This window comes from Oncorhynchus clarkii, chromosome 22 (genome assembly GCF_045791955.1).
Source record: "Oncorhynchus clarkii lewisi isolate Uvic-CL-2024 chromosome 22, UVic_Ocla_1.0, whole genome shotgun sequence".
Classification (NCBI taxonomy): domain Eukaryota; kingdom Metazoa; phylum Chordata; class Actinopteri; order Salmoniformes; family Salmonidae; genus Oncorhynchus; species Oncorhynchus clarkii.
Window position 1 is genome coordinate 45,845,944 of NC_092168.1, and position 60,948 is coordinate 45,906,891.

The window sequence follows — 60,948 nt, forward strand, 5'->3', positions numbered from 1 at the left end:
TTCCACATTTTGTTACATTACAGCTTTATTTTAAAATGGATTAAGAAAATGGCTAAATGATCCATAGTATGACCATCTTAAAACAATTCCTAGTCTCAGTTTAGAATCTTTGGAGGATTCATCCTAGAACCCTCTATGTAGAGTTCCACCAGCCTTATTACCCTTTCATTACCCACAACCTTCATTCAGAATGATTGCCAGGGTAGAGTAGATTTAATACTGACACTACCTCAATCATCTCAACTGGAACAACCATATCAGTAACGGGTGGAATAAATCCAATAACTAGTAGATTGGATTAGATTGGTTGAAACATTTTATACTACACAATCAGCTTCTACCCCCAAGCCAAAAGATGAACATCTAATCAAATGGCTACCCAGACTATTTGCACCCCCCTTTTCACCGCTGCTACTCTGTTATCTATGCATAGTCACTTTAACTCTACCAACATATGCATATGCATATATATCAACTAACCCGTAACCCCCCGTATATTGTCTCGTTATTGTTATTTTACTGCTGCTCTTTAATTACTTGTTACTTGTATTTGTTATTCTTATCTGTATTTGTTTTGTTGGTTAGGGGCTCGTATTTAAGCATTTCACTGTAAGGTGAACCTGTTGTATTCGGCCCATGTGACTAATACAATTTGATTTGACATTCTAAATTGAAACCTATCTGTGAACCTAATGTTTTGTCTGTCCCCTGCAGGTAGACTGGTGTCAGGCTGGAGCAGCAGCTGCCACGGCTGTGTGGAGAAACATTGGTTCTTCAACATGTCCGTCCTGCAGCCAGTGGAGCAGCTCAGTTGGAAATGAAGATCTCAAGATCCTCCTGGACCCATAGGCCCTCAGCATGTCCCTGTATATTGTGCCATGAGGCCAACCACAGACTGGTGCTGTCCCAGTAGGTGCAACTGGAACCACATTAAAACATTCCCTGTAAAATATACAGTAACTTTCTGGAAGCAATTGGCCAGTAAGTTACTGTAATTCATTTCACGGTACAGTGACTGTAATCAATTTTATGGCAATGAATTTTATGGTACTAAAAATGTTACCGTAATCTAATTGACAGTATATTACTGGAATTGCCCATGCAGCTACATATTACCCAGTGTTCTTTGCGTGTTTTCATTTTTACATTTTGGTCATTTAGCGGGCGCTCTTGTCCTTAGTAACGTACCGTCATTGCATTCAACCAAGGTTGATAGTAAAGAACGCATATCAGTCAAAGCAAGTAAAACATTTCTGTAACCATTACTGAAAGTGTTGTAATAGTTAAGGATGTATTGGTCTTCAAAATAATTTTAATTGCAACACTATCTTATGATATACAGTGCATTCGGAAAGTATTCAGACCTGTTGACTTATTCCACATTTTGTTAAGTGCCCCATGGTGGCTGTGGGGTTATAGTATGGGCAGATATAAGCTACGGACAACGAATACAATTCCATTTTATTGATGGCAATTTGAATACACAGAGATACCGTGACGAGATCCTGAGGCCCATTGTAGTGCCATTCATCCGCCTCCATCACCTCATGCTTCAGCATGATAATTCACGCATGTCCGTCTTCAACGTCTGTACACAGTCTATGACTAGGGTGGCTGACAATTTTAGGGTCTTCCTCTGACACCTCTTGGTATAAGATGTCCTGGATGGCAGGAACCTTGGCCCCAGTGATGTACTGGGCCGTACTCATTACCCTCTGTAGTGCCTTGCGGTCAGAGTGCGAGTAGTTACAATACCAGGATACTCTCGACGGTGCAGCTGTAGAACATTTTGAGGATCTCCGGACCCATGCTAAATCTTTTCAGTCGCCTGACGGGGAATGTATTTTGTCGTGCTCTCTTCACAATGGTCTTTGTGCGCTTGGACCATGTTAGTTTGTTGGTGATGTGGACACCAAGGAACTTGAAGCTCTCAACCTGCTCGACTGCAGCCCATTGATGAGAATGGGGGATGTGCTCAGTCCTCTTTTTCCTGTAGTCCACAATCATCTCCTTTGTCTTGATCATGTTAAGGGAGAGGGTGTTGTCCTGGCACCACACGGCCAGGTCTTTGACCTCCTCCCTATAGGCTGTCTCGTCGTTGTTCAGGCAAACTTAAGGATGGTGTTAGAGTCGTGCCTGGCCGTGCAGTCATGGGTGAACGGGGAGAACAGGAGGGGACTGAGCACGCACCCCTGAGGGGCCCCTGTGTTGAGGATCAGCATGGTGGATGTGTTGTTACCTACCCTTACAACCTGGGGGCAGCCCGTCAGGAAGTCCAGGATCCAGTTGCAGAGGTAGGTGTTTAGTCCCAGGGTCCTTAGCTTAGTGATGAGCTTTGAGGTCACTACAGTGTTGAATGCTGAGCTGTAGTCAATGAATAGCATTCTCACATAGATGTTCCTTTTGTCCAGGGGGGAAAGGGCAGTGTGGAGTGCAATAGAGATTGCATCATCTGTGGATCTGTTAGGGCGGTAGGCATATTCGAGTGGGTCTAGGGTTTCTGGGATAATGGTGTTGATGTGGGCCATGACCAGCCTTTCAAAGCACTTCATGGCTACGGACGTGAGTGCTACGGGTTGGTCGTCATTTAGGCAGGTTACCTTAGTGTTCTTGGGCACAGGCACTGTGATAGTCTGCTTAAAACATGTTGGTATTACAGACTCAGACAGGGAGAGGATGAAAATGTCAGTGAAGACACTTGTCAGTTGATCAGTGCATGCTTGCAGTACACGTCCTGGTAATCCGTCTGGCCCTGTGACCTTGTGAATGTTGACCTGTTTAAAAGGTCTTACTCACATCGGCTGTGGAGCGCATAATCACACAGTCTTCCGGAACAGCTGCTTTCATGCATGCTTCAGTGTTATTTGCCTCGAAGCGAGCATTGAAGTAGTTTAGCTCGTCTGGTAGGCTCGTGTCACTGGGCAGCTCTCGGCTCTCGTCTGTGCTTCCCTTTGTAGTCTAATGGTTTGCAAGCCCTGCCACATCCGATTAGAGCCAGAGCCGGTGTAGTATGATTCGATCTTTGTCCTGTATTGAAGCTTTGCCTGTTTAATGGTTCGTCGGAGTGCATAGCGGGATTTCTTATAAGCTTCCAAGTTAGAGTCCCGCTCCTTGAAAGCGGCAGCTCTAGCCTTTAGCTCAGTGCGGATGTAGCCTGTAATCCATGGTTTCTAGTTGGGGTATGTACGTACGGTCACTGTGGGGACGATGTCGTCGATGCATTTATTGATGAAGCAAACGACTGATGTGGTGTACTCCTCAATGCCATTGGAGGAATCCCAGAACATATTTTAGTCTGTGCTAGCATAACAGTTCTGTCGCTTAGCATCTGTTTCATCTGACCACTTAATTGATCTAGTCACTGGTGCATCCTGCTTTCATTTTTGCTTGTCAGCAGAAATCAGGATAGAATTATGGTCAGATTTGACAAATGGAGGGAGATCTTTGGAAGCATCTCTGTGTGTGGAGTAAAGTTGGTCCAGAGTTTTTTATTCCCTCTGGATGCACATTTAACATGCTGATAGAAATTTTGTAAAATGGATTTATTAAGTTTCCCTCCATTAACTTCTTGGATATAGGGGGGGCTGTTTTATTTTTTGGATGAAAAACGTTCCTGTTTTAAACAAGATATTTTGTCACGAAAAGATGCTCGACTATGCATATAATTGACAGCTTTGGAAAGAAAACACTCTGACGTTTCCAAAACTGCAAAGATTTTGTCTGTGAGTGCCACAGAACTGATGTTACAGAAAAAACCCAGATAAAAATCCAATCAGGAAGTGCCACATTTTTTTAAACCGCCTCATGCCAATGACTCCTTATATGGCTGTGAAGGAGCTAGGAGTCAGCTTATGTTTTCCACGTTTTCCCCAAGGTGTCTGCAGCATTGTGACGTATTTGTAGGCATATCTTTGGAAGATTGACCATAAGAGACTACATCTACCAGGTGGTCGCTTGGTGTCCTCTGTCGCAATTTTTGCGTAATCTCCAGTTGCAGTATTTTTCCGTTTGCTTCTGATGAGAAGCCAACTGCCACCACTGATAGATTATCAAATAGATATGTGAAAAACACCCTGAGGATTGGTTCTAAACAACGTTTGCCATGTTTCTGTCGATATTATGGAGCTAATTTGGAAAAAAGTTCGGTGTTGTAAATGACTGCATTTTCCGGTCTTTTTCTTAGCCAAACGTGATGAACAAAACGGAGCTATTTCGTCTACACAAATAATCTTTTTGGAAAAAATGAACATTGAAAACATCCGAAGTTCTTCAAAGGTAAATGATTTTATTTGAATGCTTTTCTTGTTTTTGTGAAAATTTTGCCTGCTGAATGCTAGGCTTAATGCTATGCTAGGCTATCAATACTCTTACACAAATGCTTGTGTAGCTTTGGTTGAAAAGCATATTTTGAAAATCTGAGACGACAGTGTTGTTAACAAAAGGCTAAGCTTGTGTTTCAATATATTTATTTCATTTCATTTGCGACTTTCATGAATAGGAAACGTTATGGTAATGAGCTTGAGGCTATGATTACGCTCCCGGATACGGAATTGCTCGACGCTATAGGTTAACCTCTTTGCGCACCGAACCCGTTAGCGGGATTAAATTTGACAACATACGGTGATCGCTACAGAAATATTCATATTAAACATTCATGAAAATACAAGTGTCTCACAAATGTCGAAAGCCTAGAATCTTGCTAATCCAGATGTCAGATTTTAAAAAGGATTTACTGCGAAAGAATACGATGCGATTATCTGACAGCAGAGCCCATAAAAAAACTATTTCAACCAGCACAGGTGTAACATCACAAACTGCAATAAAATAAATTGTCTACCTTTGACGATCTTCCTCTGTTTGCAATCCCAATGCTCATTGTTACACAATGAATGGTCTTTTGTTTGATAAAATCAATGTTTATAGCCTAACACGAAACATTTTCTGAACCGCTTGTCAGTATGGCGACTAAGTCAGGGAAAGCTAAATCTAAGTCTAGATATAGAGTACACACAATTTTAGAAGAAATTGATCGGGAAAGTGAGATAGATTGTTGGGAAAGTGAGACAGATTGTTGGAGGACTATTCATTTAGCTAGCATAGCTTTGAATATTTTTTGAACGGAGAGGACATCATTTTGGACTGGTAAGTTCTTCTCTTGCTAATGCCGTTGTTTGAAATTAATCACATGAAATGTGATTTTTTGTAAAATTTTAATAGCAATATATAAAAATGTAATGAAATGTGTAAAGTACACGTTGGCTATACATTGTGGGTGGGGGTATGTTGTGTGTGCATATATACACATATTGTGGATTAGAGGGAGCATGGCCGAGATGCGTGTGTCTTCCGCTCCACCCCACCCCACCCCCACATGAAATAGCCTATGAGGCTGTTGAGGGGAGGGCAGGCCTACAACAATGACCAAAGTGGACAGTAGAAACAGCTGGTCTGTTGTAATATAATAAAGACAGTAGATCTAGCTGGTCTGTCATAATATAATAGAGACAGTAGATCTAGCTGAAATTTCATAATATAGACAGTAGATCTAGCTGGTCTGTCATAATATAAATGAGACAGTAGTTCTAGCAGGTCTAAAATAATATATTCAACCTTATGTTCCCTGTACTCTATATATATCTGTTCATTATACCTGTTGATACAGGGCTCATATGTGAAACTATTCTAACTGAGCATTTTCTTTCACAGTGACACTGACTCCGAATGGGAGCCCCCAGTGCCAAGGTGTCCATCTCCCACTGAAGCTGGTTCATCCAGCCGGACACCTGTTGTCTCAGCGCTACTGGGGCATGGACCGCAAAAAATGCCCCGATTCCAACTGCAACAAGAGCATGGGAGGTGTGATAGGCTACTACAATGTTCTCCATAAGACGATGAAATGGTACAAGACCTTCTATCATTTCATCGACATTGCTGTGGTGAATGCATTCATCCTACACAAGGAAATGGCTAAGAGCTGTGGAAAGCCCCCCTCTCACAGCTAGCCTTCAGAGAGCTGCTCATCAAGGAGCTTTCAGGTTACAGCACCATGTTCTGGCCCCTCTACCTCTGTCCCTTCTGCTCCTGCCACAAGTGGTGTTCATCTGCCTAAATTTCTTTCTGCAGGCATGGATCTGCCTTAGGGCCAAAAGGGCACAGCATGGAGGCATCGCTGTGTTCTTTGCAAAACGAAGTCCCCCATCACCTGCACCACATGCTTGGTGACCCTCTGCTTTACAGCAGAAAGAGACTGCTATGGCTCCTGGCATCAGCAGCACAATATTGTGTGAGTGTGACTGAGGGTCTTCCAAATATTGAAAGGGGGGTGTTGGAATACCATTTTGGCATGTTGAATATAGTTATTCCATTCAAAATGTATAACTTCACCAATTTGGCCACTTGTGTACATTTGGGCTACTTCTGTGGGACACCCTGATGACTTCATGATAGATGTCATGTAGCACACTCATTTTGGAAGTTAGCATTCTGAAACTTTGCACAAGTACTGTTGCCCTCATATGTTTTTCACTGAAATTGTCCCCATCATCCTATCTAAATGTTTGTTTTGTTTTGTTCATTTTAATTTAAAAAAAGCTGATACAACAATAAAAAGAAAACACGTATGGTTTTTTCATTGTATTATCTAAACTAGATCTATTGTGTTATATTCTCCTACATTCAATTCACATTTACACAAACTTCAGAGTGTTTTCTTTCAAATGAAACCAAGAATATGCATATCCTTGGTTCTGGGCCTGAGCTATAGGCAGTTAGATTTGGTTGTTTTCAACCAAGGGGGTAGCTGTAAGAGGTTATAAAGTCCCCGGCTACAAGGAACGCCGCGTTTTTGCTTGGTCATGGCGGAATACAGCACATTCAATGATTTCTTAGTGCCAGCCTCAGTCTGTGGTGGTATGTAAACAGCTACGAAAAATACAGATGAAAACTAGGTAGATAGAGTATCTCAAGATAACTTTAGACCACACTACATCGGGCGAGCAATAGCTTGAGACTTCCTTCGATATCGTACACCAGCTGTTATATACAAAAATAAATAGCCTGCCACCCCTTGTCTTAGCAGATGCCGCTGTTCTATCCTACCGGTACAGCGTATAACCTACTAGCTGTATGTTGATAGTGTTGTCGTTCAGCCACGACTCCGTGAAGCATAAGATTAGTTTTGAATGTCCTGTTAATAGTTTAATCTTCCGCATAAGTCATCGATTTTATTCTCCAAAGATCGCATGTTTGCTAGCAGAATGGAAGGAAGTGGGGGTTTATTCGATCGCCTACAAATTCTCAGAAGGCAGCTTGCCCTTTGGCCACTTTCTCATGCAAATCAGGAGGATCTGGGCCTAGTACATAATTTGCGTCGGGCTCGTCAGACTCGTTAAAGGAATAAAAGGATTCTGCCAGTCTGTGGTGAGTAATCGCAGTCCTGATGTCCAGAAGTTACTTTCGGTCATAAGAGATGGTAGCAGCAAAATTATGAACAAATTAAGTAAAAAAATAAACATAAAAACACAATCGGTTAGGGACACGTAGAACGTCAGCCTTCTCCGGAGCCATTTTAGGTCACAGTCAACATCTGCCTTTATCTTCAATAAACAAAATACTTTTTGACTTTGTCCCCCTCATTAATGTCACATTGGTTAATTTTGAAGGAACTCCAGACGCAATTGTTTTCAAAATGCAAATGGTCTTAAATATCAAACATGTTCAAATATGGATTGTCTAGGCCCATGTAGCTTAATAATTGCTTGATCTTAAATTGAGAGTTTTGAACCTTATTATTCAAGAGCCTTGCCTACAGGTGATAACAGGACCCTCTGATGTGAAAAACTTGAACAATTCAAACTAACATTATTAAAGAGTTGTTCACTTACCCACTACACAAAAAAGGGTTCCACGAGAGTTATTTGTGGAGGGATAGGGTTCTACCAAGAACCGTATGGATCAGAAGAACCCTTTTTGGGAAAGCAAGAATGATTATTCGGAAGGCAAGAAGGGTTCTACATAGAACCATCTCATATTTCCCAGCATGCTCTATTGCAGAGAGCTTTGCAGAATTGTTTTACTACAATATCTATGACTTTTGATTGATTGTGTAGTATAAAATGTTTCAACCAATCTAATCCAATCTACTAGTAATTGGATTTATTCCACACGTTACTGAGATGGTTGTTCCAGTTGAGATGATTGAGGTAGTGTCAGTATTAAATCTACTCTACCCTGGCAATCATTCTGAATGAAGGTTGTGGGTAATTAAAGGGTAATAAGGCTGGTGGAACTCTACATAGAGGGTTCTAGGATGAACCCTCCAAAGATTCTAAACTGAGACTAGGAATTGTTTTAAGATGGTCATACTATGGATCATTTAGCCATTTTCTTAATCCATTTTAAAATAAAGCTGTAATGTAACAAAATGTGGAAAAGCTAAAGGGGTCTGAATACTTTCCCAACGCACTGTATACATAGTAAAAACAGATAGTTCCTTTTGAACTATCTTTTGAATTGTCTGTCCTATATCTATTTGTTGGCACTAAAGTATTTCCATACTTCCCTTCATTTTTTAAAACTGGTACGGGGTTACCTTGAGGTGAGTTTCGTGAGTCTTGAGGGCATCATACAAAACAACCAACATGTAGGAGTTTGAGAGAGTCGACGGTGTGGTCATATTAGTTTGTAGTCCAAACCGTTCGGATGCTACAGACAGAAGTTTTCCCATCGGAGGTACCAACTTCAGACAAGGCCCGTGAAGCTTGTGGGCATAGAAGAGACGCTACAGACATTGTCATGAAAAGACCGATTTTTGGGATGTCTCCTGGTGTGACAAAAACCGCTGTAGCTCTGCCACCTTCCACCGCAGATGCGACATCGGTGAATGCGATGGATTGAAATGCAGCCATCGTTATAATATACAATTGTTGTAATTGCTTCTTTCATGTAACAATACACTGACATGACTTATCTCATTGTTCTCGTCAAAGATACATGTGGTGTTGATACAGAATCTTTTGGATGGATTGGATTTGAATGACTTGGAGAATAAGAAGGCATAAGCTTGTTTTATAAAAGACATTGTAGTCATTGTGGATTGTGTACTCCAAATACCTAAGTCTGTGGTTGTTCCGTGTTACTTAATGATAAATATTAATTATTCTAATTGTACATTCCAAGGACGTCATGAGTCATTCTATTTGTTGTTAAACATCTCCCTCTAGTGGCTCAATAGTGACACAACATCTTCATCAAGTTTAGTAAAGTTGAAATGTACAATACTGCATGATATCAGATAACGTCCAGGTCTAAATAAATTCTGTATTGTGTAAGTAGTTGATGGTAAAATGTAAGAACATGTAATTATGGGTAGCACTTTATAAATTCAGTAATAAACCATTTGTGAGTCATTTACAGTTTGCTCACCATGTATTAATCATTATTCCACCTTTAATTAAATGTAAAATAAACTAGGTATTATCAAATGTATAAATAACTACAATATGTGTTAATGTTTAAGCACAACAGCGCAGGAGACCACAGCAGACACCACCACAACTCTCACTACATCACTGCTGCCAGGTCAGGGGTCATACAATAGCAGCTCTCTCAGAGGTTGTGTACTCAGAATGAATATAGAGATTGATAACACTTTATAATAACACTTTGTAATGAAGAATGTATAATGGATTAGTAAATAGTTTATTCATCATTCATGTATCATTACTCCCACATTTGTTTTAGAAAGCTAGTTATTCACACATTTTATAGTCTGAAATATTGATTCATAAGATAATTCATGAGATGTTAATGAATCAACTTTTAAACCATTTACTGATCATTAGTAAAGTCGTTTTGCAGTCCCTAATATAAAGGGAGGACTATTCCATCTTTCTTAAACTTTATAAATGAACCGTGTGCAAAACAGTGACCAGTGTAATTTATCACAAAAAAATGGACATGCTATTGGTAGACATTCCAATACTACCTGATTCTACTTAAGGTCTCAAAATAATCTAGAACAAATCAATGGTTAAACGATAAGCACACAACACAGAGGATGTTAAAGGAAATATATTGAACATTTTATTCCAAAACAGTCACACTTGTGTGCTGAAGGAAGTAATTATTTTTTGTTGGCAGTGACTACCAAAACTAAAGTGTGGATTGCACTCACTCATTAGAACAGTTTATAGACTGCTTACAGGGTAATGGAACCAATATGTAAATACTTCATTTCATTAAACATTAAGTTTAAGGGGTTACAACCTTTAACCATACTTCTTCAAGTTGAGGTAGGCTTTGTCTCAGTTACATATTGGGGACAAATACTATTTGTCAGACATCAGAACAACCACACTGCACTCTGACCCAATTATCCCTTGATGTTGTTTTCCATTTCTGTGGTGTTGTTTTCTCAGAAGAAAATGGGACTGAGAAATGTGATTTCCAGTTCAGTTGTATCAATCAATGGTTTCAAAAGCATCTCAAGTTATTAGGGAAAGTCAACAATTTACTCTGAATTTTTTCACCACCCTCCCTTTGTACTTAAAAAATGTATCCAAAATAATGTGTACGACCACAAATAACACTAACTGTAGCGACCCTAAAAATATGGGTATAGACTTTGCCACTTCAGGATGCTTTTGTGGCACAGACGATGCCACTCAGGGCTACGGGCCAAAAGGTTGAGGGTTCGCCGACCACTAAGAACCAGCTCACTCTCCCTGTCTGTTTCATGAGGCCTACACTACGATCAGAGCTGGCCAGAGACAATGATCAGCTAGGAGGATATCAGATTTCCAACATTTTGATGCCAATTTCATAACATCTATGCAACGCGTTTTCCACCAACAGGTGTCTCTGCCAATGCACCCCACAACCAATTTACAAACCATACCGACTTCAGATATTTCAATATCATGACAATCGTGACAAATTTAAAGACTATGCTCTTGCTCCACAAATGCTCTCGCCTGGTTTATTCTGGGTCATCCTTGACATCAGACAAGGGAATCAGATGGGCCACCAGTCTGAGGCAGGGTTTGATGTTGGCCCAGAAGTGATCAGCCAGGATTTGGCATTGGCACCAGCACTGTCGACCACTGACATCACTGTCAACATAGATAGTTTGGGGCAGAGATCTGTCGCTTATCCCCCCATGAGAAGCACGTTGTGAGTGACTGAGTCTGGTCAGGCAGGAGGATGATGAAGGGGACTGGTACTGCTGCCCCATGGAGTACCAAGGGCAGTTGAAGGAAGGAGGAAGGTTTTGCCATATATCGTAACACTATGAGGATCTGACCACCCTGTCACTGGAGGATAAGGTGGAGTTGGCTTGTAAACTCTGTAAATGACCCTGAAGGTTGGTTCCTCTTCTCTCTGGACAGGTCGATGTTTGCAGTCGAGGGTGTCTGGATAACAGCTCAGGCCCAGAATTGGTTCTTGTGGATGGTGGTCTGGGAGAGCCATAGCTCACTGCTCTTTGACCTCCCTTCTGGAGGAAGGTGTTCCACAGAGGTAATGTTACTGGCCCATTGAACCCCCCCGGCCAAGAGGCAGCTTTGCAGCCTGTCCTGCAACGACTTTGCTTCGGTCCCCATGGGTAGACTTTGGAGACCTTTGTCAACATAGAAGGTGTGCTCGACTGACTCCTGAACATCTGTGTTGCCATCATGGTGGTCCTGAGAATGTTTCTGGAGGGCATAGATGGCACAGCAGGGCCTACACATCGTTGCGAAGGGTAAGACCTGCCATTGATAGGTGCTCGGCACTGCTTTTCAGTCTAAATTAAGATCAATAACATTTATTCCACGGGACAAAACTAGGTCTAGAGTGTGACTATGGCAGTGAGTAGTTCCGGAGACATGTTGGACAAAACCCACTGAGTCGATGATGACTCCGAAAGACTTTTGGAGTTGGTCTGTGGATTTTTCCATGTGAACATTAAAGTCACCAAAAATTAGAATATTATCTACCATGACTACAAGGTCCGATAGGAATTCAGGGAACTCAGCGAGGAACGCTATATATGTAAACAGTAGCTATAAAAAGTGATTGAGTAGTCTGCATAGAGTTCATGACTAGAACATCAAAAGACTACATTTTTTTGTAAATTGAAATTTACCATCATAAATGTTAGCAACACCTCCGCTCTTGCGGGATGCGCGGGGGATATGGTCACTAGTGTAACCAGGAGGTGAGGCCTCATTTACACAGTAAATTCATCAGGCTTAAGCCATGTTTCAGTCAGGCCAATCACATCAATATTATGATCAGTGAAAAGTTATTTGACTATAACTGCCTTGGAAGTGAGGGATCTAACATTAAGTCGCCCTATTTTGAGATGTGAGGTATCACAATCTCTTTCAATAATGGCAGGAATGGAGGAGGTCTTTATTCCAGAGAGATTGTTAAGGCGAACACCGCCATGTTTAGTTTTGCCCAACCTATGACGAGGCACAGACACGGTCTCAATGGGGATAGCTGAGCTGACTACACTGACTGTGCTTGTGGCAGACTCCACTAAACTGGCAGGCTGGCTAACAGCCTGCTGCCTGGCCTGCACCCTATCTCATTGTGGAGCTAGGGGAGTTAGAGCCCAGTCTATGTTCGTAGTTAAGATGAGAGCACCCCTCCAGCTAGGATGGAGTCCATCACTCCTCAACAGGCCATGCTTTGTCCTGTTTGTGGGTGAGTCCCAGAAAGAGGGCCAAATAGCTACAAATTCTATCTTTTGGGAGGCGCAGAAAACGGTTTTCAACCAGCGATTGAGTTGTGACACTCTGCAGTAAATCTCATCACTCCCCCTAACTAGGAGGGGGCCAGAGACAATTACTCGATGCTGACACATCTTTCTAGCTGATTTTCACGCTGAAGCTATTTGCGCTTGGTGACCTCTGACTGTTTCATCCTCACATCGTTGGTGCCGACGTGGATAACAATATCCCTATACCCTATACACTTGCCAGTTTTAGCTTTAGCCAGCACCATTTTCAGATTAGCCTTAACTTCGGTAGCCCTGCACCCTGGTAAACAGTGTATGGATGATTCGTTTGAAGTCTAATACTATGGGTAATGGAGTCGCCAATGATTAGGGTTTTCATTTACTCCCATGTTTTTTGTAAGCTAGTTATTCACACATTTATAAACAACTGTTATAGTATGTAATAATGATTCAGAAGATCATTCATCAGATGTTTAGTAACTATCTGTATAAACCATTTACTAATCATTAGTCAAGTAGTTTTGAAGTCCCTAATCTAAAGTGAAGACTATTCAAACTTTCTTAATACTTCATAAATGTTTCGAACAGAATTCGCTTCGTCATTCCTCCACTGGGCTTACTCCCTCCCAGTGCGTCCTGGGATATCAGCCGGCCATGTCTCCGTGGACCCCGAGCCAGACTGAGGGCTTCAGTAGACAAGTGGTTCTGGCGGGCAGAGGAGGTGTGGAACGCCGCGCGCCCTTCGCCATCAGAAGGATCATGCGGACTGCAATCGCAGTGAGGCTCCTGTGCTCCATCCTGGTGATCTCATCTGGAACCTCCCGCTCCGCCTGCTCTACCAGAAGCTGAGCCCCTAGTTTGTGGGGCCCTTCAAAGTCCTCCGGAGGGTCAATGAGGTTTAGAACTCCCCATCAACTATCGGATCTCACCCTCCTTTCATGTTTCCCTTCTCTGGCCGGTGGTTCCTGGTCCCCTGACTGATGCCGTCCCCCGCAACAATCCTCCGTTTCCACTGGACATGGAGGGTACCCCAGCCTGTTATAGGTCCCTCCTGGACTCCCGATGTCGTGGGGGTCGGCTCCAGTACCTGGCGAACTGCGAGGGGTACGGTCCTGAGGATTGCTCTTTGGTTCTGGTGGCAGACATCCTGGACACCAACATCATCCGGTATTTCCACATCCACCATTCAGACCCGCTCCTCGCCCTCAGGTACGTCCTCCTGGCCATAGTCATCCTGGGGCTGAAGTCGCACATTGGGGGGGGTGGTACTGTCACGCCTACTCCTGCTCCCTCCCTCCAGAGCTCGACGTCGTCAGTCTGATAACCACCGGTCTTGGCAACCCACATTGTGCAAACCTAGACATCATCACCACCCTGATTACTCTCCCTTCATGTAGCCTCAGTCATCAGGCAGTATTGGTTTTGTTCAGTACTCTTCTCCTGTTTTGTTTATCTGTTTGTTTATCTGTTTTCTCATCATTAAACTTACCTTCTGCACCTGCTTCCTGACTCCAAGCGTATACATTACAACTAGTGATATGTTCTAGCCCATTTTGACACCTTAAATGTCTACTTATTGTGAGAAATTACACAGGTCACCCAAAACATTGATTAATAGTTCCAAAGATACAAATAGCTCTCACTTTAGATTAGTGACTGCAAAAATACTTGATTAGTAAATTAATTAATCATTAAAATATCATTTAAAAGTTATTTATACATGTGAGAATACATAGCTTACTTACTTTTAACAAATGTGGGACCTAATGATTAGTAAATTAGGAACAAACTGTAAATGACTGTAGACAAGTGGCTTATTACTGAACATTATTATAAAGTGTTACCAAATTAAGTCATGAATAAAAAATGACACAAACGTGACATTCACACAATCACAAGATTTTGTGGAAGGTATGTTTACTGTTACAATACAGTAATTAGAACTGTATTATAGATGGTCCTTGTACCGAGGGTCTGGGGGCTACCGCTGAAGCTGTTGAGGAGGGCTAACTTGATTAAATTGCTAATTATGATTTATTCTGAACGAGTTGTCATTGTTGTGTGGGAAATTATTTTATTAGTGCTTTGGAGATGATTGATTCAACTAAATGAAATGGAAATGACATGTCTTAGTCTTTTTGGTTTAAATCAGAGAAAACAACACACCGGAAAAGGAAAACACTTGAATTGGAGAACGCATACTTCTGTGCATGTTAAGTGTTATTTGATGATAAATAGTAAGTATTCTAATAGAACATTCTGAGGACGTCATGAGTCATTCTATATGTTGTTTAACATCTCCCTCTAGTGGCTCAATTGTGGCACAACGTCTTCATCAAGTGTAGTAAAGTTCAAATGTACAATACTGCATGATATCAGATAACGTCCAGATCTAACTAAACTGTGTATTGTGTAAGTAGTTGATGGTTAAATGTAAGAATATGCAATTATGGGTAACACTTTATAATAACATTCAGTAATAAACCATTTGTAAGGAATTTCCAGTTTGTTCACCATTAAGCCCACATTTGTGAAATGTTACTCAGCTAGGTATTCTCACAATACACTGACATTACTTATCTCAGTGTTGTTATCATAGATACATGTGGTGTTGATAGTGAATGATTTGGCTGGATTGGAATGGAATGACTTGGAGAAGGCATAAGGCGGCATAAGCTTGTTTTATAAAATACATTGTAGTCATTGTGCATTGTGTACTCCAAATACCTAAGGCTGTGGTTGTCCCATGTTACTTCATGATAAATAGTATCTAGTGTTCTAATATTACATTCTGAGGACGTCATGACTCACGCTATATGTTGTTTAACATCTCTCTCTAGGGGCTCAATTGAGGCAAGACGTCTTTATCAAGTGTAGTACAGTTGAAATGTACAATGCTGCATGATATCAGATAACGTACAAGTCTGTCTCAATGGTATAATGGTGTAGTTAAGGGTCAAATGTAAGAACATCCAATTATGGGTAACACTTTATAAATTCAGTAATAAACCATTTGTGAGTCATTTACAGTTTGCTCACCATGTATTAATCATTACTCCACCTTTAATTAAATGTTAATAAACTAGGTATTCTCAAATGTGTAAATACTACTATATCCATTAATGATTCAACACAACAGCGCAGGAGACCGCAGAAGACACTTGAACATCTTCATACTGGTTATGAACACAATAACTACTCTCACTACCACTACTCTCACTACATCACTGCTGCCAGGTCAGGGGTCACTCAAGAGCAGCTCTCTCAGATGTTGAGGAGTCTGAATGAATATAGAGATTGGTAACATTTTGCAATAACACTTGCTAAGTAAATAGTTTATTCATCATTCATGTATCATTACTCCCACATTTGTTTTAGTAAGCTGGTTATTCACACATTTATTAACAACTTTTATAGTCTGTAATAATGATTCAGAAGACTAGGCTACCCTGGGGCGGCAGGGTAGCCTAGTGGTTAGAGCGTTGGACTAGTAACCGGAAGTTTGCGGGTTCAAACCCCCGAGCTGACAAGGTACAAATCTGTCATTCTGCCCCTGAACAGGCAGAACAGGCCACTGTTCCCAGGCCGTCATTGAAAATAAGAATTTGTTCTTAACTGACTTGCCTGGTTAAATAAAGGTAAAAAATAAAAAAATTAAAAAAATCATTCACACAACAGCGCTTAATGAGTGTGTTTAATGAGTGTTGTGTGCTTATCGTTTGTTCTAGATTATTTTGAGATCTTAAGTAGAATCAGGTAGTATTGTCTACCAATAGCATGTCCATCTTTATGTGATAAATGTGATAAATTAAACTGGTCACTGTTCAAAAAATGTATAAAGTATTAGAAAGTGTGAATAGTCCTCCCTTTAGATTCTGCAAAATGACTTTACTAATGATTAGTAAATTGTTTATAAGTTAAGAAAGTGTGAATATTCTTCCCTTTAGATTAGGGACTGCAAAACTACTTTACTAATGATCAGTTAATGGTTTATACGTTCGTTAATTAAACATCTTTTGAATGATCTTATAAAATATTTTTACATACCATAAAAGTTGTTTATCAATGTGTGAATGTGTGAAGCTTACTAAAACAAATGTGAGAGTATTGAGACATTAATGATGTGGAGTCAGAATAAACATTATAAATTATTTATTACATAGTGTTATTATAAAGTGTTGCCAATATCTATATTAATTCAGACTCCACGGCATCTGAGAGAGTTGCTCTGGTGTGACCCCTGACCTGGCAGCAGTGATGTAGTGAGAGAAGTGGTACTGTTCACAACCAGTATGTTGAGTTTGAAGTGTCTACTGTGATTTCCAGCACTGTTGTACATAATCATTAATGCATATACCAGTATTTTACACATTTGAGAATAGAATACCTGAGTAACATTTAACAAGTTTGGGAGTAATGATTAATAAATGGTGAGCAAACTGTACATTCCTTACACATGTTTTATTACTGAATGCTATTATAAAGTGTTACCCATATTTGAATATAATTATAATTTGACCATCAACTACTTCCACAATACACCATTGAGATAGACTTGGATGTTACCTTACATCATGCATATTGTACATTTACATTTTACTTCACTTGATGAAGGCGTTGTGTCCCAATTGAGCCACTAGAGGGAGATGTTGAACAACATATAGTAAGACTCATGACATTCTCAAAATGTACTATTAGAATACTTACAAACTATTTATCATTAAATAACACGGAACAACCACACACACTTTGGTATTTGGAGTATACAACCCAAAATGACTACAATGTATTTTATTAAACAAGCTTTTTTCCTTCTTATGCCTTCTCCAAGTCATCCCAATCCAATCCAGCCAAATCATTCTGTATCAACACCATCCCAATCCAATCCAGCCAAATCATTCTGTATCAACACCATCCCAATCCAATCCAGCCAAATCATTCTGTATCAACACCATCCCAATCCAATCCAGCCAAATCATTTTGTATCAACACCATCCCAATCCAATCCAGCCAAATCATTCTGTATCAACACCATCCCAATCCAATCCAGCCAAATCATTCTGTATCAAAACCATCCCAATCCAATCCAGCCAAATCATTCTGTATCAACACCATCCCAATCAAATCCTGCCAAATCATTCTGTATCAACACCACATGTACCGATGATGAAAACACTGAGTCAACACTAAGTCATGTCAGTGTATTGTTACATGAAATAAATACTTGCAACAATTGTATAACAAAACTATATAAAACTTATGTTTGTCAAACTAGGGAATAAAAAACATGAACTATGAACGCCTTAAATTCAGAGATAAAATACTTTTTGCTGTCACTTTGAACCATGGATAAAGGATAGCATAAATGATTGGATTAATTAAGGAATTAACAAGTCCCATAAAATGGATGAAATATGAAATATAATTAGCACTTAAAATAGAAGAAAATACGAAAATAAATACAGTGCCTTGCGAAAGTATTCGGCCCCCTTGAACTTTGCGACCTTTTGCCACATTTCAGGCTTCAAACATAAAGATATAAAACTGTATTTTTTTGTGAAGAATCAACAACAAGTGGGACACAATCATGAAGTGGAACGACATTTATTGGATATTTCAAACTTTTTTAACAAATCAAAAACTGAAAAATTGGGCGTGCAAAATTATTCAGCCCCTTTACTTTCAGTGCAGCAAACTCTCTCCAGAAGTTCAGTGAGGATCTCTGAATGATCCAATGTTGACCTAAATGACTAATGATGATAAATACAATTCACCTGTGTGTAATCAAGTCTCCGTATAAATGCACCTGCACTGTGATAGTCTCAGAGGTCCGTTAAAAGCGCAGAGAGCATCATGAAGAACAAGGAACACACCAGGCAGGTCCGAGATACTGTTGTGAAGAAGTTTAAAGCCGGATTTGGATACAAAAAGATTTCCCAAGCTTTAAACATCCCAAGGAGCACTGTGCAAGCGATAATATTGAAATGGAAGGAGTATCAGACCACTGCAAATCTACCAAGACCTGGCCGTCCCTCTAAACTTTCAGCTTATACAAGGAGAAGACTGATCAGAGATGCAGCCAAGAGGCCCATGATCACTCTGGATGAACTGCAGAGATCTACAGCTGAGGTGGGAGACTCTGTCCATATGACAACAATCAGTCGTATATTGCACAAATCTGGCCTTTATGGAAGAGTGGCAAGAAGAAAGCCATTTCTTAAAGATATCCATAAAAAGTGTCGTTTAAAGTTTGCCACAAGCCACCTGGGAGACACACCAAACATGTGGAAGAAGGTGCTCTGGTCAGATGAAACCAAAATTGAACTTTTTGGCAACAATGCAAAACGTTATGTTTGGCGTAAAAGCAACACAGCTGAATACACCATCCCCACTGTCGAACATGGTGGTGGCAGCATCATGGTTTGGGACTGCTTTTCTTCAGCAGGGACAGGGAAGATGGTTAAAATTGATGGGAAGATGGATGGAGCCAAATACAGGACCATTCTGGAAGAAAACCTGATGGAGTCTGCAAAAGACCTGAGACTGGGACGGAGATTTGTCTTCCAACAAGACAATGATCCAAAACATAAAGCAAAATCTACAATGGAATGGTTCAAAAATAAACATATCCAGGTGTTAGAATGGCCAAGTCAAAGTCCAGACCTGAATCCAATCGAGAATATGTGGAAAGAACTGAAAACTGCTGTTCACAAATGCTCTCCATCCAACCTCACTGAGCTCGAGCTGTTTTGCAAGAAGGAATGGGAAAAAATTTCAGTCTCTCGATGTGCAAAACTGATAGAGACATACCCCAAGCGACTTACAGCTGTAATCGCAGCAAAAGGTGGCGCTACAAAGTATTAACTTAAGGGGGCTGAATAATTTTGCACGCCCAATTTTTCAGTTTTTGATTTGTTAAAAAAGTTTGAAATATCCAATAAATGTCATTCCACTTCATGATTGTGTCCCACTTGTTGTTGATTCTTCACAAAAAAATACAATTTTATATCTTTATGTTTGAAGCTTGAAATGTGGCAAAAGGTCGCAAAGTTCAAGGGGGCCGAATACTTTCGCAAGGCACTGTAGAGATGGAATCCAACAAATTAGATAGTTGAAAACAACAATAGCTAGAGTTTTTGCTGCTTTTCTCTCAGACTTATTTGCCTGTACAGTTTTAACACCAGACACACTGGGAGCCTCTTTTGAAAATACCTTTCTGGCCTGTGATCTGGCCACCACAAAGATTTTAATATAAAGTGTAATAATAACCGAGCACGGGACAACCATTGTAATTACAATGTCAGTGAAATTAACCCAGGATGACCCTTCAACAGTATTACATTCTTTCAAACACCTACTTGGTACCTGTATTCTTACAAAAAACGGTATATTAGCAGCACGGTATATGATACAACAACACCAGGTGATGGATATACAACACGTGATTCTTGTCGTTATTATTTTAGAGTGGTACAATAAGGGATCACACACAGCAACATAGCGGTCTAAAGATATCAAGACCAAATTGCCCAGAGATAAAGATGTACATAAAAAAGTAATGTAGATCTGAAACACACAGAAATATTCCCCAAATCCCCAGCATGATTCCATTATTGCTACAGTCATTACTGGTATCACAATCAGTCCAACCAGGAGATCTGACACAGCCAGAGAGAGGATGAGCAGGTTGGTTGTAGTGTGGAGCTGCTTGAAGTGAGAGATGGAGATGATCACCAGTAGGTTCAAAAATACTGTAACTGCTGAAATCAATGAGTACAGAGTCAATGTGGAGGCTATGTATAGGGAGTACCGGTACAGAGTCAATGTGGAGTTTATATACAGGGGGTACCGGTACAGAGTCAATGTGGAGGCTATATACAGGGGGTACCGGTACAGAGTCAATGTGGAGGCTATATACAGGGGGTACCGGTACAGAGTCATAGTGGAGGCTACATACAGGGGGTACCGGTACAGAGTCAATGTGGAGGCTATATATAGGGAGTACCGGTACAGAGTCAATGTGGAGGCTATATACAGGGGGTACCGGTACAGAGTCAATGTGGAGTTTATATACAGGGGGTACCGGTACAGAGTCAATGTGGAGGCCATATACAGGGGGTACCGGTACAGAGTCAATGTGGAGTTTATATACAGGGGGTACCAGTACAGAGTCAATGTGGAGAAAATACAATACATATATATATATATATACACACACATATGAGATGAGTAAAGCAGTATGTAAACATTAAATTGACTAGTGTTCCATTATTAAAGTGACCAGGGATTCCATGTCTATGTATATAGGGCAGCATACTCTAAGGTGTAGGGTTGAATAACTGTGTGGTAGTCTGCTTGTGCTGGCTATTTAACAGTTTGAGGGCCTTAAGTGCCAGCTTTCATGCACCTGTACTGACCTCGCCTTCTGGATGACAGCGGGGTGAACAGGGCGTGGATCGGGTGGTTGATGTCCTTGATGATCATTGGGCAGACCACACCACTCTCTGGAGAGTCATAAGAATTCAGATCCTTTACTCAGTACCTTGTTGTAGCACATTTGCCAGTGATTTCAGGGTATGACGCTACAACCTTGGCACACCTATACAGTATGTGGGGAGTTTGGCCCATTCTTCTCTGCAGAGCCTCTCAAGCGCTGTCAGGTTGGCTGGGGAGAGTCGCTGCACAGCTATTTTCAGGTCTCTCCAGAAATCTTCGATCGGGTTTAAATCCGGGCCACAAAAACATTGAAACTTGTCCCGAAGCCAATCCTGCGTTGTCTTGGCTGTGTGTTAGGGTCGTTGTTCTGTTGGAAGGTGAATTTTCGACCCAGTCTGAGAACCTGCTCCAGAGCTATCAGGACTAATTAAGGGGTAATAAGGCTGGTGGAACTGTACATAGAGGGTTCTAGGATGAACCCTCCAAAGATTCTAAACTGAGACTAGGAATTGTTTTAAGATGGTCATACTATGGATCATTTAGCTATTTTCTTAATCCATTTTAAAATAAAGCTGTAAAGTAACAAAATGTGGAAAAGCTAAAGGAATCTGAATACTTTCCCAACGCACTGTATACTGTATACTGTATTAAGACATGGTAAAAACAGATAGTTCCTTTTGATTTATTTTTGGACTCTATTTGTTGGCACCTAATTACTTACATACTTCCCTTCATTTTTAAAAACTGGTACGGGGTTACCTTGAGGCGAGTGGTGGTGATGAGCCAGGGAGGCCTAGAGCTGTGGTGGTCAGGAGAGTAGCAGTGGTACCGGTGCTCCAGCAGTGGTGACTCAGGCCAGGAGGGCCTAGAGTACGCACAACTGATCTCTTGCTGCTCGTGATGTAGGTACTCGTATTCCCTCATTAGCTCCCAACGGGTGAGGGTGTGGTCACTCCCTGACCACTGAGGATGCCTGGAACAGGGCTGGTGGTCTCTTAGATGAGAGAGGTGTGTAGGCAACTCATCTTCCTCAGGTGCATGATGGCTTCTTGTGGCGGTGTGGGCTGAGGTGGGTGGTGACAGCAGCCTCAAAACAAAATGCAAATGCATCCACAACACAGTATGTGTTGTACGGAAAACTGTAATGTTACTACACAAGTCACACATTTACATATTCACATATTATTCAAAACATGCAGGGCTCTGTCAAAATGACACGTATATCCCTCTACCAATTAAAGGTGTTACACACAACACATCTAATACATTGTGAACTTTTTAAAATGTATTCATACAGGGTGGGTCACCATTGAGACCAAGGTCTCATTTATAAGGAAGCCTTGTGAACATGAACATACAATATATACAAGATTAATCAAAGCAAACTCTCAAAATCTGGTGCCAGGTAGCCTAGCTGTTTAATTGTTGGGCCAGTAAAAGAGAGGTAGCAGTGTTTCAAATCCCAGAGCCGACTAGGTGAAAAATCTGTCGATGTGCCCTTGAGCAAGGCACTTAACCCTAATTGTTCTTGTAAGTTGCTCTGACAACAAATACATATTTCACCTCTGAATGATTCTTAGAGAGCATATTACATCAGCATAACTCAACCTGTGCTCTGTGACTGATGTCATTGGGACTATACTGTCTCTACTGTGTAACTCTTTAATGATGTTAGTTTGACTTGGTTGAGTTTCTGACACCAGAGGGTCCTGTTATCACCTGTATGCAAGGTTCTGGAACAATGAGGTCCAAAACTCTAAGGAATTCTACTAATTAAAGGTGTTGGAGACACACACATTCCTCCAGGGCCCTAATAAGGCCCCAATACAGCATAAACATTGAAACCTGTAGTGAACCTAAGTACAGCTCTAATGTATTTTGTGTGAGTACAACTTCCATTAGGCCTCAGCCTCAGTTACAACCCTCACCCCTAAACGAGTCTTCCCTGCACAGGTTAAGAACCCCACCTCTGAATTGAGACTCTGTCACAGGTGGGATCTGAACTGTGGTATCCTGAGTGGAAAACCAACATCTTAACCAATAGTCCAAGAGAAAAGCCCTTCCTGGATTGAGTGTGACACTGATTTTAAAGTACCAGTCAGGGCTACCTTATCATGAGAGCATGAGTCTAACTCACCTCTGATACACATTTTCCATCTAAGTCATTTAGCAGATAGGGGGGTGGCATTAATCAAGGTTTTCAGACTTAACCTCCCCCTAACCTCACTCAAGTCTCAATCCTACACCTTTCTATAGTGTTTTTGAAAAATAACAAGACATTTTCACAAGTACAGAACTGAAATGAAATGTTTTATACATGGCCTCTCTGAGTTGGCACATCCTGATTTCATGGGGCATGGTCCAGGATCAACACATATATAATATGATCCAGGGTCAATATAGACATATCTAACGTGCCAAAAGACTCTGGTGTGACCCCTGACCTGGCTGTGGTGATGTAGTGAGAGTAGTGGTAGTGAGAGTAGTGGTAGTGAGAGTAGTGGTAGTGTTCATAACCAGCATGTTGAGGTTGAAATGTCTGCTGCGGTCTCCTGCTCTGTTGTGTTTCCATCATTCAGCGAGGTGATAACAGGAAGAGGAATGTCTCAGGTTAGAGACACAGGGTTGTTCACCACCACAATCACATGTTCTGGGACCTGGTTCTGACCACAGATAATGGGGAAACTGGAGGGACAAAACACACATACTGTGTATTAAAACACACACACACACACACACACACACACACACACACACACACACACACACACACACACACCTACATGTAGTATTCTGAGGTTGTTGTTAACGTACCATATACCTGCAGGCTGTACTCCCAGGCTGCGTTGCTGACGTCTGTGTAGATGGCTGTGTTAACTTCTTTAGAGCACGTACGTGATGCAGCCCGGGGTGGTGCTGCATCACTGACCCTGGTTTGTGGCTAATAGTGTGGAGTGGCCTAGATGTTAGCAATTATGCCTTTAAAGGGAAATTACACTCAAAAACTATCTTTAGTTTTTTTTTTTTACTAGTCCACTGTTGATACAGTCCCAAAATGATTTGAGTGTCTCATGTCAACTTTTCAAGATATTTTACTTTCAAGAATCAAAGTCTCACCGGCCACATCATCATACAGTTTGAAGATGCCTTTTGCATCAGACAATATTTTGCCGATTAGGCCTGACTTGCAGTCGGCGTTCCAAAGTCCACAAAGTCCAATGGTGGCATGCTTTACACCACATGAGCCAAAACTAGTCATTGTGCATGGTGATTTTAGGCCTGTGTGGTGCTGCACAGCAATGGAAACCCTTTCATGAAGCTCCTGACGAACAGTTATTTTGGTGACGTTGCTTCCAGAGGCAGTCTGGAACTCGGTAGTGAGTGTTGCAGCCGAGGACAGAGGATTCCTGCCTTCCCAGTTCTGTGAGCTTGTGTGTCCTACCACTTCGTGGCTGTGACATTGTTGCTCCTAGATGTTTCCATTGAACAATAACAGCACTTACAGTTGACCGAGGCAGCTCTAGCAGGGTAGAAATTTGACGAACTGACTTGTTAGAAAGGTGGCAGCCTATGACAGTGCCACGTTGAAAGTCACTTCGCTCTTCAGTCAGCCCAATCTACTGCCAATGTTTGTCTATGGAGATTGCATGGCTGTGTGATCGAGTTCATACAACTATCAGCAACGGGTGTGGCTGAAATAGCCAGATCCACTAATTTGAAGGGGTGTCCATATACTTTTGTATGTCTTTGACCAACATATATATATTTGTATATATATATATATATATATTTCCCAATCATGTGAAATCCATAGGCCTAATGAATTAGTTTCAATTGACTGTAACTATGTATGTCACGCCCTGACCAGAGAGAGCTGTTTATTCTCTGTTGGTTGGGGCGTGATAGTGACTAGGGTGGGTGATCAAGGTGATTAAGGGTTTATGTTGGCCTGGTATGGTTCCCAATCAGAGACAGCTGTTTATTGTTGTCTCTGAAGGGGGATCATATTTAGGCAGCCATTTCCTCATTTGTGATTTGTGGGATCTTGTCTATGGATAGTTGCATGTTAGAACTATTATTGGTTCACGTTTCGTTTGTGTTTTATTGTTTTGTTTGGTGAGTTTCGATTTATTAAAATATGTGGAACTCTATTCACGCTGCGCCTTGGTCCAATCATTTTGACGATCGTGACACTGTAACCTTGCATTTTATATTTTTGATCAGTAGAGAATAAGTCAAATTATCCCTCTGTCACAGATTGTGAATTATACTGCCTTACTCTGTCCACTGTACATACTGAAAGTAATCCCTGTCTTCTGTTTTTTTCTGCTGGAAAATGTCTAAAATATGTATCTCTTTACTCCAGCACTTTGGATATGAGTTCAAATGTTTTATATGAGGCGACATTTTAGAAATGTCACCTTTCATTTGAGGGTATTTTCATACATACATTGCATTTGGAAAGTGTTCATACCCCTTGACTTTTTCCACATTTTGTTACGTTACAGACTTATTCGAAAATGTATTCAATTATTTTTATTTCTCATCAATCTACACACAATACCCCATAAACCGTTTTTTTTTTGTAAATTTGCAAATGTATTAAAAATAAAAACAGAAATACTTACATGAGTATTCAGACCCTTTGGTATGAGACACCAAATTGAGCTAAAGTTCATCCTGTTTTGATTGATGATCCTTGATGTTTCTACAACTTGATTGGAGTCAACATGTGGTACTGTATATTCAATTGATTGGACATGAGTTGACAGTTGACAGTGCATGTCAGAGCAGAAACCAAGCCATGAAGTCGAAGAAATTGTCCGTAGTGCTCCGAGACAGGATTGTGTCGAGGCACAGATCTGGGGAAAACCGCAAAGACACTTCCTATAGCTGGCCATCTGGCCTAACTGAGAAATCGGGGGAGAAGGGCCTTGATCAGGGAGGTGACCAAGAACCCCGATGGTCACTCTGAGAGAGCTCCAGAGTTCCTCTGTGGAGATCCAAGAACTTTCCAGAAGGACAACCATCTCTGCAGCAGTCCACCAATCAGGTCTTTATGGTAGAGTGGCCAGACGGAAGCAACACCTCAATAAAAGGAACATGACAGCCTTGGAGTTTGCCAAAGGACACCTTAAGTACTAGTACACCATGAGAAACAAGATACTCTGGTCTGATGATACCAAGATTGAACTCTTTGCTCTGAATGCCAAGACTCACGTTTGGAGGAAACCTGGCACCATCCCTGTGGTGAAGCATGGTGGTGGAAGAAACCTGCTGTGGGGATGTTTTTCAGTGGCAAGGACTGGGAGACTAGTCAGGACTGAGGGAAAGATGAATGGAGCAAAGTAAAGATAGATCTTTGATTAAACCTGCTCCAGAGCGCTCAGGACCTCAGACTGGGGCGATAGTTCACCTAACATCAGGAGAATGACCCTAAGCACACAGCCAAGACAACACAAGAGTGGCTTCGGGACAGGTCCCTGAATGTCCTTAACTTGCCCTGCCAGAGCTCGGGCTTAAAGCCGATAGAACATCTATGAAAAATCCTGAAAATTGCTGTGCAGCGACGCTGCCCATTCAACCTAAATGAGCTTGGGAGGATCTGCAGAGGAAAATGGGGTAAACACCCCTAATACAGGTGTGCCAAGCATGTAGCGTCATACCCTGTAATCGCTGCCAAAGGTGCTTCAACAAGGTACTCAGTAAAAGATCTGAATACTTACGTAAATTTCAGTTTTAAATGTTTTATAAATTTGCCAAAAAAATAAAACCTGTTTTGTCTTCGTCAGGTTAGAAGTTGATGTTACTCTTCAATAACACAGACCACAAAACACATCAAGGGGAGAAAATAGGTTTATTCAAAGAGGACAAATCATAGATGTTATGCTGAGAGGTAGATGTTCATTCTCCCATGTCCTCAGTGATTCTCTCCACAGAACAAAGAGAGGATGTTGTTTTATAACCCAACCCTAACCTGTGGTTGACCAATTAGAATGTCTTGCAATAAAACTGGGCCAATAGCCAAATAACAGGTATCCTGTTTCAGGCTCAACACCAAGACAAAATCCTTCCATGTCTCTGACCCAATGATCATTAACTCCCTGTTACAGGAAAACACTATTTCCATTGATCGTTGATTTCCTCTTGACCGTTAGTCCTCTGCGTTGGGTATTATCTTAAAATGTTCTTAGTCATTATGGTGTATTGTGAGTAGATTGATTATGGAGGAAAACAAAATATTCAATTTTTTTTAGAATAGGGCTTTAAGTAAATGTAAGAAAATTGGGAAAAAATCAAGGGCTCTGAATAATTTCCGAATGCACTGTATCTGTTTTACAGTTTAGAAACAACTTTTGTATCTACTCCTGACCCCTCCTGTCTCAGCCTCCAGTATTTATGCTGCAGTAGTTTATGTGTTGGGAGGCTAGGGTCCGTCTGTTAAACCTGGAGTTTTTCTCCTGTCTTATCTGGTGTCCTGTGTGAATTTAAGTATGCTCTCTCTAATGCTATCTTTCTTTCTCTCTCTCTGAGGACCTGAGCCCTATAACCATGCCTCAGGACTACCTGGCATGATGACTCCTTGCTGTCCACAGTCCACCTGCCGTGCTGCTGCTCCAGTTTCAACTGTTCTGCCTGCGGCTATGGAACCCTGACCTGTTGACTGGACGTGCTACCTGTCCCAGACCTGCTGTTTTCAACTCTCTAGAAACAGCAGGAGCGGTAGAGATACTCTCGATGATCGGCTATGAAAAGGCAACTGATATTTACTCCTGAGGTGCTAACTTGTTGCACCCTCGACAACTACAGTGATTATTATTATTTGAGCATGCTGGTCATTTCTGAACATTTGAACATCTTGGCCATGTACTGTTATAATCTCTACCCGGCACAGCCAGAAGAGGACTGGACACCCCTCATAGCCTGGTTCCTCTACGTTTCTTCCTATGTTTTGGCATTTCTAGGGAGTTTTCCCTAGCCACCGTGCTTCTCAACCTGCATTGCTTGCTGTTTGGGGTTTTAGGCTGGGTTTCTGTACAGCACTGTACATCAGCTGATGTAAGAAGGGCTTTATAAATAAATACATTTGATTTGAACAAACAAGACGAACTGGCACAGACAGACAGGAAACACAGGTATCAATACACAGAGGATAATGAGGAAGAAGGGAGACACCTGGAGGGGGGTGGACACAATCACAAAGACAGGTGAAACAGATCAGGGTGTGAAACAAACAGGCAAAATGTCAGTATAGAGACAAAGCGGAGTCGCAATTGAGCGGCTCAGACACGGGATGTATTAATAAATCAGTTCAGATCGACATTTTTATGGTCTATGGAATGCCACTATTTTGATTGTATTTGCTATTAGCATGTACACCATAAACTTATACTATCTCATCAACTTCCCTACTGTCAACTTTCCTACACACTGACCAGCTGACATGTGGTGGGCCATCATGTGTCCTGAGCTTGTGGCTTATGGTCCAAAATGAGCTCTGACATCGCCCAAAACATTTAGTCTTACACAGTTTAAAATGTAAAAAAGACTTTGAGTGACCAAAACATCACCCATGCTATTTTTTCCATCATCATTTTCTATCATCTCCGAATATCAGTAAGGCTGAAGGACAGGCTTGGTGGAAACAGCAACATCCAATCCTGTCATACATTACATCATGTTTTCACAAATTATTTGCTTATCTAACCGTTTGTTAGTGTGTGTGTATGTGTATGTGCACAGAGAGGCTCCTGGGAGGGGAGTGTCAGTAGCTCAGGGATAAATAGAGAGGCAGAGCTCAGAGTTAGTCAAAAGGCGGACCTGACAAGGTCACACACAGAACCAAGCAGGAGCAGGACCTCAGCATTTGTTACAAATGGAGAAACATGAAGATGTTCAGTACTGTTTTCAAGACGGAAACTCTTCATGCAGGAAGGCTTTGCTATCGACATCTATCTACATAACACTGTACATCTTCTTCTCATTGATTTCAGCAGTTACAGTATTTTTGAACCTACTGGTGATCATCTCCATCTCTCACTTCAAGCAGCTCCACACTCCAACCAACCTGCTCATCCTCTCTTTGGCTGTGTCAGATCTCCTGGTGGGACTGATTGTGATACCAGTAGTGACTGTAGCATTAATGGAATCATGCTGGGGTTTTGGAGAATATTTCTGTGTGTTTCAGATCTACATTACTTTTTTATGTACTTCTTTATCTCTGGGTAATTTGGTCTTGATAGCTATTGACCGCTATGTTGCTGTGTGTGATCCCTTATTGTACCACTCTAAAATAACAACAACAAGAATGATGTGTTGTATATCCATTACCTGGTGTTGTTGTATCATATACCGTGCTGCTATTATAAAAAACTTTGTCAATGTACAGGTACCCAGTAGGTGTTTGAAAGAATGTTTTATTGTTGAAGGAATAACCTGGGGTAATATCATCGATCTTGTAATTACAATGGTTGTCCCGTGCTCTATTATTATAACACTTTATGTGAAAATCTTTGTGGTGGCCAGATCACAGGCCAGAAATGTTTTTTCAAAAGAGGCTGCCAGTGTGTCTGGTGTTAAAACTGTACAGGCAAATAAGTCTGAGAGAAAAGCAACAAAAACTCTATCTATTGTTGTTTTCAACTATTTTAATTGTTGGATTCCATTTCTATTTGTTTTCTTTTTTACTTTTGTAATTGACAATTTATTATCAGTTATCATTGGCTTTCTGCCTCTTGTTAATTCCTTAATTAATCCAATAATTTATGCTTTCTTTTATCCATGGTTCAAAGTGACAGCTAAACATATTTTAACTCTGAACTTAAGGCGTTCAGGTGTTAGCTAGGGATGGGGAAAAAGTGTGACACCAATGAGGCCACCGAGGACTGGAATTGCCCTTCTAGTGTCTAGTGGCTCACTTCAACAAGTACAGTAAAAATTAAATGTACAATATGCATGATATCAGATAACATCCAAGTCTATCTCAATGGTGTATTGTGTAAATAGTTGATGGTCAAATTTAAGAATATGCAACTTTGGGTAACACTTTATGATATCATTCAGTAATAAACCATTTGTAAGGAATTTACAGTTTGTTCACCATTTATTAATCATTACTTCCACATTTGTTATATGTTAGTCAGTTAGGCATTATCACATGTATAAATAACTACTCTATCCACTAATGATTCAACACAACAGCTCAGGAAACCACAGCAGACACTTTAATTAACCTCAACATACTGGGTATGAACACTACCACTACTCTCACTACCACTACTCTCACTACCACCACTCTCATTACATCACTGCTGCCAGGTCAGGGGTCACACCAGAGCGGCTCTCTCAGATGCTGTGGAGTCAGAATGAATATAGAGATTAGTAAGACTTTATAATAACACTTTGTAATAAAGAATGTATAATGGATTTGTAAATAAGTCAATAGTTTATTAATCATTCATGTATCATTACTCTCATTACAGTAAGTTAGTTATTCACACATTTATAAACAACTTTTATAATCTGTAATAGTGATTCATAAGATCATCCAGAAGATGTTTAATGAATTAATTTATAAACCATGTACTAATCATTAGTAAAGTAGTTTTGCAGTCCCTAATCTAAAGTGAAGACTATTCAGACTTTATTAATACTTTATAAATGTTTTGAACAGTGACCAGTGAAATGTATCACAAAAAGATGAACCTGCTATTGGTAGATATTCCAGTACTACCTGATGACACATAAGGTCTCAAAACGACCCAGAACAAATCAATGGTTAAACAATAAGCACACAACACAGAGGACGTTAAAGGAAATATATTGAACATTTTATTCCAAAACAGTCACTCTGTTGTAATAGTGTGTTCAAGGAAGTATTGTGTTTTGTCTGAAAATGATAACATTCTTGTCTGTTGGCAGTGACCACCAAAACCAAGTGTGGATTGCAGTCACTCATTAGAGCAGTTCATAGACTGCTTACAGGGGAAGGGAACCAATATCTAAATATATAATTTAACTGAACATTACATTTAAAGGCTTAATACCTTTAATACACTGCAAGTGAAGTTTTCCAAAAACGTATGACTCTCTTCAAATGAGGGGGGCATGTCCAAAATGCTGGAGTAAAAAGCCCAGTTTAAAAACAGTTTTTCTGCAGAGCTTTAAACCCACTGGGCACAAACTTGTTGAATCAGCTTTGTTTCTTTTTTAACCAACATGGAGTAGACATTGAATTGACGTCTGTGCCCAGTGGGCAGGGATTGTTGTCAGTATGTGCAGTGGCCATAGGATGGCAGTATAATTCCCAATCTGTGACTGACAGGTATAATATGACTTATTCTATATGAAAGAGAAGTATGTCTGTTCTATGAAGTACATTTCTATCTGAACATTCTATGTTAGGTGAAAAGTGTTTCTGTATCAAACTGAGAAGAGACCATCTGTCTGAATAATACCAACGCCTTTTCATTACAGGAGACTCACTGAATATAAGGGTTTTATTATGAGTGATACAAAACAAACGAAGCACAAAACATGGCAAACAAACCTTTCCTTAAATATACTCCACCATCCACCCACTTTCTTCAAGTTAACCTTAAAAGTCCTGAGACCCCAGCAAAAAAGTGTCTGCAGGATGGTGTGGTTGGTGCCGCTCAGCGGTAACAGGCACTTTCCGTGGCAGGAGGTGGCCAGGTAGCCTTGTGGTGGGATGATGTAGACCTGCCAGAACCACGTTCTTGAAGTCCATGTAGAGGGGACAGGCCTACACACATGACTGGGCGTCACCGGGAAGTAGACAGCGCTCCTCTAGCGTTGGATAGCTTGCTAGCTACTTCCAGACACATGATGAGAGAGCACCCCACTCTGACCACTTTACTCGGCCTAGCAGAGCTAGTTGGGCTGATTTCATGTTATCCAGAGCATTGGTGACTTCAACTGTGCTGCTGGCAACAATTTAATAATGCTTTTTTGACAATGTTTACTGTCACCGGCCATATTCAATGGGTGTTGAGCATTTGTATATTCGTCAAACAATCTATTGAAATTGTTACTTTCATAATGGAGTCTATTGTTTAGACATGTAGCAAACTAGCTAAATGAACACTGTATGAATCAGCAGGTAGCTAAACAACCATGTTCAATGTTAACTAGTTAACATAAGGCTATATCTAGCAATGCAAAGGGCTCTGAGATACAAATAATATTACTACACAGATCAAACACGTAACGTTACCAAGCAAGCCAGCCAGCTAATGTTAGCTAGCAAGCAAACAGTACACTATAACTTTGAAATGACTTTCTGACTAAATTAGAAACGCGTAATATCTGAAAATGTAGCTATCCAGACTATCTTTCCCGTCCGTATACAGTACCGGACAAATGTTTTAGATATTCATTCAAGGTTTTTTCTATATTTGTATTATTTTCTACGTTGCAAAATAATAGTAAAGACATCAACACTATGAAATAAGACATAAGGAATCATGAAGTAACCAAAACAGTTTTCAAAAATGAATACACCTTATGAATAAAGTCTCCCCCCACATTTTGATGAAGTCATAAGTATTTGGACAACATCACTTGTAGTTTATTAAAGGTAGTAACCTTTTAGATGTAATTAATGTATTTTGATATTGTTTCCCTTACCCTGTAAGCAGTCTATGAACTGCTCTAATGAGTGACTGCAACATTCCCTCACCTAACGTTTTAGGGGGAGAGCAATTCTTCTTTATGAGGTCATCATTTCTCATCATTGTACCGACAGATATATCCCACTGAATATCACTGTAGAATAGGCATAAAATGCATCCTCCAATTGCAACATCTGCCTATGCCAAAGCACAGGCCTTTTGTCTCAAGAAAAATGTATATTTGTAATGCCGTCGCAGACAGTTAGGCATACCTAATTTCAAAATAGGCTGTCAACGGTGAATGATAATTCTTCACGTCCTAACTGCATGCCAATCAATGATGTCAATCCGTTTTATGGGAATGTGCTTATAGATCTTCTTGAATTATTTTATTTGAACATTTATTTAGTGTGTCGTTTTCATAGAATTTTGTGGTAATTAAATATAATTAATTTAGAATTTATCAGAAAAACATTTCCAGACATATTTTTACCAGCTCGTTATATTCACCCCCGCGCTATGACGGCACAACATCCCTCCCTGTACACTCTAAAAATTAGAGGTTCAACAAGGGTTCTTCTAAGATCCTCTAAGTTCTTTCAAGAACATCAGGGTTTTTGGCATCGAAAATGGCCCCCAAAAGGTTCTTCCAAGAACCCCATAGGAGGTGGGGTTCACCGAGGAACCGCCGAAAAATCGGTCTTTTCATGACAATGTCTGTAGCGTCTCTTCTATGCCCACAAGCTTCATGGGCCTTGTCGGAAGTTGGTACCTCCGATGGGAAAACTTCTATCTGTAGCATCCGAACGGTTTGGACTACAAACTAATATGACCCCACCGTCGACTCTCACAAACTCCTACATGTTGGTTGTTTTGTATGATGCCCTCAAGACTCACGAAACTCGCCTCAAGGTAACCCCGTACCAGTTTTAAAAAATGAAGGGAAGTATGGAAATACTTTAGTGCCAACAAATAGATATAGGACAGACAATTCAAAAGATAGTTCAAAAGGAACTATCTGTTTTTACTATGTATACAGTGCGTTGGGAAAGTATTCAGACCCCTTTAGCTTTTCCACATTTTGTTACATTACAGCTTTATTTTAAAATGGATTAAGAAAATAGCTAAATGATCCATAGTATGACCATCTTAAAACAATTCCTAGTCTCAGTTTAGAATCTTTGGAGGGTTCATCCTAGAACCCTCTATGTAGAGTTCCACCAGCCTTATTACCCTTTAATTACCCACAACCTTCATTCAGAATGATTGCCAGGGTAGAGTAGATTTAATACTGACACTACCTCAATCATCTCAACTGGAACAACCATATCAGTAACGGGTGGAATAAATCCAATTACTAGTAGATTGGATTAGATTGGTTGAAACATTTTATACTACACAATCAATCAAAAGTCATAGATATTGTAGTAAAACAATTCTGCAAAGCTCTCTGCAATAGAGCATGCTGGGAAATATGAGATGGTTCTATGTAGAACCCTTCTTGCCTTCCGAATAATCATTCTTGCTTTCCCAAAAAGGGTTCTTCTGATCCATACGGTTCTTGGTAGAACCCAATCCCTCCATAAATAACTCTTGTGGAACCCTTTTTTGTGTAGTGGGTATGTGAACAACTCTTTAATAATGTTAGTTTGACTTGTTCAAGTTTCTCACATCAGAGGGTCCTGTTATCATCTGTAGGCAAGGCTCTTGAATAATGAGGTTCAAACTCTCAATTTAAGATCAAGCAATTATTAAGCTACATGGGCCTAGACAATCCATATTTGAACATGTTTGATATTTAAGACCATTTGCATTTTGAAAACAATTGCATCTGGAGTTCCTTCAAAATTAACCAGTGTGACATTAATGAGGGGGACAAAGTCAAAAAGTATTTTGTTTATTGAAGATAAAGGCAGATGTTGACTGTGACCTAAAATGGCTCCGGAGAAGGCTGACGTTCTACGTGTCCCCAACCGATTGTGTTTTTATGTTTATTTGCAACTTATTTTTTTATTTAATTTGTTCCTAATTTTGCTGCTACCGTCTCTTATGACCGAAAGTAACTTCTGGACATCAGGACTGCGATTACTCACCACAGACTGGCAGAATCCTTTTATTCCTTTAACGAGTCTGACGAGCCCGACGCGAATTATGTACTGCGTTCTTGGGAACAGGCCCAGGTCCTCCTGATTTGCGTGACAAAGTGGCCAAAGGGCAAGCTGCCTTCTGAGAATTTGTAGGCAATCGAATAAACCCCCACTTCCTTCCATTCTGCTAGCAAACATGCAATCGTTGGAGAATAAAATCGATGACTTATGCGGAAGATTATACTACCAACAGGCCATTCAAAACTAATCTTATTCTTCACGGAGTCGTGGCTGAACGACAACACTATCAACATACAGCTAGTAGGTTATACGCTGTACCGGTAGGATAGAACAGCGGTGTCTGCTAAGACAAGGGGTGGCAGGATATTTTTTTTGTATATAACTTGTTGAGGATAGGGGGCAGTATTTCCATTTTGGATGAATTGCGTGCCCATAGTGAACTGCATCAAACTCTGTCCTAGATTGCTAATATATGCATATTATTATTACTATTGGATAGAAAACACTCTGACGTTTCAAAAACTGTTTGAATTATGTCTGTGAGTATAACAGAACTCATAGGGCAGGCAATCTTCCAAACAAGAAGTGAAATTCTGAAAGTTTGGGCAACTTTGACGTCATCGCCCCCTCCTTTCCGTGCGAGTTATCTTGGACCAGCAGTCAGTTTTTAGGCACGTGAGCTGAAAGTGATAGCAAATGCAGCTACTTGGACAATAGTATTGGACATTATGGAACAAAACAACAATTTATTGTGGAACTAGGACTCCTTGCACTATATTCTGATGAAAGATCATCAAAGGTAAGGGAATATTTATGTTGTAATTTCGTATTTCTGTTTTTCCGTAACGTTTAAAAAAAATCTGACGCAGCGGTTGCATTAAGAACCAGTGTATCTTTAATTATATGTAGAACATGTATCTTTAGTCAAAGTTTATGATGAGTTTTTCTGTTATCTGGCGTAGCTTTCTATAATTCCTCCAGATTTTTGGGAGAAATTTCTGAACATGGCATCTATGTAAACCAAGATTTGTGGATATATAAATGCATATTATCGAACAAAACATAAATGTACTGTGTAACATGTCATATGACTGTCATCTGATGAAGATTTTCAAGAAGTTAATGATACATTTTTTTTCTAATCCTGCTTTTAGGATTTTTATCTTTGGCTGGAAAAAATGGCTGCGTTTTTTTTTTGGTTTGGTGGTGGTCTAACATAAATATATGTTGTGTTGTGTAAAACATTTAAAAAATCTGACATGATGGGTAGATGAACAAGATATGTATCTTTCATTTGAGGTATTGGACTTGTTAATTTGTGAAAGTTAAATATTTCTAAAGAATATTTTTGAATTCCCTGCGCCACCTTTTCAGCTGAACGGGACGTTTCCTTGTGCAGGATGAATGCATTCACCACAGCAATGTCGATGAAATGATAGAAGGTCTTGTACCATGTCATCGTCTTATGGAGAACATTGTAATAGCCTATCAGCGCATCTGACAGGTCCACACCTCCCATGCTCTTGTTGCAGTTGGAATGGGGAATTTTTTTGCGGTCCATGCCCCAGTAGCGCTGAGACAACAGGTGTCCGGCTGGATGAACCAGCTTCAGTGGGAGATGGACACCTTGGCACTGGGGGCTCCCATTCGGAGTCAGTGTCACTGTGAAATAAAATGTTCAGTTAGAATAGTTTCACATATGAGCCGTGTATCAAAAAGTGTATAATGAACAGATATATATAGAGTACAGGGAACATAAGGTTGAATATATTATTGTAGACCTGCTAGATCTACTGTCTCTATTATATTATGACAGACCAGCTAGATCTACTGTCTCCATTTCACTTTGGCCACAACAATGTGTGGGCCTGCCCTCCCCTCAACAGCCTCATAGGCTATTTCATGTGGGGGTGGGGTGGGGTGGAGCGACAGACACACGCATCTCGGCCATGCTCCCTCTAATCCACAATATGTGTATATGTGTATATAAACACACAAACATACCCCCACCCACAATGTATAGCCAACGTGTACTTTACACATTTCATTACCTTTTTATATATTGCTACTAAAATTTTAAAAAATCACATTTTATATGATTCATTTCAAACAACGGCATTAGCAAGAGAAGAACTTACCAGTCCAAAATGATGTCCTCTCCGTTCAAAAAAATATTCCTCCATTTTAGAATCAAAGCTATTCTAGCTAAATGAATAGTCCTCCAACAATCTGTCTCACTTTCCCAACAATCTGTCTCACTTTGCCGATCAATTTCTTCTAAAATTGTGTGTACATCTGTATACATCTGTAGACTTAGATTGGGCTTTCCCTGACTTAGTCGCCATGCTGATTTATAAATAAACATCTGAAGATGCGCTTTATCAAAATAATGCTGTGCGTGACATGCCTGGCTCCTTCCAGTATGAATCTTCAATGGCGAATGACCCTCTTTACGCCGGAGTTGACTACATGGATTGGTCTTCCAACACGAACATTACATATTGCCATTTACCTCAGCTCATTGGCTATCTACTCAGCTAGATTTCAAGACGATCAGTGGTCATTGGGTTAAAATACAGTCAATCAACGAAACAGCGGTCATATCATTGGTGCACAATGTCATTACATGTTGTCTTCAAATCGGTTTCTTTCAGTCAATACGTCCCGCGAAATGACCCATCACGTTTGGTTGTTATACAAACAACCAGTTGATTGCGATGAAAACAAACATTACTGGATAAAGTCACGTTTAGTGTGTGTATTTACATTGAATGTGTCGTCAAATGGAATGAGACGGAATTCACGACAAGCGGTTCAAACAACAAACAAAAGACCATTCATTGTGTAAAAATGAGCATTGGGATTGCAAACAGAGGAAGATCGTCAAAGGTAAACAATTTATTTTATTGCAATTTGTGATGTTACGCCTGTGCTGGTTGAAATAGTTTTTTTTTTAATGGGCTCTGTTCTCAGATAATCGCATCGTATTCTTTCGCAGTAAATCCTTTTTTAAATCTGACAACGCAGTTGGATTAGCAAGATTCTAGGCTTTCGACCCATGTGAGACACTTGTATTTTCATGAATGTTTAATATGACTATTTATGTAGCGATCACCGTATGTTGTCAAATTGAATCCCGCTAACGGGTTCGGTGCGCAGAAAAGTTAATGGAGAGAAGTTTAAATCCATTTTATAAAATTTCTATCAGAATGTTAAATGTGCATCCAGAGGGAATAAAAACTCTGGACCACCTTTACTCCACACACAGAGATGCTTCCAAAGATCTCCCTCCATTTGGCAAATCTGACCATAATTCTATCCTGATTTCTGCTGACAAGCAAAAATGAAAGCAGGATGCACCAGTGACTAGATCAATAAAGTGGTCAGATGAAACAGATACTAAGCGACAGGACTGTTATGCTAGCACAGACTGAAATATGTTCTGGGATTCCTCCAATGGCATTGAGGAGTACACCACATCAGTCATTTGCTTCATCAGTAAGTGCATCGACGACATCGTCCCCACAGTGACCGTACATACCCCAACTAGAAACCATGGATTACAGAGTACATCCGCACTGAGGTAAAGGCTAGAGCTGCCGCTTTCAAGGAGCGGGTCTCTAACCTGGAGGCTTATAAGAAATCCCGCTATGCCCTTCGACTAACCATCAAACAGGCAAAGCTTCAATACAAATACGAAGATCGAATCGTACTATACCGGCTCTGGCTCTCGTCGGATGTGGCACGGCTTGCAAACCATTAGACTACAAAGGGAAGCACAGACGAGAGCTGAGAGCTTCCCAGTGACACAAGCCTACCAGAGGAGCTAAACTACTTCTATGCTCGCTCCAAGGCAAATAACACTGAAGTATGCATGAATGGCTGCTGCCAACATATGACCTTATGTCCGGATGCCGTGTGCATGCCCATATTTGCGCATCCGGTCAGGACATCCTGGCCGGAAGTTATCACATGTATGGGCAACTTAGGATGCACACTTTTAAAAAAAACCCTCTGAGCAGCTGCGTAAAGAATGGAGAATCTACAAACGTTAGATAATATAACATTTATTTATCCGAAATATATATATATATATATGTATATATATATATATATATATACAAATGTTTAATTCATAAGAATACGTGCATTGCCCCCCGTTTAAAACACATATAACACCTGTTTAATATTAGAACAATATCTAATTGTAATATTCAAACAATTCCCAGAAAGAAAATACCTAACGCCTCCAAATCTAAAAATATATTATTTTTACTAACTTACCTTCAGAAAGCTCCATTAGGATGGATTCACAGATGATCTTTTAACTGTTCGGTCTGATAACTTTTCTGGGCTGTTGGCCTGGTGTTTGGAGTTGCACTAAAGCCGTCGTTCCGCGGTCGTGTCCCTAACGAGAGATGGTACGGCATAGGTATACAGAGCAGGGCGTGACGTTTTTTTTGGGCGCCATCCTATATGTAAAAAATGGGCCTGGAGTACCCCAGAATGTTTAGAGAACAAAACAGTGATTTTAAAACAACAGGAGGGGATGTCTAGACTTATTCTATGCTGGCTGTATTGCCTTTTGATTTCCTACAACCTCAGGGATATAACACCTTCTGTTTTTTTTAGAGGAATCCTGTATGCAATTGTCGCCGGTATTCCTTTGTTTTAAACCCTAGGGGCTGTCTCGACATATTGGTATTCCTTTGTTTTAGACCCTAGGGGCTGTCTCGACATATTGGTATTCCTTTGTTTTAGACCCTAGGGGCTGTCTCGACATATTGGTATTCCTTTGTTTTAAACCCTAGGGGCTGTCTCGACATATTGGTATTCCTTTGTTTTAAACAAAATAGCTTCCAATACTCTACTCAGCAAACTGGATGCAGTTTATCACAGTGCCATCCGTTTTGTTACTAAAGCACCTTATACCACCCACCACTGCGACCTGTATGCTCTAGTCGGCTGGCCCTCGCTACATATTCGTCGCCAGACCCACTGGCTCCAGGTCATCTACAAGTCCATGCTAGGTAAAGCTCCGCCGTATCTCAGTTCACTGGTCATGATGGCAACACCCACCCGTAGCACGCGCTCCAGCAGGTGTATCTCACCGATCATCCCTAAAGCCAACACCTCAATTGGCCGCCTTTCGTTCCAGTTCTCTGCTGCCTGTGACTGGAACAAATTGCAAAAATCGCTGAAGTTGGAGAATTTTATCTCCCTCACCAACTTCAAACATCTGCTATCTGAGCAGGTAACCGATCGCTGCAGCTGTACATAGTCTATCGGTAAATAGCCCACCCAATTTACCTACCTCATCCCCATACTGTTTATATTTATTTACTTTTCTGCTCTTTTGCACACCAGTATCTCTACCTGTACATGACCATCTGATAATTTATCACTCCAGTGTTAATCTGCAAAATTGTAATTATTCGCCTACCTCCTCATACCTTTTGCACACAATGTATATAGACTCTTTTTTTTTCTGTTTTCCCTACTGTGTTATTGACTTGTTAATTGTTTACTCCATGTGTAACTCTGTGTTTTCTGTTCACACTGCTATGCTTTATCTTGGCCAGGTCGCACTTTTAAATGAGAACTTGTTCTCAACTAGCATACTCGGTATAAAGGTGAAATGAAAAATAAATGAAAACTTAACCCTAGGGGTTGTCTCGACATATTGGTATTCCTTTGTTTTAGACCCTAGGGGTTGTCTCGGCATATTGGTATTCCTTTGTTTTAAACCCTAGGGGCTGTCTCGACATATTCTGTCTGGAGTTTTTGACTTTTTAGCCCCCACATCCTCTGGGGTGAGAAGTTCTGATTTGAAAGGCATGTGTCAATGAATCGAAAGTGCCCATTTTAAGAGACGCGCACACCCAATTCTAAACAGCATCACGCACCTTTTTGGTTTCAAACGACAGAGACACACACCCCCACCCCCCTTTTGTTTTTGAAACACACACACATACACGCCCGCACACTCATGCACCCACTCGCACGCACCCGTCTTTTCCAAAAGCCTTTTTCTCCTGGCTTGGTGATAGATGGAAAGGACATTCCTATCGTTAAAAGGTGAGATACTGTTTTAAAATCCTTTATTAAATTTAGTACAAACCTTTTTAAAACATGTTAGAATTAATTTACCAATTTTACTGCGCAATATTTAAACATGCACAAATGTTTTATGTATAAACATTGTTGGCCTACAGTTGTACATCATTACCACACACAGTACTAAACTTTAATGTTTATAACATACCGTTGTGGGGAAGACTGTATTCGTATAAAATAAGACATTGTTTTGAAACGAACTTCCCATTTTTTCCCAGAAAATCCTTTCTCTGCGACAGATTCCAATTCGTTAAAGGGTGAGATACCATTTATTTAATTCTAAATCTTTAGTACATACAGTTTAAAACATGTTATCATTAATTAAACCTTTTTACTATTCCTTTCTTACAGATATAGGGTCTGGTTAGCCCTGACCGGCATCCGTCTCCAATTCACCAACACCAAGACAGGCTCTCTTGCACGCTCCATCAAATCTCCGTAAGTTTTCACTCCAGGGATAGATCATATGTCGGGCATGTAGATCCTGGGTATGTCTTAAGGATAGACGTGGCCAGCGCTGTACTTGTTCACGATTATGGAAAAGACTGTCCAGCTTATTCATAAGGGTTATGAATATGGGATAATCAATCCATTTAAAGCTAAACACTGGCATTAAAAAAGTTTACATCCTTGCATGCTTTGGAAAATACATATGAACTGACAGACTTCGTCGTATTTGCACTATCAAATTGTTCACATGCTAAAATTGTCACTTTGGAGTCAGGGTTATACGCCATTGAAGCGATTCTCAGGGCCTTCAGATCACTGCGGCCGCAGACCAGTTCTTCCATTGCATATCCGGGCAGAGTTGTACTACTCAGGGCCTGTTCAATTTGACAGAGCGCTAGCCTTATCTTAAGCCATTCTCTCATCCGCAGCGCAGGAGGAAAAACTCCTAGGTTTTGCATGAAAAAGGGGTTTGGGGCCGCTGTCTGTGAATATCTTAACCGTAGATTCAGGTTGGAATATGTGAGACATATGTCCCTCACTCGTACCCGAAACTCCTTTAAAACATTCTGGGTTCTCACGCAAAACTTCTTCGAGGCTTTTGTCATTGGGTTCATGACGAGACGCATAGCACCCCGAGAACTGGCCTAGGAGACACAATTTTCTGTTTAATGTTCAGGGTTTTATTTTTAAAATCTTGTTTAGTGTTCTGGGGCTGCATGTCTTGTTCTGGGCTTTATTTATAATGCGTCTGCCAACCCCAATACCCCAGGACATTCCTGTTTCATAGGCAACAGCCCTAAGGTCAATTAAACAGGGGTGGGGGGGGCATACTCTTTGAAATGTTCAAACCCCCCCCCCCCCCCCGCCGCCCCAGTTCAGAGGTCCCTAGACATCAATCATCATGACAACTTCAAAGGAATAAATTAACACACCCTCTAACGCGTGAGAACAGGATGCCTATATATGGGCATAACCACGTAATAACTTCCCGCCAGGATGTCCTGACCGGATGCCCAAATATGGGCATGCACACGTCATCCGGACATAGGGTCATAAATCAAACATTTGACGTGTGCTGTCTACTTTATTCTCTCTGGTATAGAGTACAGTATAAACATTTGAGATGAGTAATATAGGGTATGTAAACATTATATTAAGTGGCATTGTCTAAAGTGGCTAGTGATACATTTTTACATACATTTTTCCATTATTAAAGTGGCTGTAGTTGAGTCAGTATGTTGGCAGCAGCCACTCAATGTTAGTGGTGGCTGTTTAACAGTCTGATGGCCTTGAGATAGAAGCTGTTTTTCAGTCTCTCGGTCCCAGCTTTTATGCACCTTTACTAACCTTGCCTTCTGGATGATAGCGGGGTGAACAGGCAGTGGCTCGGGTGGTTGTTGTCCTTGATGATCTTTTTGGCCTTCCTGTGACATCGGGTGGTGTAGGTGTCCTGGAGGGCAGGTAGTTTGCTCCGTGATGCGTTGTGCAGACCTCACTACCCTCTGGAGAGCCTTACGGTTGTGGGTGGAGCAGTTGCCGTACCAGGCGGTGATACAGCCAGACAGGATGCTCTCGGTTGTGCATCTGTAGAAGTTTGTGTGCTTTTGGTGACAAGCCAAATTTCTTCAGCCCCCTGAGGTTGAAGAGGCGCTGCTGCGCCTTCACCACACTGTCTGCGTGGGTGGACAAATTCAGTTTGTTCGTAATGTGTACGCCGAGGAACTTAAAGCTTCCTACCCTCTCCACTACTCCACAACTACACAGTTGTGGGTGAACAGGGAGTACAGGAGAGGGCTCAGAATGCACCCTTGTGTGGCGCTCCAGGGTTGAGGATCAGCGGGGTGGAGATGTTGTTACCTACCCTCACTAACTGGGGGTGGCCCGTCAGGCATTCCAGTACCCAGTTGCACAGGGCGGGGTCGAGACCCATGGTCTCGAGCTTGATTACAAGTTTGGAGGCTATTATGGTGTTAAATTCTGAGCTGTTGTCGATGAACAGCATTCTCACATAGGTATTCCTCTTGTCCAGATGGGTTAGGGCATTGTGCAGTGTGGTTGCGATTCCGTCGTCTGTGGACCTCTTGGGGCGGTAAGCAAATTGGAGTGGGTCTAGGGTGTCAGGTAGGGTGGAGGTGATATGGTCCTTGACTAGTCTCTCAAAGCACTTCATGGTGACAAAAGTGAGTGCTACATGGCGGTCGTCGTTTAGCTCAGTTACCTTAGCTTTCTTGGGAACAGGAACAATGGTGGCCCTCTTGAAGCATGTGGGAACAGCCGACTGGGATAAGGAATGATTGAATATGTCCGTAAACACACCAGCCAGCTGGTCTGTGCATGCTCTGATGACACTGCTGGGGATGCCGTCTGGGCCTGCAGCCTTGCGAGGGTTAACACGTTTAAATGTTTTACTCAGGTCGGCTGCAGTGAAGAAGTGTCCGCTGGTTTTTTTTTGCGGGCCGTGTCAGTGGCACTGTATTGTCCTCAAAGTGAGCAAGGAAGTTGTTTAGTCTGTCTGGGAGCAAGACTTCCTAGTCCGACAGGGCTGGTTTTCTTTTTGTAATCCGTGATTGACTGTAGACCCTGCCACATACCTCTTGTGTCTGAGCCGTTGAATTGCTACTCTACTTTGTCTCTATACTGACGCTTAGCTTGTTTGATTGCCTTGCGGAGGGAATAGCTACACTGTTTGTATTTGGTCGCGCGAATGCTGCAATCAATCCACGGATTCTGGTTTGGGAATGTTTAAATAATTGCTGTGGGTACGACATCGTAGATGCACTTGCTGATAAACTCGCTCACCGAATCAGCGTATATGTCAATGTTGTTGTTTGATGCAATGTGAAACATATCCCAATCCACGTGATTGAAGCAATCTTGAAGCTTGGAATCAGATTGGTCGGACCAGCGTTGAACAGACCTGAGGGCGGGAGATTCCTGTTTCACTTTCTGTCTATAGGCTGGGAGCAACAAAATGGAGTTGTGGTCATAACCTAATGTTTTGTCTGTCCCTTGCAGGTAGACTGGTGTCAGGCTGGAGCGGTAGCTGCCACAGCTGTGTGGAGAAACATTGGTTTTTCTACGTGTCCGTCCTGCAGCCAGTGGAGCAGCTCTCTCTGGCTGAGTTGGAAATTAAGATCCCAAGATCCTCCTGGTCCCACAGCATGTCCCTGTACAAGGTGCCACGAGGCCAACCTCAGACTGGTGCTGTCCCAGTAGGTGCAACTGGAACCACACTAAAACTGTACATTTTATTGTAAAATGTACAGTAACTTTCAGGAAGCAATTGGCCAGTAAGTTACTGTAATTTATTTTACAGTACAGCGACTGTAATCCAATATATGGCAATGCATTTTATGGTACTAAAAATGTTACTCTAATCTAATTTACAGTATATTACTGGAATTGCCCATGCAGCTACATATTACCCAGTGTTCTTTGCAAGTTTTAATTTTTACATTTTGGTCATTTAGCGGGCGCTCTTGTCCTTAGTAACGTACCGTCATTGCATTCAACCAAGGTTGATAGTAAAGAACGCATATCAGTCAAAGCAAGTAAAACATTTCTGTAACCATTACTGAAAGTGTTGTAATAGTTAAGGATGTATTGGTCTTCAAAATAATTTTATTTGCAACACTATCTTATGATATACAGTGCATTCGGAAAGTATTCAGACCTGTTGATTTATTCCACATTTTGTTAGGTGCCCCATGGTGGCTGTGGGGTTATAGTATGGGCGGACAACGAATTCAATTACATTTTATCGATGGCAATTTGAATGCACAGAGATACCTTGACGAGATCCTGAGGCCCATTGTTGTGCCATTCATCCGCCTCCATCACCTCATGCTTCAGCATGATAATTCACACATGTCCGTCTTCAACATCTGTACACAATTCCTGGAAGCTGAAAATGCCCTAGTTCTTCAAAAGCTTGCGTACTCCCCAGACATGTCACATATTGAGAATGTTTGGGATGCTCTTGGTTGACGTGTATGGGAGCATGTTCCAGTTCCCGCCAATATCCAACAACGTTGCACAGCCATTGAAGACGAGTGGGACAACATTCAACAGCCTTTAAAAAAAAATACATTTTATTTAACTAGGCAAGTCAGTTAAGAACAAATTCTTATTTACAATGACGGCCTACACCGGCAAAACCCGGACGACTATGGGCCAATTGTGCGCCGCCCTATGGGACTCCCAGTTTTTGATACAGCCTGGATTCAAATCATAGGCCTAATGAATTAATTTCAATTGACTGATTTCCATACGACTGTATTCAGTCAAATCTTGTGTTTCCATTTTTGTTCAGAATGGAATAAGTAAAGTTACTCCTCTGTCACAGATTGTGATTGATGATGCCTTCCTCTGACTACTGTACATACTGAAAGCAATACCTGTCCTCTGTTTCACTCTGCAGGAAAATGTTTAAAGAAATGTTGCTCTTTATTCTTTACTTTGGATATGAGGTTAAATGTTTAATATGAGGCGACATTATAAGTATTCATACCCCTTCACTTTTTCCACTTTTTGTTACGTCAGACATTCTAAAACTGCTTAAGTTGTTTTTTACCCCTCATCAATCTACACACAATACCCGACAAACAGGTTTTTAGAAAAAAATAAACAAATAAAAACAGATACCTCATTTACATAAGTATTCAGACCCTTTGCTATGCGACTCGAAATTGAGCTAAAGCACTTCCTGTTTCCATTGATCATCCAGGAGATATTAATACAACTTGATTGTTTTTGGCTCCTGAATGCAGAGCGGTCTAAGGCACTGCATCTGGTTCAAATCCAGCTGTATCACAACTGGCCGTGATTGGAAGTCCCTTAGGACGGCGCACAACTGGCCAAGCGTCGTCCGGGTTTGGCCGTCATTTGTAAATCATTTATTTTTAACTGACTTTCTGAGTTAAAATGTTTGTTTTTTATTTTGTTGAGAAAGGCACACACCTCTCTATATAAGGTCCCACAACTGACAGTGTATGTCAGAGCAGTAACCAAGCCATGAGGTCAAAGGAATTGTCTGTAGAGCTCCGAGACAGAATTGTGCCGAAGCACCGATCTGGGGAAGGGTCAACAAAATTTCAAGAACACAGTGGACTCCATCAATCTTAAATGGAAGGAGTTTGGAACCACAAAGACTCTTCCTAGAGTTGGCAGCCCGGCCAAACTGAGCAATTGGGGAGAAGGGCCTTGGTCATGGAGGTGACCAAGAACACGAGAGAGTTCCTCTGGAGTTGGGAGAACCTTCCAGAAGGTCAAATCTCTGCAGCACTCCAACAATAAAGATTTTATTGTAGAGTTTCCAGTTGGAAGCCACGCCACAGTAGAAGGCACATGACAGCCTTGGAGTTTGCCTAAAGGACTCTCAGACCATGGAAAAACAAGACTCTTTTGCCTGAAAGCCAAGTGTCTGAAGGAAACCTGGCACCATCCCTACGGTGAAGCATGGTGGTGGTGCATCATGCTGTGGGGATGTTTATCAGCAGCAGGGAATGAGAGACTAGTCCGGATTGAGGGAAAGATGAACGGAGCAAAGTACAGAGAGATCCTTGAAGTCCTGATAGCTCTGGAGCAGGTTCTCAGACTGGGTCTAAAGTTCACCTTCCAACAGAACAACGACCCTAACACACAGCCAAGAAAACGCAGGATTGGCTTCGGGACAAGTCTCAATGTTTTTGTGGCCCGGACTTAAACCCGATCGAAGATCTCTGGAGAGACCTGAAAATAGCTGTACAGCGACGCTCCCCACCCAACCTGACAGAGCTTGAGAGGATCTGCAGAGAAGAATGGGCCAAATTCCACAAATATAGGTGTGCCAAGCTTGTAGCGTCATACCCTGGAATCACTGGCAAATGTGCTTCAACAAGGTACTGAGTAAAGGATCTGAATTCTTATGACTCTCCAGAGAGTGGTGTGGTCTGCCCAACCATCATCAAGGACATCAACCACCCGAGCCACGCCCTGTTCACCCCGCTGTCATCCAGAAGACGAGGTCAGTACAGGTGCATCAAAGCTGGCACTCAAGGCCCTCGAACTGTTAAATAGCCAGCACAAGCAGACTACCACCCAGTTATTCAACCCTACACCTTAGAGTATGCTGCCCTATGTACATAGACATGGAATCCCTGGTCACTTTAATAATGGAACACTAGTCAATTTAATGTTTACATACTGCTTTACTCATCTAATATGTGTGTGTATATATATATATATATATATGTGTATTGTATTGTATTTTGTCAATACCACTCAGACATTGCTTAACAAAATATGTATATTTTTTAATTCCATTCTTTTACTTTCATTTGTGTGTGTGTGTGTGTGTGTGTGTGTTTGTGTGTGTGTGTGTATTATTGTGAATTGTTAGATTCTACTGCACTGTTGGAGCTTGGAACACAAGTATTTAGCTTCAGCCGCAACATCTGCTGAATATTTGTATGTGGCCAATAAAATATGATTTTGATTTGATTTGGTAGTGTATTAAAGGTAGTAACGCTTTAAATCAGGTAATTCAGGTAATTTATGTTTTTAGATATTGGTTCCCTTCCCCTGTAAGCAGTCTTTAAACTGCTCTTAGTCTGTGCCACTCTGACATTGCTCATCCATATATTAAAACATTCTTAATTCCAGTCCTTTACTTAGATTTGTGTGTATTAGGTATTTTTTGTGAAATTGTTAGATATTGCTTCACTGTCGGAACTAGGTGCATAAACATCTCGCTACATCCGCAATAACATCGGCTAAACAAAAGTTTTTGACAAGTAACATTTTATTTGATTTTTACTGAGTGACTGCAATCCATCACTGCCAAGAAACAAGACTGTTATCGTTTTCAGACAAAACATATTACTTCCTTCAGCACACCACTGGTCACTGTTCAAAATGGTCACTGTTCACTGTTCAAAACATTTATAAAGAATAGTCTTCACTTTAGAGGAAAACGACTTTACTAATGAGTGAATGGTAAAAATACATTTTATTTCACATCTTTGGTTTGATCTTATGAATCATTATGTACTATTAAAGTTTTTTATAATTACATGAATTACCAGTTTAATAAAATAAATATTGGATAAATGACAAATTATGAATAAACCATTTACTTATAAATTATTTAGTGTGATAACCACTCTTTATATTCATTCAGAGTAAACAGCATCTGAGAGAGCTGCTCTGGTGTGACCCCTGACCTGGCAGCAGTGATGTAGTGAGAGTAGTGGTACTGTTCATACCCAGTATGTTGAGGTTGAAGTGTTCTGCTCTGTTGTGTTGAATAATTCATGTATATACTGTAGTAGTTATTTATACATGTCAGAATACCTAGCTGAATAACATTTAGCATATGTGGGCTTAATATTAAAATGTGAGCAGCCTAAATTCCTTACAAATGGTTTATTACTGAATGTTATTATAAAGTGTTACCCATAATTGCATATTCTTACATTTTACCATCATCTACTTACACAACACAGCATTTATTTAGACTTGGATGTTGTCTGATATCATGCAGTATTGTACATTTCAACTTTACTACACTTGATGAAGACGTTGTGTCACAATTGACCCACTAGAGAGAGATGCTAAACAACATATAGAATGACTCATGACGTCCTCAGAATGTGCTATTAGAATACTTACATACTATTTATCATTAACATGGAACAACCACAGCCTTAGGTATTTGGAGTACACAATCCACAATGACTACAATGTATTTTATAAAAACAAGCTTATGCATTCTAATGCCTTCTCCAAGTCATTCCATTCCAATCCAGGCAAATCATTATTTATCAACACCACATGTACCTATGATGACAACAGTGAGATGAGTCATGTCAGTGTATTGTTACGTGAAATAATTACAACACCTGTAGAACAAAACTATATCAAACCTATGTTTGCAGAACTAGGGAATCATATTATTGGAACAATGAACGTCTTATCTTTAAAGTTAAAATAAGTTTAGCTGTCACTTTAAACCATGGATAAAGGAAAGCATAAATTATTGGATTAATTAAGGAATTAACAAATGACAGAAAATGGATGAAATATGATAATAAATTATCAATTAAAACAGAAAAGAAAAAGAAAACAAATAGAGATGGAATCCAACAAATTAGATAGTTGAAAACAACAATAGCTAGAGTTTTTGCTGCTTTTCTCTCAGACTTATTTGCCTGTACAGTTTTAACACCAGACACTCTGGGAGCCTCTTTTGAAAATACCTTTCTGGCCTGTGATCTGGCCACCACAAAGATTTTAATATAAAGTGTTATAATAACGGAGCACGGGACAACCATTGTAATTACAAGATCAGTGATATTAACCCAGACTGACTCTTCAACAGTAGTACATTCTTTCAAACACCTACTTGGTACCTGTACATTTACAAAATATTGTACATTAGCAGCACGGTATATGATACAACAACCCCAGGTAATGGATATACAACGGGTGATTCTTCTTGTTGTTATTTTAGAGTGGTACAATAAGGGATCACACACAGCAACATAGCGGTCAACAGATATCAAGACCAAATTGCCCAGAGATAAAGAAGTACATAAACAAGCAATGTAGGCATGAAACACACAGAAATATTCCCCAAAACCCCAGCATGGTTCCATTATTGCTACAGTCATTACTGGTATCACAATCAGTCCCACCAGGAGATCTGACACAGCCAGAGAGAGGATGAGCAGGTTGGTTGTAGTGTGGAGCTGCTTGAAGTGAGAGATGGAGATGATCACCAGTAGGTTCAAAAATACTGTTACTGCTGAAATCAATGAGAAGACGATGTACAGTGTTATGTAAATAGATGTTGATAGAAAAGCCTTTCTGCAAGAAGAGTTTCTGTCTAGAAAACAGTATTGAATATCTTCATGTTTCTCCATTTGTGTTAAAAGGTGAAAATGCTGAGGTCCTGCTCCTGCTTGGTCCTGTGTGTGACCCTGTCAGGTCCGCCTTCTGAGGAACTGAGCTCTGCCTCTATATTTATACCTGAGTTACTGACAGAAACTCCCCTCCCTGGAGTCTCTCTGCACACACACACACACACACACACACACACACACACACACACACACACACACACACACACACACACACACACACACACACACACACACACACCCACACACACACACACACACACACACACACACACACACACACACACACACACACACACACACACACACACAGCCACAACAAAACATGTGGACACACAAAACAAGTGAACACACAATGGAACAAATGGTTGGATAAACAAATCATTTGTGAAAGCCTGATGTAATGTATGACAGGATTGGATGTTTCTGTGCCCACCTGCCTGTCCTTCAACCTTACTGATGGTTAGAGATGAAAGAAAAGGTGCATTTACTTAACTGAGCATTTTAATGGGGAAAATATATCATGGGTGATGTTTTGGTCACTCAAAGGGTATTTTACTTTGGAAACTGTGTAAAACTAAATGTTTGGGTCGATGTCAGAGCTCAGTTTGGACCATAATCCACAAACTCAGGAAACATGATGGCACGCCACAAGTCAATTGGTCAGTGTGTAGAAAAGTTGACAGTAGTGAAGTTGATGAGATAGCATAAGTTTATGGTGTACATGCTAGTAGCAAATGCAATCAAAATAGTGGCATTCCATAGGAACGTTCCATAGACTATAAAAATGTCGATCTGAACTGAATTATTAATACATCACTTGTCTGAGCCGCTGAATTGCGATTCCACTTTGTCTCTATACTGACATGTTTCCTGTTTGTGTCACACCCTGATCTGTTTCACCTGTCTATGTGATTTAGTCGCCCTTCTTCCTCATTATCCCCTGTGTATTTATTCCTGTGTTTTCTCTCTGTCTGTGCGAGTTCGTCTTGTTTGTTCAAGCCAACCAGCGGTTTGTCTCAGCTCCTGCTTTTCCCGTCTCTCTTTTTCTCGCCCTCCTGGTTTTGAATCCTGCGCAACGACATCTCCTCCCAAGGAGCCTCCATTGGTAGTTATGAGGAATTCCTTCGTGGGCTGATGGAGGGGGTTCATACGTTGGCTGAGCGCCATGACCGGGCGTTGGACATGATACAACAACAATTCCACTGGTTGTCTGGGGGGCAGCCTGCCACGGTGGCAAACCCACTGTCCTCCAGTAACTCGGCGGTTAGCAGTGCCGCCCCACCGGCCATTCCAACTTACTTGGATCCCCGGTTATCTCTCCCGAAACTCTTTAATGGAGAGCCGAGCACCTGTCAGCTTTTTTTTAGCAAAGGTTGTCCTCATTTTCGAGCTTCATCCCTCCTCCTTCCACTCGGATCGCTCCAAAATAGCCTACCTCATCATGTTGATGTCTGGAAGTGCTCTCACCTGGGCTACCGCCGTATCGGAACAGCAGCCGGCTATATGCGTGAGCCTGGGGGGGTTCGTGGGAGAGGTCGAGGAAGGTTTTCGATGCCCCGTTCTCCAGGAGAGAAGCTGCCCGGAGGCTAATCCAGCTCCGGCAGGACACCTGCACTGTGACCGACTATGCTCTGGGTTTCCGCACTTTGGCAACGGAGAGTGCGTGTAGCCCAGAAGCATTATTCGACATGTTCCTGCACGGCGTCTCGGAGGAGGTTGAGGACGAGCTTGCGGCTCTAGAGGGAGCGAGTACTCTGGTGGGCCATATGGATAACTTTTCTGCTTCCCTTACTCGCACCCCTTTCCATGTCATTCTGCTGTGGGGGAACCAGTCCAAATCTCTCTGGGTTCTCTCTCATTGACTCGGGGGCCGATGAGAGATTTCTGGACGCCACACTGGCTTCCAAGATGAACATACCCACTCAGCCCCTCTCCATTCCCATGGATGGTAGAGTGCTGGACGTGCGTTCTATAGGTCGGGTCACCAATAACACCACTCCCATCAACCTACGTGTGTCAGGGAAACACAGCGAGACCATTCAGTTCCCGCTCATCAAGTCCCTCCAGATTCCCATGGTGTTGGTTTTCTCCTGACTCCAAAGACACATTCCACTCATTAACTGTTCTACTGGTGCTATCATGAGCTGGAGTCTGTTCTGCCAAGCCCCGGGGGACGTCTGCACTCGCTGTCGGGACCAGAAACCAAGGCTATTGAGGACTAAACAGTGTCTCCTGACCCCTCCTGTCTCAGCCTCCAGTATTTATGCTGAAGTAGTTTATGTGTCGGAGGGGTAGGGTCAGTTTGTTATATCTGGATTACTTCTCCTGTCCTATTCGGTGTCCTGTGTGAATCAAGTGTGCGTTCTCTAATCCTCTCCTTCTCTCTTTCTTTCTCTCTCTCGGAGGACCTGAGCCCTAGGACCATGCCCCAGGACTACCTGACATGATGACTCCTTGTTGTCCCCAGTCCACCTGGCCGTGCTGCTGCTCCAGTTTCAACTGACCTGAGCCCTAGGACCATGCCCCAGGACTACCTGACATGATGACTCCTTGCTGTTCCCAGTCCACCTGGCCGTGCTGCTGCTCCAGTTTCAACTGTTCTGCCTTATTATTATTGGACCATGCTGGTCATTTATGAACATTTGAACATCTTGGCCATGTTCTGTTATAATCTCCACCCGGCACAGCCAGAAGAGGACTGGCCACCCCACATAGCCTGGTTCCTCTCTAGGTTTCTTCCTAGGTTTTGGCCTTTCTAGGGAGTTTTTCCTAGCCACCGTGCTTCTACACCTGCATTGCTTGCTGTTTGGGGTTTTAGGCTTGGTTACTGTACAGCACTTTGAGATAATAGCTGATGAAGGAAGGGCTATATAAATACATTTGATTTGATTTGATTAAGATTGGGGACTCCCTAGCTACAGGATTTAAACGTCCCTCCTCCTCTCCCGCTGGCGCAGGGTTCTTCTTCGTGTAGAAGAAGGACAAGACCCTGCATAAGTGCATTTACTACCGGGGACTCAGTGATATCCCTGTGAAGAACCGTTATCCGCTAACACTCATTTCCTCAGCCTTTGAGCTGCTCCAGGGGGCCACTGTCTTCTCCAAGCTGGATCTACGAAATGCCTACTAAATCAGGCGTTTCGTAGTGTGCTTAAGGAAGTAATGTGTTTGTCTGAAAATGCTAACATTCGTGTTTGTTGGCAGTGACTACCAAAACCAAAGTGTGGATTGCAGTCAATCATTAGAAATCAGATCATATTATATCTTATTGGTCACATACATATAGTTAGCAGATGTTATTGCAAGTGTAGCGAAATGCTTGTGTTTCTAGTTCTGATTATGCAGTAATATATAACAAGTATTTTAACAAATTCACAACTACCTGATACACACAAATGTAAAGGGATTAATAAGAGTATGTACATATAAATATATGGATGAGCGATGGCCGTGCGGCATAGGCAAGATGCAGTAGATGGTATAGAATACTATATATCCTACACAACTCATCTCATATGTATATGTTAACATTTTTGAAGTAGCGCTATTTAAAGTGACTAGTGATACCTTTGTTAGTTATGGCTGTTTAACAGTCTGATGGCCTTGAGATAGAAGCTGTCTTTCGGTCTCTCGGGCCCACCTTTGATGCACCTGTACTGACCTCGCCTTCTGGATGATAGTGGGGTGAACAGGCAGTGGCTCGGATGGTTGTTGTCCTTGATGATCTTTTTGGCCTTCCTGTGACATCAGGTGCTGTAGATTTCCTGGAGGGCAGGTTGTTTGCCCCAGGTGATGCGTTGTGCAGACCACACTACCCTCTGGAGAGCCTTACGGTTGAGGGCATTGCAGTTGCCATAGCAGGCAGTGATACAGCCCAACAGGATGCTCACGATTGTGCATCTGTAAAGTTTGAGTGTTTTAGATGACTAGCCAAATTTGCAGTGACCACGTTGTTTTGGGTCGTCCTCTGGGATAAGATCGCTTGTCCAGAGTGGAGGTCCGAACAAAGGATCTGTTTTGGGAAAGACGTAATCCTGTTCATAATGATGGTAAGTTGACATCACTTTTATATCCAATCGATCTTCCCGGCTGTATGTAATAACACTTGAGATTTTCTGGGCTAACAATGTAAGAAACAACACATTAAAAAACAAATAACTGCATAGTTTTCTCAGGACCAGAAGGGAGGCAACTTTCTGTCGGCGCCATCGTTTTATCATCAAGGACCAAACCCTGCGGCCTGCTGCGGATATGAGGGGGATGAATGGAAGACCGCCTTCAACACAGCCAGCGGCCACTACGAATATCTGGTCATGCCATTTGGCCTCGCCAACTCCCCTGCTTTGTTCCAGGCTCTGGTGAACAATGTTCTTTGCGACATGCTAAACCGATTCATCTTTGTCTCGTCTTCTCCCGCTCCCCCGAGGAACACGTGCTCCATGTCCGATCGGTTCTCCAGCGCCTTTTGGAGAACTAGTTGTTTGTCAAGGAGGAAAAGTGAGTTCCATTGCTCCAAAATTCCTTTACTGGGCTACATCATCTCTGTTGGGAGTGTCCAGATGGACCCCGAGAAGGTGAAAGCGGAGGTGAAATGGCCTCAGCCTACGTCCAGGGTGCAGCTGCAACACATCCTGAAATCGCCAACATTTATCGCCGCTTTTTCCGAGGTAACAGCACCCTGGCCTCCCCCTGTCTGCCCTCACCTTCTCCCACCGCCTCAACGCCATGGAGAGGAAAGATTGCCGAAGTTGTTCAAATTCTTATGAATTCTTCAAATGGGGAGATTAGATGCATAAGGTGTCTTCATTTATAAACAGTAAAACAGAAAGTGCATTCGGAAATTATTCAGACCCCTTGACTTTTTCCACATTTTCTTACGTTACAGCCCTATTCTTAAATGTGTTGCATTGTTTTTTTCCCCCCTAATCAATCTATTCACAATACCCCATAATGACTGTTGTAACGTCTGCTTCCAGCTCACACTCTCAAACATGTAGATCCCCTGAACGCAGCTCACTCTCCAGATCCCAATCACCTGAATTCTGATCGCCTGTTCATACACCTGTATGTCATTATCAAACATATTAAGTTCAGTTCTATGCACCCCATCATTGTGAGTTTTTTTTGTGACACATGTCTTTTCGAAGCTCTGTTTTTCCTGTAATTTTCTCCTCCCTTGTATGATACTTTTTTGCCTGCCTCACTAACAATGCCTTTTGCCTAGTCCCTGCCTGTACTTTAGCCTATCGGGTTACCTGTTATCAAACTATTGCTTAATCTCCCGGACGACGTTACTAGCCTTTTCCCTACCTGTACTGATGCCTTTTTGGACCCCTGTGTATGACCTTCTGCCGGACCCTGGACCCAGCTAGATGATCCCTCCTGTGGTTGTCACATCTGCTCCTACCACGCCCTCTTGTGTTCATCTGGTGTCTCCTTGACCTGCAGGCACTTCCCCAGTTCTCTCTCTCTCTATCTCTCTCTCTCTCTATATATATATATATATATATATATGAATTTCACATGATTGTTTGTCAAAGACACTAAATACACAAAGTATCGAAACACCCCTTCAAATTAGTGGATCTGGCTAGTTCAGCCAAACCCATTGCTGACAGTTGTATAAACTCGAGCACACGGCCATGCAATCTCCATAGACAAACATTGGCAGTAGAATTGGCTTACTGAAGAGCTTTGTGACATTCAACGTGGCACCTTCATAGGATGCCACCTTTCCAATCAGTCAGTTTGTAAAAATGATGCCCTGCTAGAGCTTTCCCGTTCAACTGCAAGTGCTGTTATTTTTTTATGGAAACATTTAGGAGCAACAATGTCTCATTCGCGAAGTGGTAGGCCACACAAACTCACAGAACGGGAAGGCCGAGTGCTGCAGAACGAAGCGATTAAAATTCCTCTGTCCTCAGTTGCAACACTCACTACCCAGTTCCAAACTGCCTCTGGAAGCAACGTCAGCACAAGAACTGCTGTTCATCAGGAGCTTCATTAAATGGGTTTCGATGGCCGTGCAATGCCAAGTGCCGGAACGAGTGGTTTAAAGCACTCCGCTATTGGGCTCTGGAGCAGTGAAAAAAGCATCTCTGGAGTGATGAATCACTCTTCACGAATCTGGAATTGGCGGATTACATGAAAACGCTACCTGCCCCAATGCATAGTGCCAACTGTAAAGTTTGGTGTGGGTGGAATAATGGTCTGGGGCAGTTTTTAATGGCTTGAGCTAGAACCCTTATTTTCAGTGAAGGGAAATCTTAACACTACAGCCATGAGATTTTAACACAGCATACCATGACATTTTAGACTTCGTGTGAGGTTGATACGATGGGAGAGGAAAGCGCAAGGATGCAGCTGTTGGTCTTGGGCTGAACACTGGACAGGACAGCCCCCACTCTGACGTCTGAAGCGTTGTCCACCCCCACGAACTGCCAATACGGATCTGGATGGATTAGGATGGGGGAGGACGGCGCCCCACATCAACATATTTTTCATAAAGCACAAGCTTCACAAAATCACAAATAGCGATGAAATAAACCACTTACTTCTGAAGATCTTCCTCTGTTTGCAATCCCAAGGGTCCCAGCTACAAAGTGAATGGTCGTTTTGTTAGGTAAAATCCTTCTTTATATCCCAAAATGTCTTGTTTTTTGTCAGAAACACTATAGAGAGCATGTAGGATTGAGACTTGAGTGAATTTATGGTAGATTTTGTCTGAAAACCTACCTCTTCATGAGTATATTGATTAATGCCACCAACCCCCCCCCCCCCCCCTTCCCCCCTTATCTGCTCAATGACTAAAATAGAAATTTGTAGCAGAGGTGAGTCAGACTCATGCTCTGGTGATTAGGTAGCCCTGCCTGGAACTTCTAAATCAGTGTCACCCTCGGTCCAAGAGGGACTTTCCTCTTTTACTATTGGTTAAGATGTTGGTTATCCACTCAGGATACTACGGTTCAGATCCCTCCTTTGACAGAGTCATGATTCAGTGGTGGGATTCTTGACCTGTGCAGGAAAGACTAGTTTAGGGGTGAGGGTTGTACTGAGGCTGAGACCTAATGGAAGTTGTAATCACACAAATGACAATAGAGCTGTACTTAGGTTCACTTTGAATGTTTATGCTGTTTTAGGGCCTTATTATGTCCCTGGAGTAACACCTTTAATTGGTGGAATTCCTTAGAGTTTTAGACCTCATTCACAGTGCACAGGTTGACTTTTGCTGATGTAATATGCTCTCTAAGAACCATACTGTTGTGGTAGTGTGCTGAAGGAAGTAATGTGTTTGTCTGAAAATGCTAACATTCGTGTTTGTTGGCAGTGACTACCAAAACCAAAGTGTGGATTGCAGTCACTCATTAGAAATCAGATCAAATCTAATTTTATTGGTCACATACAGATGTTTCTAGAAGAAAAATAACGCACACCTATTAAGACGAGGTGCTGGCTAGCGGAGTTGAAACTTGAAAATAAAAGAGAGCCAGCCGCACACTCTAGGAGCTCAGATGCAAAAATGTAATACCAACGTTTCGACAGGACAGAGTGTGCAGCTCTCTTTTATTTTCAAACATACAGATGTTTAGTAGATGTTATTTCAGGTGTAGAGAAATGCTTGTGCATCTAGTTCTGACAGTGCAGCAATATATAACAAGCAATATATAACAATTTCACAACAAATACTTAATACACAGAAATCTAAGTAAAGGAATTAAGAATATATGGATGATCAATGTCAGAGTCACACAGACTATGAGCAGTTTATAGACTGCTTACAAGGTAAGGGAACCGATATCCAAATACATAAATTAACTGAACATTACAATTCAAGGGTTACTTCCTCTAATACACATCAAAATCAAATCAAAGTCACATTTTATTGGTCACATAAACATATTTAGCAGACATTATTCTGGGTGTAGTGAAATGCTTTGGTTCCTAGCTCCAACAGTGCAGAAGAATCTAACAACACACACATTTAAAAGTAAAAGAATGGAACTAAAAAATATAGATATTTTAGGACAAGCAACGTCAGAATGGTACTGGCAAAAAATACAGTTGAATTCAGTATATACATATGAGATGAGTAAAGCAGTGTGTTAACATTATTAAAGTGACTAGTGTTCCATTATTAAAGTGACCAGTGATTCCATTACTATGTACAGACTGTAGGGCAGCCTCCTCTAAGGTGCAGGGTTGAGTAACCGGGTGGTAGTCGGCAAGTGAGGGGTATTTAACAGTCTGATGGCCTTGAGATATAACCTGTTTTTCAGTCTCTCGGTCCCAGCTTCGATGCACCTGTTCTGACCTCGCCTTCTGGATGATAACGGGGTGAACAGGCCGTGGCTCAGGTGGATGATGTCTTTAATAATATTTTTGCCCATTCTGTGACATTGCGTACTGTAGGTGTCCTGGAGGGCAGGTCCCTGTGATGTGTTGGGCAGACCGCACCACCCTCTGGAGAGCCCTAAGTATTCAGACCCTTTATTGTGTACCTCGTTGAAGCATCTATGCCAGCGATTACAGGGTATGATGCTCCAAGCTTTGCAAACCTGTATTTGGGGAGTTTCTCCCATTCTTCTCTGCAGATCCTCTCAAGCTCTGTCAGATTGGATGGGGATAGTCGATGCACAGCTATTTTCAGATCTCTCCACAGATGTTCGTTCAGATTCTAGTCCGGGCTCTGGCTGGGCCACTCAAGCACATTCAGAGACTTGTCCCGAAGCCACTCCTGCATTGTCTTGTCTGTGTACTTAGGGTCATTGTTCTGTTGGAAGGTGTATTTGCACACACTGTATATAGACTTTCTATGTTCTAATGTGTTATTGACTGTACGCTTGTTTATTCCATATGTAACTCAGTGTTATTCTTTATGTCACACTGCTTTGCTTTATCTTGGCCAGGTTGCAGTTGTAAATGAGAACTTGTTCTCAACTAGCTTACTTGGTTAAATAAAGGTGAAATAAAAAATAAAAAAACCTTCAACCCAGTCTGAGATCCTGAGCTCTCTGGAGCAGGTTTTAATCAAGGATCTCTCTGTACTTTGCTCCATTCATCTTTCCCCTAATCCTGACTAGTCTCTCAGTCCCTGCCACTGAAAACATACCCACAGCATGATGCTGACACCACCATGCTTCACCACAGGGATGGTGCCAGGTTTCCTCCAGATGTGAAGTTTGGCATTCAGGCCAAAGAGTTGAATCTTGGTTTCGCCAGACCAGGAAATCTTGTTTCTCATGGTCTGAGAGTCCTTAGGTGCCTTCTGGCAAACTCCAAGACTGTTATGTGCTTTTTACTCTGGCATGGCTTCCATCTAGCCAATCTACAATATGGAGATGTTTGTCTTTCTGGAAGGTTCTCACATCTCCCTGGAGTAACTCTGGAGCTCTCTCAGAGTGAACATCCATCACCATGTCAGTTTGGCCGGTCGGCCAGCTCTAGGAAGAGTCTTGGTGGTTCCAAACGTATTCCATTTAAGGATGATGGAGGTCACTGTGTTCTTGGGGACAGTCAATGCTGCAGAAGTGTTTTTGTACCCTTCCCCAGATCGGTTCTTCGACACAATCCTCTCTCGGAGCTCTAAGGACAATTTCTTCGATCTCATGGCTTTGTTTCTTATCTGACATGCACTGTCAACTGTGGGACCTTTTAAATAGGCAAGAGTGTGCCTTTCCAAATCAGTTCAGAGGGTTTTCAGTTCTCAACCCTTGTCAGCCCTCAGTCCCTAGCACTAAGTAGTTGGTGTGGGGTGGCAGATAGCCTAGTGGTTAGAGCATTGGACTAGTAACCGAAAGGTTGCAAGATCGAATCCCCGAGCTGACAAGGTACAAATCTGTCATTCTGCCCCTGAACAAGGCAGTTATCCCACTGTTCCTAGGCTGTTATTGAAAATAAGAATGTTCTTAATTTATTTGCCTAGTTAAATAAAGATAAAATAAAAAATAAATAAAAATGGTTTCCAGCTGCACTAGGTCATTGGTTTCTAGCTGCGTTGGGTCACTGGTCTCCAGCTACACTAGGTCATTAGTCTCCAGCTGCACCAGGTCATTAGTCTCCAGCTGCACCAGGTCATTGGTTTCGAGCTGCATTGGGTCACTGGTCTCCAGCTACACTAGGTCATTCGTCTCCAGCTGCACCAGGTCATTAGTCTCCAGCTGCACCAGGTCATTGGTTTCGAGCTGCATTGGGTCACTGGTCTCCAGCTGCACCAGGTCATTCGTCTCCAGCTGCACCAGGTCATTAGTCTCCAGCTGCACCAGGTCATTGGTCTCTAGCTGCATTCTGTCACTGGTCTCCAGCTACACTAGGTCATTAGTCTCCAGCTTCACCAGGCCATTGGTCTCTGGCTGTCATTGGTCTCTAGCTGCACTAGGTCTGTTTTCCTCAGCATTAGTCGTCTCTCAGTCCCTAGCCCATTTGGGTCATCAAGCTCCTTCTCCACTAGAGCTCAGAGTATAGTAGGCCCTGAGCTCTAGCGTCCAGCGTCAGTTTCTCTGTCAAGTTCAATGTCGTTCTCAATGTCAGGTTCAGAGTCATTTTCCCTGTCAGATTCGTCCTCACTGTCTCCAGCCCTG

The 60,948-nt window shown here is 41.6% G+C and overlaps 2 protein-coding genes across 2 annotated transcripts; one reads left to right on the plus strand and one right to left on the minus strand.

The window, feature by feature from the left end:
• Positions 1-29,036: 29,036 nt before the first annotated feature.
• LOC139380148 (trace amine-associated receptor 13c-like) lies at positions 29,037-47,525 on the plus strand. The gene is made up of 4 exons (XM_071122592.1): positions 29,037-29,994; positions 36,434-36,553; positions 44,484-44,669; positions 47,386-47,525. Exons 1-4 carry the CDS (start codon positions 29,037-29,039, stop codon positions 47,523-47,525), a joined length of 1,404 nt encoding a protein of 467 aa, XP_070978693.1.
• Positions 47,526-49,399: 1,874 nt separating this feature from the next.
• LOC139380149 (trace amine-associated receptor 13c-like) lies at positions 49,400-60,654 on the minus strand. The gene is made up of 2 exons (XM_071122593.1): positions 60,485-60,654; positions 49,400-50,315 (listed from the first exon to the last, which is right to left on the minus strand). Exons 1-2 carry the CDS (start codon positions 60,652-60,654, stop codon positions 49,400-49,402), a joined length of 1,086 nt encoding a protein of 361 aa, XP_070978694.1.
• Positions 60,655-60,948: the final 294 nt, after the last annotated feature.

Bases quoted from the DNA above. Each gene is read 5' to 3' on its own strand.
- LOC139380148 (XM_071122592.1), top strand. From the start codon at position 29,037: ATGGAGAAACATGAAGATGTTCAGTACTGTTTTCAAGACGGAAACTCT. The intron at 29,995-36,433 runs GTGTTAGCTAGG...CTCTTGTTGCAG, and splicing joins TCTGAACTTAAGGCGTTCAG to TTGGAATGGGGAATTTTTTT. The intron at 44,670-47,385 runs GTGCTGTCCCAG...ATGACTCTCCAG, and splicing joins ACGAGGCCAACCTCAGACTG to AGAGTGGTGTGGTCTGCCCA.
- LOC139380149 (XM_071122593.1), bottom strand. From the start codon at position 60,654: ATGCAGCTAGAGACCAATGACCTGGTGCAGCTGGAGACTAATGACCTG. The intron at 50,316-60,484 runs GTAGCTGGAGAC...CTCTTCTTGCAG, and splicing joins CTGGAGACGAATGACCTAGT to AAAGGCTTTTCTATCAACAT.